Raw genomic sequence first — 65,942 nt, forward strand, 5'->3', positions numbered from 1 at the left:
AGAGTCCATACGTAAATAGTTACACGTGTGTATGATTGGTATTTCTGTTATACATTTATTAGGATTTCGCAGTAGCAAGTTATTATAAGGGATACTTTAGTTTTGTTAACATGGCATGACGAAACATGAAAACATATTTTTTCGCAATTTTAAATTTTACAATGATCGTAATATTCACTGTAAAGCATTTGTTACAGACGATGGATATTCTTGGATATCGTTACTGTTTATGCATAAACGTTGAGTCATGTGAAAATGGTTATCAGATGTAACAAAATTGCTTTACGTCGTCAATGTAACCGGTCCATTGTTGTCACACGTAACCTTCCTGAAATGTACATTGTACACTCAACAAAAAGATTTGAGGGTACAAGTTACCTGACGGGGAATTATTCAGTGTACGTCATACTTTTTCACAAAGTCTGATAAGTATAACACGTGAACGTGTAGCTGTTAGTGTAGGGCTGAACTTATAAGAATCTGTGTGTGGCTAATGTTAAAATGGTTTGTAAGAAACCCCACACCAATAGCGACAGATCATGTACTTTCATTGACGTGACATTCGATTGATGTAAGTTTGCATCGAGAAAAGAAATCATTATCAGATGACATTTAACGATCGAAGAGTGATTTTATCATTTTCAGTGAAAACGAGGCACAAAATAAAAAGTATTGTAGATGTTCAGTACAGTCAAGCAAAAGTTTCGCCGAATATGATAGGGCATCTCTACGTGAGTTCGTATAATTACCGATCAGCAATCACCCGATGACAGTGTAATACCATATCATATATTAAATTCCATTCTCCAGATACAGAACAATGCAAAGCCGTGGGATTCGTAAGCGATGGTCGACACTTTCAAACGCTGAACTTACGGTGTCAATTACTCTTTATAAAAATCGATCAGGCTACTTGGTATTACAATCACGCAGAGACCAATAGAGTAAGAGGAAAGAAGTTTGCAATCTCATTGAAATCGATGCAAAATAGGCCCTGCTGTTACAACGCAGTTTGTGAGAAGATTTGTAAAACAAGTGGTTTACCATCAACTCGATTGCACTCACAAAACGTTGTATGGTTTGCTCAAACCACTTATCCTGTCGTTCTTGTGAAATGAAATTTCCTTCTTATTTCTGTTTGCGGGAAACTAAAAAAATTAGCTTTGATGCAATTGCGTCTAACGTTAGCTTCGAACAATATATTGTACAAACTCGTATCTTGTGGCAGTGTTTCTCAGAATATGATGACACCACTGGATATAAACACTGCCTGAATAAATAGACGTGTTACGATAAATCATATTTTACTCATGAATCCGATCAAATCATTTCTTGCAACTTAAATATCAATTTAAATACACTTCCGTTCTAAGAAATGATCTCCACTATTCAATTATTGATTTGTTGGCGCCGAAGGCTATATTGCAATGAATACAGAGAATAAAATCCCCACGCATCACTTCTCAATCTGCTAGCCATCGAATCCCAGCCTTTCAAAATTGGCATGGCGCCAAAATACGTTGCTGTTTGTTTTGTTCGTGCTAGCGTGGTTTGAATTTGACCATACGATGTTTTACAGGCATAATTTTCATTGTAATCGTTCTATTCGAGTCATTTCCACGAAAAAAACGGACCATTTTGGAACTTCACGAATGTCAGAATAAATGAATGAACGAACGAATGAGTAAATGAATAATGAACCAACAAACGAAGGAACGAAAATGAATGCACTGTACGTTTAGATTGAAAAATCACTGTGATCTGAGTGAGGCACGACATCATTTGAACACAATTGATGAGAAACATTATGGTTGTCGATCAGAGTTCAGGCCATATTGACACAAAGATCGAAGACGAGACGGGAAGACTTAGGGTTTAATAAAGCCTAAGCGTATTTTCTCTGTTTGACGCCACACTCTTTGAGTGGAGAGAACGTGATGCAGTAGAGTTGACAATAGAATCAAAATTGAACTTTGTAGTATTCCTAGAATCTCATCTAACATGAAAGTGTAGACGTTCATTAGATGACTACATAGGCATCGGTAGTAAACTAACCCATATATGACTGAGTAGATCATTGTTGCGATGTATTTCCAGTCACGTCCAAGTGATTCTTTGAGTTGTATCTACTTAATGAGAACGACATAGACGTAGACTGATTTTCAGCATTTAATCGCAATACACCAGTCTGGAATATTTCGGGATGAAAAGCAAAGATAAATGACGTCATGATCTCTTCAACTCATAGGAATTAGTCTCTAAATCATTTACTGTGTAGCATAGTTTAAGTAAGATTTTCTGACAAAACAGTTTGATTTTCAGTGCTACATTCACACGTCATAATATGATATATTTAGTAAATTCTACATATTTAATGAAGTCAAATGTCTCAAGAACTCATGAAGAATTAGAAATAAAGCGTACAAGAATGCGTTTTTTTTACTTGACTCTCCTTTGCTGTTAACGAGGAAAATTGAATTTTGATACTGTAACAATAAATGCGCTATTTTCTCTCTAATTTCTTTTTTGGTCAAAGTGATTAATTTTTTTGCAAACCAAGCACGAAGTTGACATCAATTGCATGTTGTATAGCACACATTTTCAAATAAAGTCCTTACCACTTCCCGGCTTTCTCTTAAGAATTAAACCACTTGACTTTACGAGAAAGGCCACGAGACATGATCTTGTCAAAGACATAAAAGCGAGGCTATCATTCCAAGAAACTGATGATCTTTTATTCTATAATTCAATTAAGTCCCAGTGTATTTGATAATTTATCTTTCTACGATTGTCATGACACCATGACATTTCGCGAATGCCATGGTCATGTCATGAATGTCATGACCATGACACACGCGAAAGGAAAGTGAAAGAGGTGCATTACGTTCAGCAGTCGATAAACACAACATTTAATTCCCGTGTGATGCTAACCCATATAATAATGCATGGATGATCTCGTATTTGCCACTCTGGCAGTATTATAGTTCTATACATCTGCTTGTTTTATGATATCCAATAAATCTCCGAAATGTTTTCGTCGAAATAATCGTAAGTCAGATTTCAGTAAAATTATTACTTTCAGAATGGATACCGTCACAGTAACGATAAACGAGGAACAATAATCATAACATTAAATCTCATCCTGCTGGCAATAAAAACTACAAACTTTCCTTAAGCTATTTTTCACAGTCTTAAGAAATGAAACACACATTCTTGGAATCTCCGTCCATTGGCCTCTTTCTGTCTGTCTGTCTGTCTGACTGCCTTTCCTGTCTGTCTGTCTGTCTGTCTGTCTGTCTGTCTCTGTCTGTCTCTGTCTCTCTGTCTGTCTGTCTCTGTCTGTCTGTCTGTCTGTCTGTCTGTCTGTCTCTCTCTCTCTCTTTCTCTCTCTCTCTCTCTCTCTCTCTCTCTCCTCTCTCTCTCTCTCTCCTCTCTCTCTCTCTTCTCTCTCTCTCTCTCTCTCTCTCTCTCTCTCTCTCTCTCTCTTCTCTCCTCTCTCTCTCTCTCTCTCTCCCCCTCCCATATCTGGTTATCAATATCATGATCATTCGCACACATAATAATAAGAACCAAAAGACCTATTTTTGTAAATCAGACACAGATGTATTTCAAGTAAGACATGGTTCGCCGTACCTCTACTCCTTAACGTAATCGTGAATCAAATGAAATCGATTGCGTCATCAGATGACGACACCGATTTATGAGAACGGCGAACAATGATATTTCGAGAATCCAATATTTGACCACAGGCCGTGCTATTCAATTAGCCGTGTATTACCTCTTTGTCTTGTACACTGTTACTTCAATATGCTTATTTATTTATAACTGCCATATACTGTGTACGACTGTGAAGGGGTGGTCTGTTAATGTTTTTGATAACAGCAACATTTATGTGTAACCGTTGAAAAAGCATATCTGTAACATCACACACGTGAAATAAATCGCCAACATTTTTTCTAACGATGGAATAGATACGAACCGTGACGAAAACCAACTGTCATTCGTTCCTCTCTGAATCAGTTAGAGCTACAAATGATCGCAAAGCAGACAGACAAAGAAACATGTACTGACAGAAACTGACTATCACTGCAACCTTTAATCAAGTCATCCCTTTGTTAGAGTGTCGATCCAACAACTAGACCTTCAAATGACCATATAATGTACGGTACTCGGTGGTTCATCGACAAATTTAAAGTTCTTACGTTTTTAAGTTTCCCAAGTGGATATCTCCAGCTTGCACCCGGGGTAATGCCTCGATTATTGAAAGGATATTACACATGTTTTCACCGGAATGAACAGTAAGACTATTCTCTGAAATGTCAAGTGTGTGCACAGAATATATGAATACATTTAAAGAAAACGAACAGAGCTGTATGTCATTACTGTGAAGAAAGCTCTACTAATGACATTTAAGTATGCGTTTAGTTGTCTTCTAATTTTAATGAGGTGGCTTAGAAAGTAAATTGAACTCAATCCTACTTGGCGTGATGTCGAATATATCTCGGGGTATTTGTAGCAGAAATCGTGTTGTCAAATTAATACCAGTCATGAATAGAGGAAGTACACAGCCACAGCCGTGAGATCGTAAGTGTTTGTGGTTGTTTAACCTTGACATCAACAGTGCGCTGACAGAATACGTTATCTTCATGCTGATGTATCCTTCACAGTGTAAATATTTCAGTATTATACTTAGCAATCGAATTCGATGTCCCATCTTCATAGTCTTGTCTCTTCATTATTTTATCACAGAGAGAAGTGTTAACATTTTTTTCTCCTGGAGTACACACAATCCATATTACCTACGGCAGTGTTCACGAGATTGTAAACGTTTCACAAAAGTCTAATTGTATTTTTCCCTCACGAGAGACATTCTAAATCTCCTAATGTGTATCTCTTCACAGATGTTGCCTGACAGAGCATTGCATATTCTCTATGACTTCATTTACCGAAAACCACAACTAACAACCATGTTCGGCCCTACGTTTTCAAATGTTGCCTCAGTCGTCAACAGAGTAGCCGCCGATATAACATTATACAGGTAACGTTTGATGTTATGCTTCCTTAAATTCAAACATGTGATTAAGATTGACTACAAATCGCATCATCGGTTCAATTCGAATTTTTAAGAAATCGTCAATCCCGGATATTGGATTAAATGCAAACAGGCTCCAGGTGTACCGGTTTGATCTACTTGTTGTTAAATAATCACCATATAATGATCTCCATAAGCGACATTGCTATGTTTATTCCTTCGCCAGAAGTTAACAGCTGCATGTCAATTTACTGAGTGTGTGCAGTGCTCTCATTTACACCGATGTTCAACTCACGACCAGAAGCACTTTGTCGTATGGAATTACAATGGAAATCAATCTACAAAATTAATTTAATTCACTATTTACTCTCATTTACAAATGCCTTCGTTTTAATAGCAATTAATTGGTTCACACTTCAAAGCCAAAAGATTCAGTGCTTTTGCAGTATGAATCGGAAATTATTTATCAACTCGGTGAGAAACAGTTCTTGTTGAATTTGGCAAGAGTGAGACAAAACTAATAGTTTATTTGTTCTCAAATAATCATGTTTTAAATTTGGTTGTTTTAATTGGTAAGTGGTACAGAATTCTAGATACCAATCTCTGTCAATTGAATCTTGGTTCTGCATAAACATAACGATTAACCGTTGCAGTTATCAAATAAGAGTATAAGTCCTTGCAAATCTATGGTAAAATTATTTGCAGATGGACAGCAAGTGTAATCTTCACACAGATTGCTTTGGACATTTTAATGTGCATCTGCGGACAGACATTAAAACGTCATCGAAATAAGTTTGTTCGATTTTATTTGCTGGGGATCAAGATTATTTTGAAGTCCTTGAGCTCTTATAGTAACGTACATGTTGATTGCAGAAGATGCTGTCCTGTTACGATTTTGACCTCAAAAAGAACGAATCCGCCCTAATTGGTGGTCACGTGTGTTGCAGTGAAATTTACAGCTTGATAAATCCACAACCTTTGTGTAAGTCAGCAGCATTGCGTGGGCACTTCAAGTTTTGCACGGAAAATCATTGGGATCAGTAAAGTAATGTGTGTCTTACCCAGGGATATTTCGCTTGCTATTCTGATGGCCAGATTACTGACACGGTGTTAATCTTGATTTGACAGATTGGCTACGCTTCGTCACCGTCACTGCGTGATAAGGTGGCATACCCACTTACTGTCCAAATCTACCCAGTGGATGATGTATTAAATCCGGCCAGAGTTCAATTCATCAAGTCTTTCAAATGGAGTCGCGTCGCCATAATTTTCGATGATATTGAATACTTTCGTTCGGTAAGATAAAGTCCTGACTTAATCCTGTGAGATTTTCTAACAAATTAGTATCTCTGCAGATACTAATATTGCTGTAATCACGAGGCTGCATTCACAATACGTGGAGGGGAACTGGATGAATTCACTGTTATGTTGTCCAGTGGATCTAATGTTAATAATACTTGAACAAATTCTGGAATCTTTTATCAGCATTTCATGAATTTAATTTGAAAAAATGCAAAATAGTATGAATGGCCTTAAATTTTCGTAAGAAAAATCAATAATTAGACCTTGTAACAGGAGACAGACGCTGCAACTGTTGACATTTTCTTCCAATATTTCAATTCTATGTATTAAGGTAGTATGCGTCTCGAATAAGAAAGACTTAAAATTTTGCTCAATTTTCTTAGGGAATCTTTCAACTATTCGCTTTCAAAACAAGAATAAAAATCGGGGGTCGCCGTACGTGCAAATTCTGGTACTACAGAAACAAATTCTCAAAATATACCGATAGTTAAAATTCAAAATGGCCACTGTCCCTTGGTTAACTCTATGGAGAAAAATCAAATGATCGATTTTCGAAAATCTAACACGGAGAAGTTTTCTTACACCAAGAGCTTTAAAATGAACCCCTGCAAGAGGTAGATTACAAAGGATTATTAAAGTTTGAGAGTTCGAATATCTGTCCCCGAGGCGCATTCCACCTTAATTACACTTTCTTTCTATTTCCCTACGGCATGCTGAAACTCACAATGTTCGCCTTGTTAACAATGTCTGTATACTAAAAGCCGCACTAAAAGCCATTATCAACGATACAAATGCACATATACACAGACTGTGTTGAGAAAGTGAATACTGAATATTTCAACATGAAACTATCAATACTTTTACTTGCATAGCACAATAATTGCACTAAAACTTGCCATTAAAATCATCTCTGAAAACAATCATTAGAAATACGAAATCCATAAAATTGTTTCAAAAAGGGTACAGAAAGGCTCGAAATAGCCTCTGTACCAACAAAATCTCGAGGGCGACTGAGGGAACCCCCTCTCGAGAGGGGAGCATATCCCCCTTGACCCCTCTCTCTCTCCTGGCGGTGACCTTTAGTCACCAGCCTCTTAGCGACCTTCACTGGCTGCGAAACCAGTCAGCTGTCAATTCTTTTTAGCCTGTTGATAAAAAAAATTTGTGATAGTCATGTTGGGTGTAAAACAAGTGATTGGAGTAGCTACAAAGAGCAAAAATACTGAAAGACAGATATTTAAAAGTTTAGTTTAATATTGTTGGTTTAGTAAATGTTTGGTCATATAGTTGTGGGAGGATTTGAACATTTTTGATCATATAGAAGGGGTCCAGGGGGGGGGGTCTAAAACGAATGAGGACCTCGATCGCAATTCCTCCAGCACCCAGTACCCTGTATTTGTAAATGCAGCCTTATTGTGCATAAGGGATGGGTAATCGAATAAGACTGGTTTAATCAAAACAAACAAATCGCTAAAAATTGACCATATTAGTAGTTTAATGCATTAATAATCAAGCTAAGATGTGCATTTCTTACATTTGTGACATCAAAAAGTACCACGTGGTCACAAGAAAAAGTTAAAACAAAACTCAAAGTGAAGCAGAGTTGATGGTTGTAAGATCAGTACGGTTAACACTGCTATCTCTTATCAGTCCCAGTGGGTTCTTTCGCATATCGTATCCAACTACCCAACAGGCATCAGGTGATGGTCTACGTTCTATACACATAGGGTTTGTGATCCAATGATATATTGTAAGTACACAGCTAGTGTGTGCTTATACTGGCCTAGACAGCACAGGAGGAAATGATATCACAGAGCATTGTACAAAGTCGAAAGGTGACATGTTGATTACGGGTTAGAGGTTTCAGATGGAGTCGAAACTCGTGTTCAAATGTGTAGCAATAAAACTTTGGATAGACAAAAATTAAATGCTCTTACTTCTGCTTCTCCTTATTTGTGTATTCATTCTTTCAAAGATGTTTCTTTGGATTTTCCAAATTGTTGTGAGCGTGCCTGTTGAACACGCCACATTGCAAGAACCCCTCGCCCTTATTACAAAGTAATTAGACAGTCTACTCATCACCAATGAACTGTAAAGGGTTACACGATGACCGGGTAAAGCGCAGCTTTTGAAATATTTCGCTTGAGCTCACTCTAACTAAAAATTCACTCCGACCACTTACGTTACTCCCATGATTTCATTTTTCCTCAACATTTATTCTTTTAAAGAAACTGCACTTTCTCAGCGCACTTCAGACGGCAATGAAGTACAATATTCTTATTTGTGTCGACAAAACTATCGGTTGTTCATCCATTCAATCGACAAATGTTTGCTGAATGTAATCAACTTCTCATATACTATCGATCTGGACGATGTGTGAAACCCAGAGCTTTCAAACGTACTGTTCAAGACAATAGCATTGGTGGCAAACGCAAGGAGCGTATCCAATCAATTACATGGTGTACGCGTATGTATACCATGTCATCTACATCTGTCACCATGGCAATATACAACGTAGTACATTATAGCATTTTTGTTATTTCCTGGGGAAGTAACAAAAATCTATGCCGTTGAAAGTAATTTGTTTTGTGAGAATATATTTATTTAATACTTCTTCCTCTTACGTACTGCAGTGTGAGTATATTCAGTCAATATGCATTCAAATGTTTAGGAAGATTTACACAAGTCTTGCCTTGTTACGTGCTGATGTTTTGCTCTTAAAATGAAAGTAACTTTGTCAAATAAGAAATTTTACAAGCATGACAAGGACTAAGCATTTACAATTCATTGGTTTCTCTTGTCGATGCAGAACATGAAGAATCTAGTAAAGTTACTGACTGATGAAGAAATAGATATCTTAACGATGGAATCAATATCCCATGACCCAAGTTTACAGGTTCAAAGTTTAAAGGTCAGTATTTAAATTTACAGCAACAATGATGCCTGTTTGCGTGTGCATTAATGGACGAAGTTGTATAAGAATGCTGTTGACTTGTCATCATTTCAAATCAAATTATTTCTACAGATGGCATGGGTGGCAAATATACCAAAGAGCTTAAAGGATCAACGCAGATTAAAGTAGTTTAATTGTAGATTACGTACAGGAAGCTAAGCCAGGCCCTAAGTTTGATGTGTCTGTTCACGTATCCGTATATGAGATTATCAAAATGACTGGCAGTCCTCCCCAGTCTTCGTTACATGCAGAATGGTGAGCTAACGAACTAGTACTGCCAGAAGAGGGGAGGTAATATATTCTCGGGTCAACTCACCGAGTATAAGAATGCCAATCCATATTCAGCATTAGAGATTTGTAAAGTTAGCTGTAGCTCCAACCTATCGTAATTATACTTGCTTTATGCAGAGACACGACGCCAGAATTATTTTCCTCTTGGCCTACATGGAAGAAACCTTTACCGTATTCTGTCAGGTTGGTACATCAATGACTGTAATTGAAAGATTGTAGATTGAGCTTTTGACTGAATATTTTGAAGCATGTAAGATTAAGTGACTGCATTCAATCCACAGACACTTCAAGTTGACCTTGATATGTGTATTTTGCGAATTAGCGTGTGCAAGTCATTTGTATATCCTCGGTAAATACTCCTCTATCATAACAGTGTGTGCTAGGAGAGATGTCGGACAACTGTGAACCTCTGTAGAATGCTATAGGGCCCTTAGTGAAGGTTGCATACAAACTCAGACCAGTGATTCACGCTTCAGTTAATCCAGTGTCATGAACGATAAACTACTCAGCTTTATCTATGATCTGTGCTTCCATACATGCTGCAGGCCTGCTTGCATAGCTAGTATCTGACTGAGAAATCGACGTAATCATGAACACACATTTAGTCTACCGTACGCGTGTTTCTACTTGTGCGGCAATTTTCAACGCACAAAATGTGCAATGATATTTTTTTCAAGTCGTCGTCGGCGTTTCTGATTGGCCCTTATGTTCCCGCAGGGAATTTTGATATGTAATGGAACAAGGCTTCAGATTGTTGTGGTATTGATTGAAGGGTTATTACATTGCAGTCTTGTTAACAGCCTAGAATGTAAATCGATGGAAGATTGTTGCTGATCGAAGCTACACTAAAGCACAGATAAAACCCGTAAAGTACACTTTCAGATACATATATCGAAAACGTCTCTTATTTGAATTCATGGATGGCATGTCTGTGTTATTGAAAAAAAGTATACGTTGTCGCATCATATCACCGATGTAACGGTATTTGGTGATAAAACTACCAAACGAGGAGTGCTGAAGAGAAATGAGATGAACTACGCTGAACTTCATTACGCGTTACAAAGTATGTTGCTTTATAACATACAACAGCTGTAACTGGTTTCACTGGATTCATTTAGCGAGCCGCGAGATTATGTTAGGAAAGTGAATTGTGTATATAGTACCATCTTTGCTCCCTTTGCTAGTCCAGAACAGGTTAACCAAAAAGACAGTGCCAAGTACGGATGAAAAACGATATTATACGGTCATCGACGAAGTCCAAAATAGACGCAGATTTTCGAGACTGAGATCAAGCATTCTCATTCACGAAATGACGTAAAGACAGACATCAGAATAAAATTAAGTTTGATTTGGGTATGCCAGAGTGTGGAAATCCATATGGTTCGTTTCTGACTTGAAGCAACATGCATTTGTGCCTGAATTAAAGTTCTCTGAGATATAGACTTGGTTAATAACAACGGATGCAATGATTCATCCGTCAAATCAAAAGCCAGGAAGAAGTCAACCCACATAACCTTTCACATTGATCACTGTAAGCTAGGGAGTCTTCAACGCCAGCTTTCTGATAGACGATATCGCTAAAGGCTGTCTAGAAATCCCTTTTGTCATAATGTAACCAGTACTGTTCCAAGGTGTGTTACGCTTGTTTCCAACCTAGTATAATTGTTGTTTTAGATAGTCACCGTGTTTACATGTTTTTAATTCTCCATTCAATTGGTCTAGGCGCTTTAGTATTGAAAGGATATAGCGTTGTCATCACATAGACGTGAAATCTGATGATCTAGAGTTTCTGAGTCTATATTTATTCATATTATTTATGCAGTTCAATCATGTGTCTTGTAGACGCCTGGCCTTCAGGAAACACGCTGTTCAATAAAACTGGACGCTATTCAACTGTCCAAAGCCATCCATTCAATGTGAGCCTTTGAGCAAATGGCACTTGGCGTTCACGTGATGAATGACAAAATATTTGGCTTTTGTTATACGGACAGTCGAGGGACAGTGGTCCCAGTACTCAACTTGTAATATTTCATGGCAAAGGACGGGTAAAACATGCTTAACCGTTTATTGTTCTCTGCACGAGAGATCATAATACACATCGTAGCGAATAAGGTGTGACCTCGGACGTGTGGCTGTATACGTACTAAGTTTATTAAGGCGTTATCTGACGTAGTGTAATTAACATTTCAGGGAAACCTAGAACATAATGTTAATTGTCTTTACAGAGAAAAGTTTTCATACGCATGTCATGTGCACAGAATCATAATACAGCACTGAAATATCTTCGTAATTGTTTCAGTAACCCACACTACGGTGAGATATTTGTAGCCAGATGCCGTGACGCTGGTGACATCTTCTCATTTCACGAATGCTATGATTTGACTTCTCTTTACAAACAAACAAACAAACACATTAACATAATGACAATGTGTATTTTTCTGAATCGAAATTATCTGACAAGTATGTAAATGTTTTATTCGGTGAAACTTAGTTTGTTCTTAATTTCTTGGAAGGCCTATCTGGAGGGTATGTACGGTCGTAAGTATGTTTGGATAATTCCTGGATGGCTTTACGACTTCAGCTGGGATAGCTGGGATAAGTTTGATTGGAAAACTATACCATGCAACAGGGAACAGGTGCGAGAAGCCATGGACGGCTACATAGGTTTTGTAGCAGATCCCTACCTAGATGATCTGGACGAGATTGACTTCAATGGTGTGGTAGGTTCCAGCCAGCATAGATGGCGCACTAGTGAAACATTTTAATTAACTATTTTCTCGTACAATTGAAGTGCCCAGTTACCGAAATCACGATGTCAGTTATATCACTTGTTAAACAATTCCCATGTAGGTTTAATTGCCAAGATTTCCATATGACAACTTTGTAATTAAAGTCCAACAATTGAATCATCGGGCAAACGTTAGTCTATTCATATTCAAGCAGTGCAGTTAACAACTTTTAGGGGCCGTCTTCCATCCCTGGTTCTCGCATCAGTGCTCGTTGATATTGACTATTTACGTTATGTTTGTCTTTTGATCTCCTTTGAAAGCTGTTTTCAGTTAGTTAGGTAAGCTGATAAAACACCTCGCCCTTTTAATCGTAACCAGTATCACAGACAAATATAGAACAGACTAGCAACGCGGCATGCCTTTTGTTCCATGGTCGTCTCGGTAGACTATGGCCTTTTCATATTAAAATGAGCTTCAAAGGTGTTAAACTTTTTGGAGACTTTGTTTGTGGTTGATAATTGCACGAGATTATGCGAAAAATACGACGAGATGGCATCGTACTGCCAGTCGCGTAGCAACCAGAGTTACTTTGTGAGCTCTCAGGGCAGAAACACGGCTTCACGCCAATCAAAACATAACACGCCAGCAGTTTCATAAACATGTCCTTCCTTGACGAACGTGTAAAAGACGGTATGACTGACCGTAAACCATTGAGTAAAATCTGACAGTATCGATAAAAGACTTTCAAATTTGGTTCAAACGCGCTCATTATATATTCATAAAAAGGTGAGAGGAATTTTAAAATGGTAAAACTCACCTCCCCGACGCTCAAAACTTTCCAGTTTTCGCCAGCACGCCAATTCTGCTCAGCACAACAAGACAACAACAACACGAACTTTGCCGAACATACTTTCGCTTAAAAATTAGCGAAAATCCGGAAACTACCGAAGGGTGCATGGTCGGCACTCTTCGGAAAAGAGAGTCGAGAGCTTCCTGAGGCGAGGCAAACATGGATGGCTTACGTAACCGCTTCACACCTTGAACAATGCCCGTTGCTAGTCTGTTATATATTTGTCTGTGCCAGAATGATACAATTCAAGTCATACGTCTCGTGCCAAATGCGTACCAATATGTCCTCTTGCACATTTTTACGTCGACATTCCAAAGAGTTTTGATATCCATTAACAATTTGCATTGTTACGATATTACAAATATTCAGCCGAGGATTTTAATGTCGGAGTTCAGGAAACAGTGAATGTTCATGCATTTTTAATGTCTCATATACTATGCAGAAACCATCGGCTTCGCAAAAACAGTTTATGGCATCAATCATGCAAATCAATATGGACTTGACTTTGTCCTATGATGCAATCATGGTTATGGCGTTAGCAATGAACGCTTCCTTAAGTCTACTCAGCCAACAAACGCCAAGGCAAAGACTGGAAGATTTCACCTACGATAATGAAGATATGGCTAACTTACTTCTACAGGGAATCGTGAAACTCGACTTCACCGGACTATCGGTAATTATTTCTCATCACTGTGACGGAAAACAACTTGAAGCGCTTAAATAATGAATAGAGATTTGCATGGCTGTAATTCTGCCTGATCCTTGATACACTTCTGAGTTGTCGAGATCAAAAAAACACTACTCTCATAAAAATGACATAGATACATGAAAGGCACCGATTGTGATGTAATTTTGAACAAAATCATGGAATGTACAATTCAGTTGGCCTTAGTCTTTGCAATTACCAGGCTATTTGATATTTCAAATTAGTCTATATCAAGTCTATATCAAGTCTATTCTCCACAGTAACGAACTGACAAGTCTTTTTTCGGACAAGTGATTGAAACTTCAATAAATAATTACAGTGGTTACACAATTTGATTGCAGGGTAAAGTGAAATTTGATGAACGGTACAGCCGACAAAGCAATGTTGGAATTGAACAATATCGAGGTTGGTGTGTGTTATGACATCTATAGTTGATTGACTTCAACAGCTTACTGGGTCTTTACGAACGTTGTCGGTGTGTACCATATTTAGCTTTTGTCTAGAAACCCGATCAATACCACTCAAACTCAATTATGAGCAAAGAGCCAATATCATGGCCAAGTATCAAAGAATTAACATCAATATTCCAGATGGTATCACTTGATACAGTAATGCCACTCCGTCGACTGCTGTTTAAGAAGACATTAGGGACCGTTCAATTTTACGGCCGGGGGGGGGGGGCAAAATCCAGGGGGGGGGGTCATCGTAATTTTGGAATCCGCAAGGGGGGTCATCGCTTTTTCACTGGTAGGAAAGGGGGGTCACCACATTTTCAAAAACATAATACCTACAATAAAGTTCAATTTATGCCATGGCCATGATCGACCCTCTTTACCGGCGGGCCACCTTTGGCGGCCCACTACAATAAATTGACTATATGTAATGGCCCATGACCCTCTTAACGGGCAGATGCCTTTGGCGGCCGAGTCCATTTAGGTCACCTCATGCAATGGCCATGATCGACCCTCTTTACAAGCGGGCCGCCTTCGGCGGCCAACTTCAATAAATTAACTTATATTATGGCCCATGAACCTCTTAACAGGTGCCCACCTTTGGTGGCCCACTCCAATAAAGTTTACTTTACGTACTGGCCCATGACACTCTTTACAAGCTAGAATAAAGTTGACTTTACGTAATGGCCCATGACATTCTTAACCGGAGGGCTGCCTTTGGCGAACCACTCCAATAAAGTTCACTTTATACAATGTCCGTGGACATAAGTTGTCTGTGGAAATTAACTTAAAAATTGCCTTACAGTTGTCCTAACAGACGTTTGCATGGTTGTGGCTGGGAAGTTTGTGCACTGGCATCTCTGCTACACGAATAAAGTGCGCCGCGTACCGGAGTTCAAATCCAAACCGTGCAGATAAATTTGACATATGGGTTTGGGTTATTTTTACCCCATGGGGGGGGGTCATCAATTTTTTTGTGTTACAAAGGGGGGTCATCTTTTTTTCACGAAAAATGCAGGGGGGTCTACATTTTTTTGAACACCGGCGACAAGATTTTGCCGCCCCCCCCCCCCCAGGCCGTAAAACTGAACGGTCCCTTAAGATTGTGTGCAATATTTGAATATGTTACTTTTTCTTTAATTCTTTGTTGGTTTTATTTGACATCCTTAAGGAGGCAACGTCACAACAATGGCAATACGAAAATGACCTTGGCATTATTGACTGGTATTCAGGAGTTCAATGGCTAGGCAAGTGACAAATCATTTCATACAAGACTTCGAATTCAATACAAAATATTAATGCTAGCTAGAATTACAGTGTCATTCGTGAAGAAATTAGACTCAAAAATCAAAGTTTTGAAAGTTTGCCATCCTATGAACACGAAAACTTCAAACTGTCTTTTACCATTATCAAGAGACTAAGCTAGTCTCGACGTGCAAATATTTTTATCATACAAGCAAATTTGCCCAAAAGTTTGTCGATGTTTGAAATGAAACGTTACAATGATTCCCTCATAACTCTGTCAGACAATGACAACGACAATGACTATGACAACTGGACTTTGTGAACAGGTTTCAAAATAAACCCACGCAAGCTGTAAACAAAAATATCATGTTTTTATTGAGTAAAAAATTGAGTCGTAACTCTACATGATCAGAGTTTAGATGCACGTTGAGGGGACGTACGGAGAAATTCAGTACGCGATGACGTCATCTTAATGATAGTTTTCATTGTTAAATGCTTTAGAATATTTCTACAACGTTTTATCCTTGCTCAAATGTTCGGATTTAACAATGTCACATAGCTACAGTGCGTGCATTTCAGTGACATAAGAAAATATCATATCGTGCATTTCGGAATATCTCCTTTCAACGATGAAACGGATGATTGCCAGACTTCAGACTGATTCTTGTATTTTCCCATTTCGTCATCTCTCATCCACGAATCCTATGACAACACTGTCTACTCACTTCCAGTCTCAGTGGTTAACAAGCTTCCATCATTTTTTCTCCTCAGATATCGGTAAACCTCCTGTTGATGGCATTACGTTGATAAATACGCCTGAGTCAATGTCAAGAATTCATCGTCTAATAATGTGGTCTATAGCTGGATGTGGTTGCTTAATGGCCATTGCCATGTTAGTGATCAACATTATGTACAGAAATGCTAAGTAAGTTTGCTCTATCTACAAACGTGGAAACATCTCAGTCATGGTGATCATATTATGCATTCATTGACATTAAACATTCTCAGAGTCGTATTGCGTGGCGAACGAGTGTGTTTTTTCACTCACATACTCTATTTCCAATTTGTGAAAAACATTTCCAAATGATCAGCTTCCTTCCTTAAATATATCGGTTAAGAATACTTAATGTTTAGAGAAATTATTACGTTGTTACTCATTGTCGTAATCTTTGCCTTTGTCTTTTAGAGCTATCAAAATTTCCAGTCCCCCACTGAACAATTTCACGGCTGTTGGCTGTCTTTTACTGTATGCTGGCGTTTTTATGTTCGGAATGACATCGTATATCAACTAATGTACAACTATTACTTGCATCTTGCTGGGTAAGCAGCTTATTAACTTTCATGATATTGACTGTCATTCACCTGAGCATGCCCAACTTTAATGTCTTATGTTAAGGGACATTGACAATTTCATTGTCGAGAACGTTGAACCCGTGTCTTTCCTACAAGAAAGAATGGCAACAGCAGAATCAAATTTAGTCGATAAGTACGGCTATACATATTCTAAATCAGAGATGAAGAAACAAGTCTGGAAGCTTAAGTTTGTCATTATCAGTACCAGCTGTGTTTCGTGAAAGTGTGTGGACTTTTATGTGAGATTGATAGAATATTTGAGAGACCTTTCATCGAGTATCACTCTCTTTTCACTAGATTCGTATCGTACTGCTTAGTGTCGGACTTTCACTGAGCTTTGGTGCACTGTTCGTGAAAACTATCGAATCCACGTTATATTCAATGAAGCTTTGACTAAGATGAAGATGACCGTAGGTAACAGCTAATTTCTATTTGAACATTGTTTGTTGGAATGCATGCTATTGCTGTCCATTAGATTGTCTGTGTTTGTCCCAGCATACACAATTTCACTAATCAGAGAGGAATTAGATATCTCGATTATTCTATTGTTAAATGACCACTTCTAATTACCAGTTGGGCAACACTCATCTCTCTTTTAGTTTACACAATTTACGATATCTTTATCTGTCAAAAATTGCAGCGCAAAATTTCAAAGGCACTTGCTTTGAGGAAAGTGGAATTTACATTCACGAATTGTCAAAATATGGGAGTCGTAAATTAAAGTGTATGTCCCGCATAAATTCAAAGTTAATTTTGCTTAAAATGAGCCATGCTATATGATTTTGCCATTTCCACTTTATCAAATAAATGCATCACCCCAAGGAAACGACGCGTGAAATATTATTAAAATGCAATATGTTGTGCGACTTTGAAGTTAGCTGCCATTCGGGTCGTTTCGGAATTCGCGGGCATTGCCACCGTAACTAATAGAATGTACGAGTGAGTGTGTTCACCTCGGCCATAGCGAATGCTTACCGCTGTGGCTTCAACATGGTGAGAAGTTACGCCTTTGGTGGCTGAAGTAACTGCAGCCATTGTCAGTTTATTGCATTTTAGGATGATGTATTAGCCGCATTTGACAAAATTACAAGAAAGGGTCGGAAAAGAGGCATTCAGACAAGCGTTTCTGCGGGTGCACATTTTCGAGTGCCGTGACTTAGAATAAACACGGTTCGGAAGCCAGATGTACGGTAAGATAGACTTTACAATTCCTGGAGTTACTACATCGATTATGTAATCGCAATGCCATACCAGTACGACCATTGTCACCAGAAAGCTTCGCGTGTATCATCATCAACTGTGGACAAGAGCGAGAACAGCAGCAAGACTGCGACAGGTTGCCCAAAACATGTCAAGGATGCGGGGGCCGCGGAGAATAAGTATGGCCGTGTTTACATCCCCCAAGACTGATCGCCGATTCAGATGCTTTACGAAAGTGATTGTGAATAAATAAATGAATACAAGTACTAGATCCCATGCATGTGTGACTCTATAATTAGTAACGTTAGGAGATATCTAATTTTTATATTCCTAAAAAGTTTACGTAGTGATTGACTGACTCTTTGCGAGACTGAACGATAGGTTGTGTATAATACAGCACGGCGCTGCCAGTAACAGTGACACAACGTGTAGAGAAGTTTATACTGTTGACGAAGCAGTCGCGTTGTCGTCATCTGTTCCCTTCTGCTCGACTAAGTCTCCCCTAAATATTTTAGCTTCTTTGAGAATTTCGCAGTCATGAAACAATGAACACTGTGATTTATATCGCTGACACTTAATCAAGAAAAAAAACTGCGGAAGCGTAGCTGATCACTCCGTCACAGAAATGGCCGGCTGAGCCGCCCGGCCTCGGGTGCCAGTGTGCCCGATATTTACATCATGTCAATTTTAATGTATCTCTTCCCGAGAATTTGGCTGGACATGTCTTTACGGTCACATATTTTTAAAAGTGCCAATGTTCATGTGAGGTTTTATAACGCCAAACTGAAGATTTTGCGGCGAGAATACTACCTTCAGTGTTTATGCTAACATGACCCTCAGCCTGTTCCACTTCCAGCTGTTGAATGATAGGAAAGATGTGTGTTTAAAACGGTGGACAATTTTCAACTTGATCTCTACTACGTTTATCTACAAGCGTTATGGTGTAATTCAAATTTTTACATACAGATTTTGAACGAGGCAATTTGTGTTGAGAAGTAATAATAAGGTTGGATGGCAACTCCAGACATATTTATATTTTGTTAGCTTGCGGTTGTGTGTACGGTGTAGTGCACTGGTGTGTTTGACTGTGGTCACGGTGGGCTTGTCACTGACGCGACGGTCAACAAGAGTTCCGCTTTGTTCTCGTTTAAGTTAAGGTTCCGACTGTTAAAATTTGCAGGCCTGTAAATTCTGAACAGCTTTGTCATATCTTCTGTGACGATGATATTCTCAGTTGCACTGCTTTCACTCATGAAATTATCACTATCTCCATAGTCAATGCACGAAGTCACCATCACCCATTCTATTAGTGACGTCAACGCTACTTACGCCAAAACGGGGCGAGCTCGGCAATTTCCGGAAAATGTCGCCATGATGGAAATCGAAAAGTGCAACTTTCCCGTGTTTTCGTCGAAATAACATAATACAACCGTCTAAAAACCGCTCAAATAAGCTTCAGTTTGTGTGTAAATGTTTGTTTTATTAATACCAATTTCATTGACAACCAGAACTGTAGTATATGCCCCAAGTCAAACGAAAAAGTCTCAAAATGTGGCAGGACTCACCCTTTAAGGTACGTCTCCTTGTAAATCACTGTATTACCTTCCTTTATGTCGCTTTGTGTACACACAATATCTATACTCCCCGGTGATTCTCAAATATCATGTGGCACTCTTCCAATCGCTTTCAATCTGAAATCGAAAAAATTATGATGAGACTGTAAATAAAGGCAGGTGGATAGGCTAGTCATTTTTTCGTCTCTGAAAATAATCGGCATGGTTTAGCTTCAACATTTGTCTTCACACACAGGTTTTTTAGCTCCCATAGCCATATGTATATATGGCAATGGAAGCTATTCTTATAGGCTAGGAAAATGTCTGTATGTATGTATGTATGTCTGTATGTCTGTATGTCTGTACGTCTGTATGTCTGTATGTCTGTATGTCTGTATGTCTGTCCGTCAACATCAAAACTCCAAAACCGCTGTACATTTCATCTTGATATTTGGTGTGTACATGGATGATGGGCTGTAGATGAGATTTTGTTCAAATGAAGTTGTCATTGCCAAAAATATGCAAATTAAGTGAAAAAATGTAAAAAACAGTCAAATTGAAAAAACTCAATAACCACTGAGCAGATTACATGAAAAATTAGCATGTAAGTACTTTGTAGTCCAGTCAATCTACGCCAAAAAAGGGGTCAACCTAGGACTAATTGCAACAGAAATTATTTCTTCACCATGCATTTTGGAAAGGTCCTAGAAATAACATACTAAAAGTATAATAAAATCTAAGGGGTGCAACAGTGCCTAATTTGCATAAATGTAAAGGGGGCTCATGGGTATAAAATTGTCGCTGATAGATGGTTTTTACTTAAAATATGTGGCTAAACATGATTTTAATACAAGTTTGTTGGCTTATATGCCTCGTTTTACGTCTAGGCTAGGTTGTTGAAAATATTTTGTTGTCATAGAAATATTCCTCATTTGCATAAATCCAATATGGCCGCCACAACACTTCACTTTTTTCTCTAATTAATAACTATTTTTAAGCTACTACTAACAGCAATAGAATATTTTTTTCACATTGTATTTTAGAGAAGTCCTAGAATAACATACTAAAAGTCTAGTACAATCTGAATTGTAAATAGTGCCTAATTTGCATAGATGTAAAAAGATTATGGTTACAAACTTAGTGCTGATAGAATGTTTCTGCTAAAAATAATTGGATAAGCATGATATGTTATGCAGGTTTTTGGCTTATTTGCCTTGTTTTTGGTTTAGGTAATGTTGATGGAAATATTTAGTCGTCATAGAAATATTCCTCATTTGCATAAATCCAATATGGCCGCCACAACCTTCATTTTTTTCCAATTAATAACTCTTTTTAAGCTACTTCTGACAGCAACAGAATTATTTGTTCACTGTGTATTTCAGAGAAGTCCTACAATCACATACTAAAAGCCTAGTACAATCTAAAAATGTAAACAATGCCTAATTTGCATAAATGTAAAAAGATTATGGTTACAAACTAGGTGCTAATAGAATGTTTCTACTAAAATATTTGGCTAAACATGATATATGCAGGTTTTTGGCTTATTTGCCTTGTTTTTGGTTTAGGCAATGTTAATTGAAATATTTTGTCGTCATAGAAATATTCCTCATTTGCATAAATCCAATATGGCCGCCACAACACTTCGCTTTTCTTTGTATATCCGTAATTAATAACTATTTTAAGCTACTTCTGACAGCAATAGAATTATTTTTATTTGTGTATTTTAGAGAGGTCCTAGAATGACATACGTAAAGTCCAATACAGTCTAAGAGGTATAACATTACCTAGTTTGCATAGATATAAACGGATAATGGGTGCAATACATTCACTGATAAAAGAAATATGCATATTGAATTGAGAAAAATGCGACATTTTGTTCAAGTAATGTATGCATTAATCTTATTTTTTGACCAGGCAATATTTTTGAATACATTTTATCACCCGAGAAATATTCCTAATTTGCGTAAATCAAGTATGGCTGCCACTGTGTTTCACTTTTCACTGCATTTCACTTAAAAATTATATTTAATCTACACAACAAGTAGTTTTTGTTTCCACTCTATAGAATGACAAACAAAATGACTAGTAACTCTAAGAGGAAGAGGTGAGACAGTGCATAATTTGAATAAATATAAAACTCAGTAATGGAACAATATCGTTGCTGTTAATAGATTTCTTAAAAACATAGGGCCAAAGTCCCTGAAGCTACTATAGACATGGATACAAAATTAAGTATTTCCTGACTGTATGAAATGATCTCACTAAGGTCATCCTAGGGACATGTAAACCAAATATTAAAGCGGTCTGACCAGCGGTTTTGAAAAAAACAAGCGACTCAACAGTTGACAGAGCTCTGCTGTGTTATGTAGAGAATAACCTTTTGTGACACATGTATTGATGAAGAAGGTGGATATCTTTGATAGCTCATTTCAGGATGGCCTGACCAAAAAGGGAAAAAATTCCATAAAAATACAGATTTGCATATTTCATGAGACTATATTAGTCTATAATAGCAAATAAACGAGAGTTAATTACATTCTAATTAAAGTAAACAAGACTTGCTTAAATCAAGATTTACGTCATAAAAAAACAGCGTATCTGTCAGGTTATAAAGAATCTTGAGCAGGTTATCTTTTAATATCAGTATTTTCATCCTAAATTAACATTGTAAGTAAGTTCTGTTGAATAAGTTGAGACAGTACGTACTCAGAGAAAGCACACTGAAGAGACAAATGTTTGTAACTTAAGAAGTTCAAGGTCATCAAAAGCATTATAAGGAATCATGTAACTTTCATTGCACTGTTTACACAGATTGCATAATTGCTATAAATAGCACGAGGAATCTTACAGCTCAGCTTTACCATAAAAACCCTATCACTTTGACCACTCTTTTAATTGACCACTCTATTTTTTTCCTCAAAAAGTAATCTTATTTTATCCTTACCAAGTCAACCATAAATGGAAATTAGAACTTTCTCTATCTCTATTTATTTGACCACCCTATCATGACAAACTATTATGAGCAATTTCTTTTAGATAACATAAATGGTGGTTCAGAATATATCAAAGTTGGGATTCAGGAAAGTTGCCTTTACATGTTTTAATCCTCCAAGATGTTAAGCATTTCACTATGAACTGTCAAAAAAAGTTGAACTTTCTGATAATCCACACTAAAATTATTTTGGCTTTGATGATTTCCTAATTAATTCAATTATTTAAAATCATATTAATATTTTTTTTCTGGGTGAATTGATAGGGTTTATACAGTACAAGAATTACATACAATGTAAGTCAAATTTTGACCAAAAATGACAAAAAAATTCCTTAAAATACACATTTGAATATTTCATCACAATTTGAACAAATCTAAGTTGGGTTATCCCTAGGGACCTGTATACCAAATAACAAAGCTGTCTGACCAGCGGTTATGAAGAAGAAGATTTTTTACCAAAACCACCTTTTTTGGCATTAATTTTGCCTATTTTCAACAATATCAAAAATAAAAAAAAGTAGTTTCTCAAATCATATTTTTCATCTACACAACAAATATCAATCAGTAAGTACTGCGGTTCTCAAGATATTTGAGTGGACGGACGCCTCACAAACGGACATACATACATACATACATACATACATACATACATACATACATACATACATACATACATACATACATACATACATACATACATACATACATACATACATACAGACTGACGCCGGACGGATACCCATCCCAATAGCTGCTATAGACTATAGTCTATAGTAGCTAAATATATTGAGCAAATTGACATTTTATTCAAGCAATTTGATTATTTAATGTATTTTTTTGTGTGTAGGCAATGCATCATATCATTTAAGATTCCTCATTTTACATAACTGCAATGTGCCCCTCCTACCACTTTACTTTTCCTTTCTTTGACCTATAAATGACTATATATATTATGTTAAAAACAACCGAGATCATTAGAACTATTTCTTCATTGTAAATTTTAGTAGGGTCATGGAAATTACATACCGCAAGTTTAAAGGCCTTTGTTGGCACCACATTGTCTCATCAGAAAATTTACACACCAAATTACAATTTCAATGGAAAACAAAAGGCTATCACACCTCCATAATCCTCTTACAGACTATAGAGCAAAGGCGATCCCAGGGATCGCGAAAAGTGCCTTTAATGAAGTTGTGCATAAGACAGCTAATTTACCAAAAATGCTAAATGGCTCATAGATGCTATACAAACCTGGTGCTGATAATCTACATACGAAAGTGATTTAAGAGATAAGCTGACATTGTAATGACTATGTAAGATCATTTTTTGTTTTTAGTTTAGGCAGTTTTCAAATGTATCTTACAGCAATAAAGAAGTTCTTATTTGCATTAGTCCAATAAGTCAACCATTTCACTTCCTTTTTCTAATTGGAACATGAATTATTTCTCACCTTAAATGCTGAAATGTCCAAGAAAGGTATATTCAAAGTCTAATACAATCTACATTGTGCAACAGGGCTGATTGTAAAGGATTTTATAGGAAATACCGACACTCTATTAAATATAATACTTGAAACTAAATGTTATACTGAAATGTTATACAATATCATAAAGAGAGATTGGAATTTTTTACTAACATTGCTAAATTTATTTTACCTAATTTTAAACGATTCCTCATGTGCATAAATCCTATATGATAATCATAAAAATAATTTTCATTAATTTTTCAAATTGACGTCAACTTATTTTAATTATATTATCAGTAAAATGAGAAGTTACATTAAGAGACACTACTTGTTTAAGTTATTTATTACTTTAAGTACTTCCTATCGAAAGATGAACATTTTATAACTTGAATGAACATTTTGCTCAGTGCAAAGAAATTGACATGATTATTTTCTGTGTATTTTAACTCATTGTAATGATTATATACTAATAGGGCATACAGAATGAAAAGCCCTGTAAAAATAAACAATGATTGATTCGTATAGTTCGTTTCAATTATCTAGAGAATTTGCATAATGTCAATAATATTTGGAACTTACTGGCGGATTTGGATTATCTTAATGCATATCAAAATGCTTGACCAAATAACCAACGCTTTGTACTAAGGGAGGCTGAGGAAAATTTGTGTTTCAGCTCTATTTTCCTCTATTTTCACCCTTGCCGGTATTATTAAGTGTTGGTAAAATGTAATTAAAGACCAGGTTATGTGGTCACTGGTAAATCAGATATACTTTTGACTGTGTGTAACTTGCCTGTTAATGCCACATACAGAAATGTATGATAATAATGATATAGAAATACAATTATAATGATCATGGTGATATAGAGGTACAATTATTATACTATACTGCCAATTATCATGAAATATGTGATAAGCAAAGCTGTTCCTTAAACAGCTGAAAGACATTACGATAATCAAAGGACACTGCATTTCTCAAAATTTTGAAATTTCTTGAAGACAACAATTGAAAATTAATATAAAGTCATATAATGGACTGAAGAGAGAGATTTCCTGTTTAGTCGTACAGTACACAGCCATAGCATTTGAGGAAAAACTGAAAAAATCTGTTGACTGAATCATGATAATCTAAATCACTGGTAAAAGCAAATCTAGATACTTTTCATAATGTTACATGGTCTAGCTGCTTTTTCTAATTTTTATGACCGTGAAACAAGAAAACCAAAATGTGAAGGGATTTGCTTCACAGAAGCTGCCGTTAACAAGTTTATCAATTAAGATATCAAATTTTGACATCAAATTATCATATAATTGGTCATCCTGTAATTTGAACCTTATGGAAGTCTCACCACAGATTGGCTAGACTGTCAATTCCTTGAATGATCAATCTTATTGCAGTTATTGGTAATGATACTAAAGTCTAATAATTTGTAAATGGAAAGTCCATTACATAAACAGCCCCATGAGTGATACTTGCACATCTAAGATCTGATATGATACGCGGTACAATTATATCATCCCTTGCTTCACATCTTTCCATTGAGTTGCCCTTCCCTATTCTTATGGGTTCTACAATGAACTGCAGCAGCCTCAATAACCCTGACAGAAAACAAAATCTAGACTTTCTGTTGTCAACGAAAGGATTCAGGCTGTAAACAAATGAACCACCTACAGGAAGATGTGAACAGGGAGGAAGAGGAAGAAATTTATGATATGGTAATGATCATCATAATCATTGTCATCACCACCACTATCATGGTGATTCAAATGATGTTGGTATTTATACTAATCAATAGTTCAATGATGAGAAAGATGATTCACAGGCACAATTGTTAAGTGTGGTGAACCGTTTATTAGTAACTGAATATTTCCATCGTCATTGAAAAAAGTGACCAAAAGCATAAAAAATTCCTTCAAAATTTTACATCAATCGAACATGTTGTAGGAGAAAATGACTTAACTATTGACAATGGATGTCAAAAAATTGAACACGTCCAATGATTTTCCATGAATAACCTTAACGTCGTAAAAGAAAGAAGAATATCCAAAGAAAGTATTCTGATTCCCTTTAAAAAGTAATTCTGAAACTCTTCTCTTTATTCATTGCATTTCTGAATAACCAGAAAATGTCAATGGAAGCTATTGTAGTCTTATTGTATTTAGAAGACCGTTTTGGTCAATTATGCAAATTAGGCCTTTTGTATCAAAATAATTAGCATGCAAATTAGGTCAACCTCATATTTTTTTGGTATGGAATTGATAATTCTTGCAAAAACTTAACAATGTCATAGAGAAAAATTTGTTTACATACGACCTTAAACATTCATTTTGTCTGAAATAATGGAAAAACGGCGAATATATGCAAATTAGTTAATTTGCATGATATTTGACATTTAGAAAATAACTTGTTGAACCTTACTGAATTGTGTTGCAATGAAAAAAGTCACTTGAATTCAGTTTACATGCCCAAAATGTGAGTATAGCAGTCATTTTAAAGGCGATATATAGCTAATTTGAATATATGCAAATTTAACCAATTTGCACCCCTTAGATTTTCCTATACTTTTAATATGTCATTAGTGAGACCTTTCCAAAGGTCATGGTGAAGAAATAATTTCTGTTGCAATTAGTCCTAGGTTAAACCCTAAATTGACTGGACTATTTGGGCTGACATGAAATGATTGTGCGCATCTTGGGTCAGTATCTTGGACTTGCTATTTTTCATGAATTTTTTTGTAATTTTCTCCCATTTTTGGTCAAAAAATCTCCTGCTCTGAAACCACAAGTCCGATTGGTTTGAAACTTGGTATGGAAGTGCATAGGAGTGACCTTTCCCAAATTTGGGCAAATCGTGGTGAAATTTGCATATTTTTAGTTTACACATCCATAGACTCCCATGTATAAGGCAGATCTCCATAGACTCCCATGTATAAGGCCACAAAAAATAAAAGTTTAGTTTCTCATCGTATTCATATTGCAAAAAGGATGCAGTGACACAATTTTTAGTCCACACGGATGAAGTCCAGTGAGCTTATAGATTGGGTCATGTCCGTCTGTTCGTCCATCCGTGAGTCCATCCGTTCACGCAGATATCTCGGATATTTTGACAAAATGTCATGTGACCTTGATGACCTTTGATCTCAAATATACATATTTGTCCATAACTCAGTAACCACAAGTGCTACCACCCTTCATATATGGTATGATGGGACAGCTTGTGACGCCACAAATTGTACCTCATTAATTATGCACATATCTAATTTTGAGCGAGCCAATAGAGCTAGAGGTCTGATTTTTGGTATATGGGGATAACTTAGCAAAACAATTTTTTTGACAAAATGTCATGTGACCTCGGTGACCTTTGACCTCATATATACATATTTGTCCATAACTCAGTAACCACAAGTGCTACAGCCTTCATGTATGGTATGATGGGACACCTTATGACGCCACATATTGTACCTCATTAATTATGCGCATATCTAATTTTGAGCGAGCCAATAGAGCTAGAGGTCTGATTTTTGGTATATAGGGATAACTTAGCAAAACAATTTTTTTGACAAAATGTCACGTGACCTCGGTGACCTTTGACCTCAAATGTACATATTTGTCCATAACTCAGTAACCACAAGTGCTACAGCCTTCATGTATGGTATGATGGGACACCTTATGACGCCACATATTGTACCTCATTAATTATGCGCATATCTAATTTTGAGCGAGCCAATGGAGCTAGAGGTCTGATTTTTGGTATATAGGGATAACTTAGCAATACAATTTTTTTGACAAAATGTCACGTGACCTCGGTGACCTTTGACCTTAAATATACATATTTTTCCATAACTCGGTAACCACAAGTGCTACACCCTTCATGTTTGGTATGATTGGACACCTTATGACGCCACATACTGTACCTCAATAATTATGTGCATATCTCATTCTGAGCGAGCCAATAGAGCTGGATGTCTGATTTTTGGTATATAGGGATAACTATAGGAGAGAATTTTTTTGACCAAATGTCATGTGATCTCGATGACCTTTTACCTAAAATATATGTTTATGTCAATAAATAAGTAACCACAAGTGCTATGTCCTTTGTATTTAGTAGGATGGGAGACCTTATGACAACACACGCTTTACCTCATTAATTATGTACACATCTAATTCTGGGCAAGCAAATAGAGCTAGAGATCTGATTTTTTGGCATATAGGGATTAATTAGCAATATAATTTTTTTTTCAAAATGTCATGTGACCTCGATGACCTTTGACCTTGATTATACATATATATGCATATTTCAGTAACCACAAGTTCTATACCCTGCAATTTTGATAGGATATTAGACCTTAAGATGTCACATCTTGTACCTCATTTATAATGCGCATATGTATTTCTTTGCTGGCCAATACTGCTGGAGGTCTGATCTTTTTTCCCGATTTAGAACCATAACTTAGACATGCCTCATGTGTTTCAAATTGGGAACAACGACATAGACCTATGTGCCCATAGATCTCAACATATACACTCCAGTGATACTTCTTAATGACCACATTTTCCTGCCCCATCAAGACTAATACTCCTATTACAAGTGGGGACTATGTCATTGTAAATGACTTGTTGAGTTAATGGTTGTATCACAGTATTCGATATATCTAATTCTGTATTTTTTCCATTTTATATTCTGAATAATTACATTAAACATATTTCACTGTCTCCAGTACATTTCATTTAAGTATTTTCACTTCATGCACTTTATCCCTTTCACACATGTTCAAATATCTGACCAGAGAACAAACACTAAATAGTCCAGGATGGGAGCTACAGTGTCATTGACGCTATTTTCAAATTGACTCATTCCCATTTAATAGTAATGAAGAGAGCTACTGAATATTGTATTCAATACCCCGGCAAGAATCCTGCGATAGACAATTTTAAAAAGGATTCAGAAAAAGTCTCTTTGAACGTAGTTTTCTGTGACTATCCTACACATTTACAAGTCTCCACGGATATGCCTGCGCTTTTATCTGCGCGCCTTTTTATCTTTTATAGATTTACAAAATGCTGAGAATAAAGTTATATGATCATTTGAGACAGAATTAGCTTGGAAATGATTGGTCGTCTTCTTGCAATACGACAGATTCTGTTTTCAATCTATACAGCTATTTTCTTTTTATCAGCAAATTAATTGCAACTTGAACATGGAGCATATCTTAAGACGCAAGCAGTAGACAGAACTAGCAATGTTTAAGTCACATAATGTCGGATATGATAAGAAAGTGTATAGTTGTTCATTCCAAAGAAACATCCAGATTTTGAAGTGAGACGTGCATAGATTTAGCATAGACCGTAGGACTTATGGATCGTCATCTAGTATTTTGCTGTAAATCTTCTTTATCACGATAATGGGTATTCTAAAATTTCAAAAAATTTCTTCATCGTCATGACCGCAATAACATAATTATTTCTATCCTGAAAATGTACTTATCATGATCAGTGGTAGGCCAGCAGCATAGACAAGCATAAATTCTTCACACAAACGATAGAATTTCAACATTTGAATATAAGCGATAAGTGGTTGAAGCAGCATTGAATGATGCATATTTTTTGGTATACCACGTGTTTTTCAGAATTTGCCAGACAGTAAACTCATTGGTGGAATCCTTCTTCTAGTATTTGTCGACATCGTTATATTCGTGCTATGGATTATTATGGATGATATGCAAATAGTAAAGGCCCACCTTGAACCAGTGGTAAGTATTGTTATAGTCCCACCTCGAACCAGTTGTAAGTATTGTGTAGTCCACCTTGAACCAGTGGCAAACATTCCAAATTGAATATGTCGACAAGATAAAAGGGTCGTTTTCACGCTAGCAATAGAAAACAAAAACAAACAATAAAGGTTGATTCTAGACGCAGCTGTAAAAGGGGTTGATAACGAGCATTTCCCTTGCCAGTTCAGTGTTTGACAGGTGTCTGTTATCTTTATTTATACATATTTAAATCTTAATAGAACCCTATTAGCTGTTAATGAGGGCTATAGCGTCCATTTATAACTACGAGGGGCTGTGAAAAACCAAAAACACATCGCTATGCCCAAGGCCATAGGCCGAGGGGCATAGCGATGTGTTTCTGGCAACACACAGACACCGTGAGGTAGAAAAAGTGTTATAGCCCGAATAACAGCCAGGTTATGTGTGTTTTTGTAACACATCATAGGCTAATGATGTTTCGAGTTATTGTTTTTTAATATGCTTTGATATGCAACTCAATCATCCTTCAAAGTTTTTGAAAAGTTCACTTGGCAGTAACTTCTCTGAACTTCACACCGGTAGCAGTAATGCTATTTTCTTCACAAAACATACCATGTAAGGTCCTTTGTTGCATTTGAACATAGTATTGTCGAGAATCTGTTCAAGTTCCTTCACTGTTGGGATGGAAATTTGCTATTTTAGTCAGTGCTCGTCGCTCATCCATGGCGCTCATCAACTTGTAGTCACTCGCCATTGTTTTAAAGCTGCAGACGACAATATGCGTCGGGTCACGTGACCGGGAACTTTTTCAAAGACAATTTCCCCAAGGAAATAGTCTTTAAAACCCACTCTGACGTCACTTTTTCAATTCAGTGGTACTAGACGTCTTTTTTTTCTCATCACAAGACTTATTCTGGTGATAGAACAAAAGGAATGAGCATACGGCATATTATAACAAATATTACACAGAATGATAGACTGTTGAGGGGATAAGACCCCTCTACTGTCTATGACAGAATTTTGAAATGTCCCTGCGTATGACAAGAAGCAGTACACACATCAAATCGTGAAAAGACCAAACCGCAAAGATTTACTTTTTCCTGACGTCAAATTTGGTCTTCTCTATGTCTCTGTGTGAGGCCTATCAGCTAGGCGATGTTGCCGTGAGTGTGTGGGGGTTCGAATCCCGTTTGGGTTATAGTAAAAAAATTATATTCTCTATTCTATTCTATTATAGTTTGACGAGACCAATCCTGAATTGGAGATTTATTTGGTTCCTGAAATCTATCACTGTTCTTCCAGACATTCACTTTATTTTTCCCTTGCCTTATATTGCTACAAAGGCTTTATACTTCTATGGGGCGTATTTCTTGCCTGGGAGACAAGACGGGTCTCTCTGACACAACTAAACGACAGTGAGTATACATCATGTGTGAACACTCACGATCTCTTTGTGTTGTTGGTTTTTTCTTCTATGGAGATTACGCAATTAATTTTCCATTTTATTCCATTTGGTATATTTGTCAATGACATATCCTGACATTTTTATTTGGTATGAACATATAAATATTGTTATCATTTCAGGTGTCGAGATTCAAATGAATGCTGATTTCTTTAACATTCACATCAAGATTTCCGTTTCTCAAGTTTCATGCATCTTAGTGATTATCGGACACAATATTTGCTTTGTTTGCTAGCATTGCTATATGTATTAGAAGGTACTATTCATAAGAACTAAATGCCTCAGAGTTTGATATACAAGGTGTGATTTGTGACGGAACATGTTGTGAGCGCGTGATTATGATGCTTGAGATACAAAAGATCACGATGTCTATTTGTGCCAGTAATATGAATCTAAATTCCCTGAATTTATCTCCATTTTTATTTTGTTCATTCATGCAAGGTACGTACATCGCACTGTCCATCTATGCAGTCTTCGTTACCTGCACAATCGTACTTCCGGTTCTCTATCTGAAAGAAATGACGTCACCTTTACGTTTACTTTCCTGACATCGGCCATTATCATCGTCAATACAGCGATATTATCACTGGTGTTTGTACCAAAAGTATGAATTTTGTATTCTACAAGTTATTGCTTAATATTATAAAGAACGTGTTAACTTTTTCACATTCCATGAGGAAAATGCCAAGAGAGTTTGACCGGTTAAGAAGGGCTTGACTACGCAGTTTCTGCGTAGTGAAGCGTCATTACGTATTCATGGTGACCCTGGCCAGCTGTCAATATCTTTGGGGCTTTTGTCTTTTGGCCTGCTTTGCATATGCGTCATTAGACTCGACCTGCCAATCACCCATGCAGGTAGTCAATTAAACTATTAATTGACTGTTTACCGACCCAATTAACACTATCCAGCATTATCAGTCATATTTTAATCGCGTGGCCCGGGTGGGCACAACGTAGGAACGCGTGTATTTCTATGTGTACGTTTCACTTGTGGTGTTGTTTGTACCATCGTGCGTTTGAAGTCCTTGTTTCACCTACAGCATTACCTTCAAGGTGACAGGCTTACTATTAATGCTCAGTATCATTGCACCGAGTTCTGCCCACGGTGAAAACCACCTGTTTTGCCTACTAATTACTGCCCGTCCTGAATGTAGCCTATCATAGCTACAGTAATCAGTCAATATATAATACCCCGCGCCTTATACTTTTTATAGAAACTTGTAAAATCATAGTCCGAGCCGTAAAATTTTGTGAACCCATGTGAAAACATAAATCATTTATCAGTTTTGATATATACTCCTAAATTGTAATTTGATTGTAAAATCGAGACCACATTCAAGGCTATGCAGACCGTCCACGTACGCACACACAGTGACAAGAAGGCGGCAAACACCTACTCACCAAGCACATCGAATCGGCGAAAAGAAGCATAAAAAAGCTAGGCTTATCGCCAAAACAAACGCGCCAAGCGCTAACAAAAACCCATACCATGCGCCCTTTTCAGGGCCACCAAATACTCCAAAAAGAGAACTACTAAAAAACCCATAAAATTACATAGAACACACAAACAAAAATCGTACACATAACAAACAACTGTAACACAACATTAAATACAAAATAAACAATCACCGTAACGTAACAGAAAAATGGCAGTGAAAATAAATCAGCTATTTCTAAAGAAAAGCCGACAGCAACATGAAATTCAACAACAACCTATCATCGCTCAAACTATGAAACTCCGTAAAATAGTACTAGGCAAAAGCCTTAAAATTAATTCGGACACCAACAAAACCAAACAGAATAAAACCACCTCAGGATTTCAACAAATAAAGTCGTAAAATATGACTACGCTACGTCGTGAGACACAAACAATCGCAACAACACCAATTCAAAGAAAAGTCAAATTGGGCTCCACGAACAACAAAAAACAAAACCTTGAAAGCTATCTGAAGCTGCTAAACTCGCACTTCTAGAGATACCATTTCAAACAAGGAAACAAAACATGTCGCGCGCTAAAAGAATCGCGATAAACCAGCTTGAAAACAATAGACAAATTTCGGGAAAAAAAAAACCTTCGACAAGGGTCGGGTTTTCGTCATTGTCAACACAAACGATTACGTACTCGAATGCGAAAGGCAATTACGCAACACTCAGTATTATACACAACAAGCCAGAACAAACAGTAAACAAAGTAAACGAACTATTAATCAAAATGTACGAGAACAAGCACATCAACCAGGATACTTGTAAGTATCTTGATCCAATAAACATAAAATCCGTACCCCGCAGTGGTACTTATTGCCTAAAAATTCACAAACCTCCGCAAAAATCTAAAAGACACACCAGTCAAAACAAAATTTACCGAAGTAAAGAAACATAGAACAAACAAACCGAACCACCAAACGGACTCACAACGTGACCAAATACTTGCCTCGCTAATCGAAAACCAAGACCACTAAAATGCATTAAAATAAATTTTCACATACACAAACTAAGGAATGAATCAACACTGCGACTGATGAGAAACCACACTCGGGTTTCGAAACGCGAGCGTCAAAGGGCGACTTTATCAACTTTTGTAACAACATAGGTCCGGCCATGGATGGTCCGGCTGCGTCTCTCCATAAGCTTTCCCCACACAAACAAAACATTACCGTACACACTAATCCAAACTTCTCTACAAATATCCAAAGCGAAACAAACATTTTTATTAACACACACAATCGGATAAGAATGTAGGAACACATTTTCGAAACGAATCAAACACAAACTCTACACAAAAACATTTAGGATAGTTACGTGGAGAGCCTCTTTCACATTTTTTACATCTCGCTATACTGTCTATGATTCTAAAAATAAAGTCATCTGCCACTTTTTCTGTATACGCGGTTTGGCAAAACTCATCTCTTCGATCGAAAGTCTGGTGATTCCATGGTTCTTTGGGGCACTTAAGTGTACGTCAAGCTTAGGGAATGTGGTTACATTCGCGATGTTTTATTCGAAATTATATTTCTTCTAGGGCAAATGCACGTAATTCATGCTGTTGGAAATACTGGCCGCTCATAAACAAGACAATAAACTCAATATCTGTGCATCTTTACTTTTATTGTTAAAGTACACCGACACCCACAAAAACCAAATGGTTCAGTCCAGGTATTTGCAACTCTGCCATTCGACTGGTCAACAGGAAATCAACCATAGGTGTCTTTTGGCATGCGTATACGCCAGTCACCTAGGCGACGGTAATCTACACCACTTATCACCATCGGGAAGGTACTCCTCCCCCTATACCACTGGCGATCCCACCCTCAAGGCACTGCGTCATTCGACCAAGCATTGTTATTGTAATTTCCTGCATAAAATTAACAGCGAGGTCACCGGTCAAACTCTTTTGGGATTTTCTGGCATGTCTTGTTTACAGCTTTCGTGAATAAAGGTGCATACTACATAAACACAAACACTGATCTAATACTTTGCAGCGAACGTAGTTTGTAAAACTATGATATATGAAATAATTCTTGATGTGAGAATTATTTTGCTCCTAAATGGTATGCGCAACTGTAAGAAATGTTAATGTTTTTCAACCACTGCATCGCCTTCCGATGTATTTGTGAAAATGTGGTCTCGAAATACGAAAAAATAGTGAAATGCCAATTTCTGCAGCAGATTTCTAATGATTCAAGTGATTTACTGTTTAATTGTCCAAGACGGTTCAACTACATTATTTACTTATATCGGTAGATTCTACTTCTGAACAAAGAGCCCGAGTCTCTGACCACCAGTATCATCCACATATCGAGTTCATCGCACTCTGGTGACACAAGGATACCAGAGACCTGGCAGAGGTGTACATAAAGGTAAGACAGCTTTGAGTATTCAGAACTATAAAGGTATCATCGACAAAACATAAGAAGGAATGACTAAGATTTTGACAATGCGAATGCTCCTAAAGAGGACGATTGTTTCCTTGTCAGCTGACAATTTTATCTCCATTTGTTATGGAGATTACAAATTTAAGACCTTTTGGCCAAGTCTTAACAAAGTATAACTACTAGCCGTATTACCAGGTAATGACACAAAAATTAGATTTTTTTGCAAATTGAGTGTATTATTGCCGTTGTAAACCCATCTATCTGTACTTTAAGTGAAATTCATATTTGCAACCCATGATTATTTATCACTTTTGTTTCATCACCTATATCATAATGCTAAACTGCTCATCTTTTGTGATTTGTTCTCGGTAAGAAAACTGAAGAATTGCAACATCTACGAAGTAGCCTTATGTCTTGCGGAAATCAAGAATCCTACGACACGCACCTGTGATTGAAATTTCACATAGATTTATCGCGTCACTATGGCAACACAGAAACCACGTGAGGCAGATATTGAACCCTTAAGACGTTCCTACAACATATCATATAATTGATAGAAGAGTAAAATCAATGAACACTTCCATTTTCCAAAATATCTTGAAAGAGAAACTTATTTTGGAATTCAGAATCTTCCAATTTTTGTTCCAACAACGGATGGCATGTTGTGCAACATAGACTTAATATCGAAGACATTTTTCGATCGATTTCGATCAATGATACTTTCGGTATTGAAGCCATCTTGAAAACTTGTCAACAGAAAAGTTGTCAAAATTGTCAAAGTTCTCCATTAGTTCTTTATTTGGTGTGACCATCTTTTTAATGATTTCTTTATACATCACTGCTTATACATGTCGCTGTGTTGTCTCGTCATTACCTTTCCAAACTCTAATCAGGAAACATGATGATATCTTAAGGAAAGAAACATCATGGACGATTCGTCAATCAGTAGTACTCATGTGGATACATGGTCGTTTAACATAGGACAGGACATGACATCGACAAGACAGGCAGTATATGTGAAATCTTATAGGGTTATTTACAAAATACGGCCCTGTATGGACGAGGGCTCAGTGAGTGACGTATTCGACGAGCCGAAGGCGAGTCCAATACGTCGCCCACTGAGCCCGAGTCCATACAGGGCCGTATTTTGTGTATAACCCTATTATTATACACCTCCCTCCATTAATCGTCCGTATAAACTATAAATTCTATGGTAAATTGAGGAATGCGGCACGCGCAATATGAGTGGAACGCGCGCGATTACTGCTCCGCCGTACAAGTCCCTTGCGTTGGCACGAAGCCAATTAATTTTCAGTGCAGTACAAGCAAACTTCGCTGAATGTTTTCAATTTGATTAGTTTTTTAAAATAAAACCAATTGCATTTAGACTCACTTTTTGTGTTTAGCATGTTTTAAACCTTATACTACGAATGCATTTTGGTGGAAGTTGTTATTATGTCTATAACTCACCGTAAAATAGTTTGTTTACATCCGATAATCGCTAGGTCAAAGGTCAAACAGGCGCGTCTCCCGTATTGGGGACTCCGCGTACTATACAAAATACGGAAAGTTATTGGACGGTCAAACTATAGGTTACGGCAGTAGGTGTATAATAATAGTCCTTTAATACAATAGGGGACAACAACGTACTTTAACAGCGTTATCTGTAAGACGTAATATTCGATGTCTAATAAAGTAACGGTCTATGATAAGATTTCCCTGCTTCCCGTTTTCAACTTCCATGAACGATCCATTGTTATGATATTGCAAGTCAGTGAGTGTGGGCTTGGCTTTTTGAGAACTAGAGTCACTTCAATTGATCTATTGTTTTGTTTCTGTCTTTGATCACGTGATATTTATTTCTACCCTAACGTTTAGCTCAGCATTAGAGCTTCATCAGGTATTTTAGAAATAAAAAGATGTTTGGTGTCATAAGTGCTTAAGCTGTTTATGTTTGCAATAAAATTGTTGTGTCTGTAATTTTCAGTCGAAACACCCTTAAGTGAGGTTCAAAGCATTCCACAGTATTACATCGACAAGGCAAATTTTAATAATGACAAATTTACAGAAACGTCCGTATCTTCGTACATGATTAAGTAAGTATACGTCATTTTCTGAACTAATGCACATTTTGGTAAAATGTAATTCAATATATATAAATTCAAGTTATATACCGAGACTTTTCTCAAAGCAGACCTTAGTTTTTCATTGCTGACAGTTTTGTCGATATAAATTTTTGTACTTTAGCCACGATATTTGAACCGAAATACGACAGTTCAGGCATACCGGTTTCTCCTTTAACCTGTTCTTGGCCATACTCGGGTCAACTCAGTGAATTGCCTTATTAAAAATACTTTTAGGTAGATTCCAGTCACCACTTACGATAGCTGTATATTCCAAGGTTTAAAATCTCAATGGACCCCGTGTGACAGAATCAAGCGATAGGTAAATTTGACGAGTCACTTCACAACTAATTATTATAATCCGCTTCGAATGACATACAACAGTCAGGGTACTTGATGACAATGGTCGTTCGTATATTACCTTGACATCATTTCACAAATATAGTGTTCTCTGTTGCCCCCTGAATATCGATAACACTGAAAAAAGACTTTTGAAAATGTGCCGATGTATATAATGAAGTCCATGACAAAGGGCCAGGACTGTATGCAAGGTGGCAAGCGTTTGGGCCACGTGTATGGTGAAAATGTGCATGTCAAAAACACGCCGAGAGTCCCACTTCTCCAACGGACTCGCGTGTCAAGTCTGCAGGAGAACGATGTGAGAATTCCAACCATCACAGAACGTAAGTATGCCTTTTATTAAAGATCTATTAGCTGTAACTTTCGTCATTTTTAATATTTTGTTTGTTCTGTTATCATCTGCAGTTTCTGGTTTGAATCCCTGAACCATGGCGAAATTCCTAATATTTAGCTCATAATATACCCTATATGAGTATAATCTGCATTGTTATTGTTTAAATTTGTATTCAGGTCCGGACTAGAATACATTTATCAACAATAACAATGGTCATTTCACATACACAGGCTGTGTTGGCAAGCAGGACACCGGGCATTGGTCATGATGATCGGATTATAGTAAAATTCTGTAGTTGATACATTGAAACAGAGTAGTGAAAAATTAGTCAAAAGTTACAGCTAATGTCCCTTTAATCTTATCAACAAACTTAAACTGCTATCAGTCTGTTGCTTGACTTCCCTATCACGTGATTCATTTTAAATGCCACGTTGGGAATTCCAAAACGGAATGTGTCCACGCAAGGAGCATGACCATTACTATTCCATTTGACGCTAACAATACGCATTGGCTGTTTGACCGCTGTATAGTACGTATTGATGATAGTGTTTTGCCTTCGCTGTTTCATTTTGAATATCGACGCATGCGTTGTTTAATTCACTCTTCTGGATATGACGCGCCATGGCAAGTCATTGCATGTATAAGAGTCATAAGGATATTTACTTTTCGTGGCAAATTAAGGTTAAAGCCTTCAATGATTTAATATATCTGTAAAGTGACATGGCATTTTACACGGCTTAATTAACAGAAAGCAGTATGATAAAGTGCTACTCTTAAACTTCAATACCAAAAACAAAATCGCAGCTATCAGGCTGGTATGCTTTATCATGTTTTAAATACACCTGTATATGCATTGAAAATGTGTTTGGTCAAGATTTGGGAGAAATATAAGTTGAGGTGATGCTGTTTACACAGGATTTTAACCCTTGAAATCGATTAGTCAACTAAATTGTATTTATACTTTCTATCAAAATCGAAAACTTCATTCTTGTGATCTCAACGGAATGTATACGTGTCCCTGGATCAGAACAACTCTCTAACGACTGCCCTCTATCAAAAGAATTAAACGATCAACTCCTTGAAGTGATAAGCTTTAAAATCAAATTGCAATGGATGTCCAAGTACAAGACTCTAAGGCGTAATGTTAGAAAAACTTGAGATGATATTATGAAGAAGGCAAGTTCAAGATTTTATCTATTCATGACGTCATGGCTGGGATAAGTTGAACTCGGCAACTCTATGAAACCTCGCTTCCAAATTCACGATCAAAAACCTGCTTGCCAATGGCGTCTAACACGTTTTCAAGACCTTTGGAGATACACAGATCGTCGCAACAACTTGGCGATCGCTCTTGCGATATCACGGGTATATTTGTCACTTTTTCCAAACAATGAAATCCTGAAGTAAGAAGAAGGAGAAGTAACATTACAGCCAACGCATTGAATCAATATCTTCAGCTTCCTCTTTCTGCTGTCCATTCTTTGAGTTCAGTGTTTGACTTCAGGCTTGAATATTGTCTTGGTAATGATCTACTGCAGTGTTGTGTAACCCCAGTATTATTGAGTCAAAAGAAATTCCAGAGGTTTGAATGTTGACACATTGTGGCACTAAGCAGATGCCCTGCCCAAATGTCTAGTACGTCATTTCCTACCTACACACTCAACATGCATGACTTAAAGTGATTGCAACACCCCCTTTCATTTTCTGATAAATGATCATGATAAATTATCATGATACTTCCTAGGTGCACCTTCTGAGTTCAAAATATGTCTCTTGTCTAAATTATGTTATTTATCGGCCTTGTATAATATCTTACAATGTTAGGATAGAAACTTACAGCGATGAGAATATAAAGAGGATGGCATCGTCACGAAAAGCATACAATTGCACACTGGTATTGGCGTGGAAAGTAAATATGATTTGAATTCATAATATTGGCGACACATTCCCACATTCCCAATGCATTTATCTTTTACGTGCAATTTTCTTTTCCTTGTTCCTGCAAAACTTTCGTAATAGTTTTCAATTGGTTGGTTGATCAACTCTACATATGTTTATAAAATCTGTAGGTTATTTTTGTAATTCAGTGTGGCTAGCTCTGTTTGCCTGGTATGGACGACAACCACAGATACTTGTTACTGGATTTGCTGCAGTGTCATTGCACAGCTATGACGTCAGAAAGCACCACACCTTTCTTATTCTAACAGTTTATTCCTGTTATCTTTAAGAAGAAAACATTAACAAATTTTGCTTTGTATACTGAACCGCCCCTTCACATTAGATTCAATCAAGTGGTCATCGTGTTCATGATTCAGCGAAATGTCTGCTATGATGTATTGATTACCAGGAAAGAGAGGTGATGTATGACTTCCATTGAAAAACTGACAACAACATAATTGTACATCATCAATACAGCCATAAGCTTGGCAATAGTCATAGTTATATTTTACACATTTTATGCGTCAAACTCGTCCTCTTTTGTCTGCCTTACAGCTGTTAATGTTTGTAGAGATAAAGCGATGATTTTTTGTGATCAGGACACGAACAATATGACAAACACACATTTGGCAGTTTTTGGTTGTCACCAATAGCGCGATTTTGTAAATATCGATTGTATTGATCAGTCGATTCATATTGTGCGCGTAATAACATATTTCTCTTCGAGTTAACCAAAAGACTGAAAGGTTCACATCTTACTCTCGTGAAGGCGATAAAACGATTGTTGAATGTCGGGAGAGTTTTATTTTAGTACAAATCTGACTATACAAGGCTTGCATTGTTTCAGATGTATTTTTGATGTGAGTAAAGAATAACTGAGCACCGTGCGAACGAGTCAAGTTTTAAAAGCACCAAACACGTCACCCATATATATCTATAATATTTGTTAATAGGTTTTCTAAAGCTTGTCAGGCGTTCGATTTTATGACAGACAATTACTCAAAATACGAAAGTTTCTAATCACAACTATCCACAATCACTGCCAACAATTTTTACTGTGACCAAATATGATGTACATTCTTCATGCTAACACACAGTTCTATATTCACCGAGGACTGAGGTTGCTTTGTCTGTCAGATTTTCTGAAGTTTTCAGAGGATACAACATAATTAAACGCCTCTTTCACTCTATCTGGTTGAAAGGAAACTGAACACGACATGTTTTGTTTGTTAATTTTGTAAAGTCCGTATCAGCCCGTTATATAAATTTACTGTTAACTATAAAAGCTTGCTTATACATGTATGACAATTACCAGACTCTGAGATAGGTGGGTATTTAGGAAGGGATGAGGAAATTCAAGGTAAGTAGGTCGGTAGATAGATAGATAGATAGATAGATAGATAGATAGATAGATAGATAGATAGATAGATAGATAGATAGATAGATAGATAGATAGATAGATAGAGGACAGACATGCAGGCAAACACACAGACATTGCCACATCATAGACAAACTACACTGTAACGTAAAACGCCATTTTTATTATGATAAAGCTTAACACTGTCCCTACATACTAATATTCAAATAATTGTAAGTATACAATTATCTACTACACGCACCGTCAACATTTCGAGAAATATCCCAGAATATATATAAAAACTATTCCAATTTTCTCTAATATTAAATGTAAATATATGCGCGCATGTTCTATATATGATCTGGCGGCAGTAGATTTAGAACATATACATGCAATTGTTCATCTCACAGCTGAATGTTTGGCAGTGAACTACCAATGTAAATATTAAAATGCAAATGATACAAATCTTTAATTTGCGCAACATAATGCCCTCTTATTTCATCCGGAAAAGTAAAACGGATGGAGTAATCCTAAATGGCACCCGTTGACACATACAACAGAAATTAATTACCTTACAACACTACTACATGCCTTGCGAGTTGTACATTATCTAGGGTATAAACAAACGTCTGAGAGAGTCGACTGGGGTTCTGAGGATTCAGAAATTCGACCTCTCCTTGACATGTGAAATTTCTAAGGCAACAATTGAATTAGAGTAAGCTGGTATGTAATAAAAAGATCTTAGTGTCATAATGAATACAAACATTGCATTTGCGTTGTCTCAGTCAATCTTCAACACCTGCGACTTTTACTTCCCCTTTGTCGCCGTCCTTGTTTTGTTTTCCGAGATTGATCTCTTTTCTTCTTGCCTGCCAAAGTGAATGTAAGGATTTTCCATCTTTAATATGTTGCATAGAAGTAAACCTTAATATTGCTCTTATTAACTGTTCAAACACTATATGACCGCCAGGATTGGGGTACAATTGTGAACCCTTTATGGTGGCAGCTTTTTAAAGTCTGTGAAAATAACCCTTTAGGTAGAGCATCCCAGATGTACATAGCACTGTTCCAAAGTGATATCAACGAGCATGCGCATACAGCACCGAATATCAAAAGAAAGCAGAGTACGTGTAACAGATATGAACAATATCACTGGATGTGGTTGGAGTCAAATGTCTTAGATACTAGCTGAATGAAAGCAAGAGCCCTGAATGAACTTCAGTAGAAATTATAAGCAGTCCATTAAATCTATATCAGAAAGATACTCAAAATGATTTCACATAACTTTACCTGAGGAAGGTTTTATCTCAACCTGTATGGATGCATTGTCGGAGAATTTCATACCATCATCTTCGGCGTCGCATGAAATATGTAAATCCTGTGTTTCTTCATGTCCAGTCTGGCAACAAAGTCAGTTCACTTATTAGATCCATTCTACTCCCACTGATTTCTTCCTCAGAATTGATAATCATATAATTCGGTTCGTCCTCGAATTCGTTTCCGTTGACGATGCTCCATCGAATTTCAGTGTTACGATAGACGCTGCTGGCATTACATACAAATATGCTAGGTTTGTTTTGGATGCTAATCTGACTGGCAGAAGCAGAGGACTGTCCAAAAGCCTTGGCATATAAGGAAATTTTGTCTGAAAGTAACAAACATACATCAGTCGACAGGATTAATATTGTGATGATTAAGGAAGGTGATTGTGACGACAAAAACCATAGAAATCGCGATGATAACGACTGCGACGATGAAAAGCAAAACGAAACTTTATATAATTCTATAATTTGTAGAAAGTACATAGCTGCCTTTTCAGTCAAAGATCAATCCCATTGACGTCTTTTATTTTGAACAATTATAGACTTTAATGTTTATGTAGACACATTAGAGCAAATCGACTTCTGAGATGTCAGTTGAAAAAAGCAGTTCACCTGTTTCTGTTTTAGAATGCACCGTACATACCCTGTGTCTACATTCTTAATCTGCCAGCAATGTTTGAGGACTAAGTAACTGCACTGGCATGCCAAAGCATCTCTTATTTATCGATATACTGAAGTTATTTTTCATCATAATCGGGTAGTCAAAGCATCCCGTATAATTGACCGTTAATAGCTTTTGTATTTCAAATGTTAAAGATATATCGTTTTAATTGCACTATTTACGATATACTTTCAAAAGTGCATCTACTGTTACGTCATGGAATGAGCCCTGTGAAAACCTGGAAGTTAGCTGCCAAAACTACAGTTTGTGTGCTCTTGTTTTGTAGCCAGTACTCTTTTTACATAGACCGAGAATTCAGTTTTTACCACGAAGTAAGCAATGAGAATTTCTGGCATCGTGAAACTCAGATATCTGTAAATTGTGGTAATTAACTTGTCTGGTACCAAATTTATATTGCAGTGATTCATTGATTTCACTTCTTGACCACGCAAAATTAAGTCATTATTGCAAACAAAGTACCCAGTGTCATCATTAATTGTTTTGAATTGTTGTATATAAATTTGAATACTTACTGATTACATTGAGGGAGACATAATAGTGCTCAGATATATATCCAGTGTCGTCTATTGGCTCTTTCAATCTGAATACAACCAGGCATGAGTATTTGCCTACATCGTCATCGGTAAATGGACCCTCAATTGTCAGCGATCCTTCCTCTGTAGCACTATATTTGGGATGTACCACGCCAACGACGTTGAAGTCGACAATCGTGACTAATGTGACCGTGAAGAGAGGATTGTTTGGGTTTACTATTCTCCAGTCAATCGTCACTCTTGTGTATTCTAATTCTGGAGTGTCATATATGCATCGTAGTGTAACAGTTTCGTCATCGTTTCTGATCGTCTCCTGGTGATCCGTGACTTTGGCAGCATACATCGGCGTTGATAGTACGGCAAATAATACTATTGTGACCAAATAGACAAGAAATACTTGCTTATGAATGAATCGGAAGGATATGTTTTGTTGTTTAAAATAACTGCAACGAATGCACTGTGGTGTAAAGTCACTCTGTCCGTTGATATGGCGACACAAAATGGACACAAATGCCTTCTCTACATATCCGTCTGTCAACGCAAATCGGACATATGTACGTTCTCTCCCTCCTCTCTCTCTCTCTCTCTCTCTCTCTCTCTCTCTCTCTCTCTCTCTCTCTCTCTCTCTCTCTCTCTCTCTCTCTCTCTCTCTCTCTCTCTCATGCACACTCTCAAATTTCAAAATATTGATATGCACATTGGTGTTTCCGAAGACAGAGAATCGACAAAATTCATAAAGCAGATTAAAAGACGAAGTTTACGCTGTCATATTTAAATGTACCGACAAGCTTTTATTTACGTTTAGTTTCAGGTCGTTTTGAATAAACCCTTCAACTTCTCTGTTATAAATCAGTCAAGGCAAGACAACATAGTGTTACACAATACATGTCGTAAAGTCGGAAAATCTAAGTGATCCTTTCATAGACTACCTATAAAAATCTTTGAAGGAATCTATTATAAACAGAGTGGCGCTGGACGTTTACCAGAACAATTCTGATAGAGATTAAAATTACGATGATTGCTATAAGGATACCGCCGAAAATATCTGAGTGTCTGACTCAGTGATTTTTTACAAATTCTTCAAATAAATTTGAGAATGAAGCTAATGAGCAGGGGAGCAATATTTGAACACAAAAGTTGACCAACTATCACTGATATCTTCCACACTTATTTTCAAAAAATCGCTTACTTCTTGTGGAGTGACGCCAATATGACTAATGGAGTTGTCAATTGAAATGCTTGTCATAAGAAGTTGAAGTCGTAAGTTCTGCTTTTTTGACGTATCGGTTACACAGTGTAAACATTCACAAGCGTTCAAATTTGTTTTGTCTTTGTTTTTATCATAGACCACACAATGTCTACTATACAACATTTGTATTCGGATCAAGTAATTCGTGATTGACTTTGACATTGAGCTTACCATTGTATTACCACCAACATCAATGCTATCAATTTGAGAATGTGTTCAAGAGGTGATTTTCAATTTTGATGAGAGACAGCTTGTCTATATAACACGAGAAATGTAAAGTAAAGCGTTGATATATAGATTTTTTCAATTTTACAAAAAATTTGAGATAAAGTTTTCAAAGAAGTTCGCCCATTTGAAACTTTTATGGAGTTCAATACGTTTCAATCTGATTAAAATCAGATGTAGAGTACGGCGACGTCTCTGTACTTGCGCGGTTTTCTCTTGCTGTCGCCTCTCACTACATCTGACCAACTCCCATAGAAGGTCGCGTTCAAATCTCGCGCTCTGGCCAGAACAGCCGACCTATCAGAAAGCGCCTTACAGAGAACAATAGGTATGACTCGCAAGCGCTGGCATGCATATCACGAAAATCAAAATGGCATTAAAGTGTGTAACCGAGCCATCCACCCAGTTGTAAACACTGGCGAACGGAGAATTTTAAAATCGCCTGTCTGTAATTTTAATGTTGAAACATGCCTTTCATTAATAACTGTGCAAACGGAAATCACGCGGACAGACTTTTGAGACCAGCCGTGGGTACGATGCTGTGTGTTCCCGGCGTAAAATACGGCCTACCTCTACAGCCCTGCCTACCCTCATAGGAATACACAGCAATATCGGTACGCTGTCCTGATTTGGACCGCGCACGACAAGCTACCTTTTCTGACTACCTTCGGCCGAATAACTCATTAGATAACTCTGAATAACTCTGTAGTTAACGCCATTATATACGATCTTCAAGATATAGCCTGTTCCTGGACTACTGACCGACCTTGAATCGCTGGTAAACTGTTAACGGTTTGGGGCGAGAGCAAATTTTTGAATAGAAGAGAGGTCGGCCAGGGGGATAATTCCGAGAACTCGGCCAGCTGGAGAAGTCAGCGAGTAGGCGAACTCGGCCAGTAGGAGCATGGTTATATGATGAGACTACAGTGTTCTTCTATTTTCTAGGTTTCGCCAAGGTTACAATGTGAAAGCAATGCCAATACCGGGTGCCAATATCATTCATGAGCGTGATGTTTGCAAACTTCCTTCCTTGCTTCAACGCTAACTAGTACAAAATGACATCGGCCGCATGCCGCACAGTGTGCGTGTGGTACATCTTGTTTTGCTTTCCATTAATTAAACCTACGATTTACTCCCGTCAAACCATAACCTAGAACGTTATTCATCCAACGATCAACGTCGTCGTCATTACTGCCAATTTGTACCTCTCGATCGTACGCTCGACTCGCAATCTGCTACATCAAAATACTAAAATTGGCGTGCGTATAAAAGCATCTGTTGATTGTGAAGAGAAAATGTACGCAATTATATGTAAGTGGCCGACCTCTCCCACTGGCCGAGCTGGTCGCCGCGGGCACTGGCCTAGCCCTGCGTACAGGTTTGTGCGTTCCCGGCGTACATTGGCTGGTCCCCGCCTCAGTGACAAGCACAAAGAGGCAGGTAACGGGAAACCGCCATGTATCGAATTACCGAAATCTGATTGGTTTAATCATGGGGCGCTGTCATTGGCTGTTCAATTTTACTCTGAAGTAAAGCTAAAATTATCACAGCGAACGTGGCTAGAATTAATCGAGGATTTAATTAACATTCTTACAAGTTTTGAAATATTGGCAGGTACCAGACTAGACTAAAAAGCACGCGATAAAAAATGATGCACTATGTGCGGGCATGCGCAATTAACAACTTCCGGGAGACCAAAAACTGTCTCATTTCAAAATGGCGGTTTGCCGGTATCTGCGTCTTACTACGTGCTGCGTCTAGTCAAGTCACGTGAGACGCAGTGATCAGCGAAGGCGTACACAGACGTCTGACATGTACGCAGGACTTGCACTGGCCGACCCCTCTGGTTCAAATTTTGTTGCAGTCTGTGAGTGAGCGATTGAGTGACTAGGATAGGCATACATCGGAATCGAGCTGCTTTCGGCCGAAAGTAGTTAGAAAAGGTAGTTTTTCGTGCGCGGTCCAAATCGGGACTGCGGTCGCTGCTGTGTATTTTCCGCCTATCAGCAGGGCTGTGGTACATATGGTGGGAGCATGCCGTAGATTAGCCCTGCGTACGATGCTGTGTGTTCCGCTACAGCTAATAGCCCCGCTCACCACAGCCCTGCAAAGACCCGTACGTAGAGTTGGTGACTTCAAATCCATTTTTGGACTTGACGTAAAAAGCCAAATTACTGCCGAAATTCAGCGTTCTTGGGCCCAAGTCGTATCCCTGCCTACCTCAGCTACTCGATCGCTTCCAAAAATGCCAGTCTTTTATTCTTTTTTCGTAAATAACCGTCGATGTCGGCAACTCTCTCACTAGCCCTGCGTACGTACGCAGTGTACGCTGTGTATTCCCTGTGTGCGTTCCTAAACACACAGCGTACACTGCGTACGTACGCAGGGCTAGCGAGAGAGTTGCCGACATCGACGGTTATTTACGAAAAAGAATAAAAGACTGGCATTTTTGGAAGCGATCGAGTAGCTGAGGTAGGCAGGGATACGACTTGGGCGCAAGAACGCTGAATTTCGGCAGTAATTTGGCTTTTACGTCAAGTCCAAAAATGGATTTTAAGTCACCAACTCTACGTACGGGTCTTTGCAGGGCTGTGGTGAGCGGGGCTATTGGCTGTAGCGGAACACACAGCATCGTACGCAGGGCTAGCCGTAGATACGCGGGAACACACAACATCGTACGCAGTGCATACAGTGAGCAGCGCCCAGTGAACGACTTTGGCTGCTCAGCTCTACTGTTTAATACTTAAAAACTCCAGTACAATGTGTACAAGACAGCTGATGAGCGGCCGAAAATTTCTAGACTGGAATTTGAAAGTGCGTCGTGTTGTGTACTTCTCGCTGTAGATTTTGAACAACGATCAGATGTTTACAGCGATAAAAGCAAGAAGGGAACACGACATTGCATCGACGCACTGGACCTCGCGATCGCGTAACGTGCAATCTGATTGGCTGCTTCAGAGCGCGAGATTTGAACGCGACCTTCTATGGGAGTTGGTCAGATGTAGTGAGAGGCGACAGCAAGAGAAAACCGCGCAAGTACAGAGACGTCGCCGTACTCTACATCTGATTTTAATCAGATTGGAGAATACATTTCTGCATTCCATTCATTATAGACACCAGCACAGTTACATAAACAACAGAACACTATATTATTTCAAAGAATGAACGTATGAACTAATTTGGGATAATCGGATTTTCAAATTTTTGAAATTTCTTAAAAATATTAGGTGTTACGTAGCTTAATGTTGCGATATTTAAAATTATTCATTCAAACAAGTGAGTAACTTGAAAATAAAGTAGATGAGCGTATATGTACAGCTTAAAACGACCTCACTTCACCATCCAATTATCCCAAATTAGTTCCAATCGTGTTAATGGCTTGTCACTTACCACAGATATTACATGTTGCACAGAAAGTCAGCTCTCTGATGTACATCTTGCTACTCTCGTGCATCAAGTGTTTGCCAATATCAAAGACTTCTCTCTGCCGGTACGATTCTGTGGTCGGACAGATTATTGTATGCAGTCAATCGTATACGAACCACTGCATTTATAAGCATGGGGCAACGCCTTGATACGTGGGTGATTGTTAAACTATCAATGATTGACAGGGCTTTCCACGCATCTGTGAGTAACAAAGACAAGTATCATCAAGAAACAAAAGAATTAGTATGGAAGTAGTTAAGGTCAATGATTTCATGCAGTATTGATTGTAACAAAGGCAACGCTATTGAATGTCACAGAGAGACATAAACTTTAAAGATACTGACTGAGGTCAAGGACAAATATTTGATTACTTCCATGTTATTTTGGCAGTTTTCCGTAGAGAGGTACTCTTTGTGACAAATAGGGAAGTCTTAAGAAAAGAAACGACCACTTATCCAACGCTTATTTCTTTTGTTTTCGTCATTGGTGAACTTTCAAAGCACATCACCTCTTATGGTGTGCGTGTCACTTAACGGTGATCGTCTTTACTTGCCTTGTTTTGCAACTTCTTAATGGAATTTTAAGATTGAAAACATACCTCAGACGTTAGACGTCAAGTTCATGAACAGATCACATCAACATAATCATAAACCATCAAATGATTGGAATGAGAGTTTCCCTCATTGATGGATATGGCTGTCTTTCGCTTACTCAAATATGGGCACACTCACTCAGACCAAGAAGTCTTGTTGTCCTTCAAATACTGACAATACTGACATGTCACTTGCTGCAAGACAAGTTCTCCTTCCTGTGAATTTCTAAAAAATTGTTCATTGATGAATCGCACTTGAAGCCAAAGACGCCACTTTTTACAGCCTCACATTGCTATAATTTACAAACACGCACCTTATCCTCGGTACCAAGTTCTAAGGTAATGAACTAGCAATAAACACCATGTAAATAACTGGTGTTTTCAAATTGACTATATACAAGAACATAAACGAAAAAGATGGATTTAGTTTTATTTCTTTTGTGCGCATATCCGATCTTTTAAGTTAATAGATTAAAATTCTGAGTTCGACATATGATTAAAATGTGACACTTCAAGTTCTTTTTTACAACACGACACTGTACACGTGATTAAATTTAACTTTGTACGTCATATACGTCACGCCCCATTATCATTTCCCGTAATTTCCCAAAAGAGCCCATAAATAGTTCGGGAAATCCCTCGAATGGAAAACGAACAAAACACAGTAAAACGACGTTCAAGATGGATTAATTGCTCCAAATATTTTACTAAAGAAGCCGGGATACTCTGCAAGATAAGACAAGAACAATCATTAGAGGCTGTAATATGAATGGAAGTTTGTGTCTCCATTTTAAGTCAGAAAATTTCAATACAGGCATATGGATATTGACATGAAGCGATGGTGGACGTACCGAAGAAGTGAACTCAAATATATGTAAAAGTTGTAAAAGCTCAGAACAATCTCCAAAAATACAATGGTAATTTAAAGGCTTATTATAGGGGCAGCCCGTTGATGTGAAATTTGATTTGCAGATTTGAAAGAAAAGTATTTCGCTTTGTTTAATTGTACGTTTAAATATGAATATTCCAACGATATTAACACGATTGGAACTAATTCGGCATAATTGGATCTTCATATTTTTCAAATTTCTCAAAAGTGTTAGCTGCCTTGTAGCTATATTTTGCAATATTACAAATTTCTCATAAAAACGATTCTGTTACTTAAAAGAAAAGCAGATGAGCTTACATTTGCAGATGTAAGCGACATTGCTTCGCCATCTAGTTATGCCAATTAGTTCCAATCGTGTTTATTTTAAAATAGTAACTTTGCGTAAAATGTGAAAACTAACGTGAACACAGTAAAACATCACGACAAAGTCGCCTACTTACTCTTCTTGTACCGTGATGTATGAAGCCAAAACTTCCTTTAGCCCCTTTTTCGCAGACTGAAGAGGTACCTGGAATGAGGAGGATGCGACACACCTTGGATTCTGAGAAGAACCTATATATATAGCACATGTTCAACAAAACCGTGTATGGATGACTGTTAGTATCTTGAAATGCCTAGTATCAAACCACATCGTGCATAAACGTAGGAGTTTCAGGTAAAGAAAATTATATACAATGACAGTAAAGGCCATATATAACAAGCAGAACATATATATAAATATGTGTTTTACTTCCACATCGTCCAATTTATGGAGTAAGTTTTAATATAAAAGTATCAAATATTTACTTTATGTTCGACCTCCCATTCATTCAACCCAATAAAAATGAGTATTAGTTCGTATTTTTTATCACAACTTTTATTGAATCAGAAATCTATTAAAAATAGCAAAAGAAAATGTAAAATTATAAGGAATTATACTTCATAAAATCTACTTACTAATAACGACGGAAGTTTTTAGTAAGAACAGCAAAACTAAGGATAATGACCTTCGTCGCCTTGAGCGCTATTTCCTGGGTATTTTATCACATGTCAAACTGGCCTTTATTTGTAATAATGTCAAATTAGTCGGGTTAAGTTTGTTTCTCTCACTTCTTCTTTCTTCTTCTGTGGTAAAACCCATGGTGTGGGCCGCCGTCATGTTGTACTTTTCGGTATCAGTCTGACCTACGCCACTGCATAAAAACGCTATAATACTTACTGTATTAGCATGAATTATTGCCTGTATTTTAGCTGAATAGTGCATATACAGGTGAATACAGTTAATAATCCATTGCTTGTATTCAGAAAGCCTGTATTCATGTGGATTCATGTGAATTCACGTGTATTACTCTATAATACAGGCAACTCATTAATGTGAATTTATCTGTATTATTGCGTTTTCATGCAGTGCGCATTCTCGATATTTGAACGACATTGCTGCTTAAAGTTATACAGTCACCTGTAATCTAAATATGCGCATATATGGTCAAAGGGGCGTTCCTTGGCATTCAAATTCCCATGTGAGGGCGCTGTTTTTAAAAGGGACCACCCGCTTAAAATCTGTGATTGGTTAGATTTTCTCTTTTCATGGTAACTGTGGCAAAATTGAAACAGGTGGCAGTATACCTCTAACGAGATAAAGATAAAGCAAATAATTGAGTTTCTCGCTAAATGTGCTATTTTTGTGGCACAATCCAACTGAAAAATCATTTTGTCTTCAAGATGAAGGAAACGCACCTTGCAGACATAGTTACCGCCACTAAATTTGTTCAGAATAGCAAAGACATAGAGTCCAGCGGGTAGATTATGATGAGTGTATACACATACCTAAATTTGTACATTCTAACAGACTTATTTTAGCTTGAAAGTAGAATAATAAAAATAATGCTAAAAGATACAGCCAGTGATGCTTTAAAGGTATACTGTCACCTGTTCCAATTTTGCCACAGTTACCATGGAAAGAGAAAATCTAACCAATCATAGATTTTAAGCGGGTGGCCGCTTTAAAAAAGCCCTCACATGGGCATTTTGAATACCAAGGGACGCCCTCTTGACCATACATGGGCATAGTTAGATTACAGTGACTGTATACCTTTAATTTTGCGTGTTTGCGTGAGTGGCATTGGCTACACTGTGCATGAAGCGATACTGGTTGATAAATTTATGGGCGGTCGAAAATATGTCACTGCGAGTGAGATTGAGAAGACTATAATAAAGTATGACACAATTTTACATTTTTATAACCACAGGCAACTTGTTGTAGTTGTGAGAGTTTTGTCAGCACTTATATGTTTCACAAGACTGACAAAATCAAGTGTTGATCGCTGTCACAGTCAGGGAACGTGCCGTGATTAGAGAATTCCCGTCCTACTGGGTTTAATCACTGCAGGGACTGCCCGGGAAATCGTAGTGGTAAATCACTTATTTCAACATATTATAAACGTTTCAAACCATTTCAACTTTCCCAATTTCCTCATTTTACGGTCCGCTTCGATTTGCCTTGTACAATACATGATCTGTGCATTCAAATGATTAGAAGTGTAATGAATTCATTATAAACATCTAAACAGCTAAAATGGTTTGTACAAAAATCAAGTCACGCAATCAGTAATGGCCCCTTTCAACATATACTCTAAAAATTGCCATTTTGTTCACTTAGTATAAACATGTGTAATGAACAGGAAAGTGTTGTTAACATTAATTCACACTCAGTAATTTTATTTTTTACGTCATATACATATGACATCTGGGACAAATAAATAGGAAAAATTGCAGGTTTTGTCGAGAACGCTTGATTTCACACAATTATTGAGACGTCGAAGTTTACCGTTGATGTTGAGATCGAGGCTTACCGGTGTATCATGGCCGTAATTCGATATTTCTCTTTCAGATATTGTTTTCGCCGCTGCTGCCTGATTTCATTTTAGTGGTCTATAATGTTGTTGACCTCCACGTACAGGAACAACCAAACAACGTGCACATTCAGAAGCACACATGCCTTTGTTATCAATACTTAGGTGAACTTCCCTACCTACGGCATTATGGTGATGTCATTAAACTCCGTCACAACTATTTCCCCGTAAATTCCACCTTTAGGATTAATTCATAGCGGTCGGTTCTACGCACGACGTATACGGTTCATTAGGTTTCTGTCCAATGTAGGTGATCTGAGCATAACACAATGCTTACACAGATTTGTTGCCAATACGAAAACTGCAGAGGACTCTGGACGGAGAAATGAAGTGATACTCGCCGATGTCATCGGTTAAGGTACGCTATATTATTATGATTATTACGTCCTGTCATTTGCCTGCCTTAATTCCATTCTCCATTGTTTCTCTTCAAGTCGCTGTACCCCATCTATCTCTGCTCCATTTAGGTATTATACTCAAAGAAGCGGTAAATTTTTAACATTTTTAAAAGGTAAAATCATTTCAAAAGTTTCTCTGAGACTTCCCCATGTTCATACAAACCTAATTGAAATTGACAGCATAACGGTCAGTTTGATTTCCCGCCATTTTCAAAATTGTTTAATATTTCAAAGGAAACAGAACATACAATGCTACAGTTGAAAACATTCACCTTTATGCATTATATTGGATTACTCTCTGCAGTCCACGTGAAGATTTCAGTGCAGACATGCACAGTATCCACGCGTTTTGCTTTTCCGCATGGGACTGCGATTTATATATTTGGGCAAACAATTAATTGCAACAATTAATGGTTAAGTCACTTATTTAAACATATACGTTTCAAACTATTTCAACTCGTTTTCTTGAAAAATCTAATTCAGTTTCCTTGTTTTACGGTACGCTATGATTTGTTTACATTATGAGCTGCTAACGAGTTATTTGGTCAGGCCGATAAGCCCCCTCGCGTTGGTGAGTCACAGAGCAAATTAATCACGGGGATTAGGAAGATCTAGAGTAATTAAGAGACTAGATATACACTGTTTTCTTTGAAATACTATGCAGAAATATCGAGCGTAGAGTAATAGGCATACATGCGACACAAGTAAGGCTTGTACAATGAATTAAGTTTAATACATGACATGTATTGATCATATTCATAACTTATATACGAATAATGGCTGCAGTACAATGTGGTTAGACGATACTGTTCTTGGTTCCCGCAATGTGTCGGCGCGGCATACCGTCATGATTGTTAAAATTTTGTTTTAATCACTTTAGTAATTTGCCACGGTGTTTGCGTAATTTACTGTGTCACATGCAAGCATGAACTTGTTCCAAGCAGTGAATAAAATGAATAATTTGGTGAATGCGATTAAATGAAGAAGTCGCAACTGTTTTTTAACTAGTGCGAAGTCGTGGAGTTATCGCTGTTACAGCCGATTACGTTCACTTCCCGCATGCACGTTGAAATGCACCGCAAGATTAGATGCAAAGACAGCTTGTACTGATCGTGCTACGATCATCTCACTCAAGGCGTGTCACACAAAAAACATTCTCATTGATTTTAATCTTATGAAATGACTTTATTCCACACAATCACAGACTTGAAACCAAGTCTATTGCAAGCACAGTTTCACTAAAACAAGCAAACATATTGAAATATACAAGCATTATGTTGGGCTGTGACACCTTCAATCAGGACAATGTATAAGTGTATGTTTTCTTGTCGTCCAGATTCACTGTAGAATATGGTCGACAGTAAATTATAGCAAATTTCCCAATTGTATGACCAATTTAATACTCAGTTAGTGAAATTACCTTGGGCATAACTGTCAACAGCCACCAAAATTCCAGAACACTGCTAAAAATATACCAGAGAGAAGGTGCATATTTTTTCCGAATCTCAAAGTGATTCTGTGTTGTCACTTTTTCGTTAAGTTTCAGTATTACAGAATCTGGTATAGAATATACGATTATCATGAGAAAGTTTCGTTAAGACAAGTGGCTGTCCATGTAAACAACTTGAAGCCGTGCACAAAATCTTGATAAATAATGTGGTGTACATTCACTTGAAATATTTTATTCGCACTTAATAATGTGTGCTGCTACTTTTAACAGATTTCAATGTTCTAGTAAATTAAAAAGATTAATCTTAAAGAGGCACTCCCACTTGGTAATACTTTTAAAACACATTTTTAATGCCAATGGTCGATGTTTGACGTGGCGACTGCGCGCGGATCACGAGATATCGATAAAAACATGTCCTCAAAAACTGATATCTATGTGGTATCGGTTAAAAATATAATAAAACTGATTGAGAATAAATAAAAAAGACAATAAACTAAAGAGACTTTAAAAAAAAAACTTACCTGAGGTAAAGGCATAATGCTGTATATAAAGTCTTCGCAGTGGGAGGTAAATTAATTGCGTCGTTCTAACTTATTATGGACTCCCTAGAATATCGTCAATCAGCACAACAGCAAACCTTCGGGGGACTTCAGGTCATAATCAGAAACGATCGTAAAACTTCGGGATGCAAAAATACGCTCGGGAAATGACAATGTTTTTTTCGATATCTCGCGATCCGCGCGCAGTCACCACGTCAAATATATACCGTTGGCATTTAAAAATGTGGTTTAAAAATGTTACCAAATGGGAGTGCCACTTTAAATACAGTGCCACTTGGCTACTTTTCCACCTGAAATGTCATGGTGATTTCATTTGACATAGATACAAAGCTACAATGGGCATCATGAACTTCATAATCCTCATATCGACCATTTTATTCTCCATTTGTTCAGAAGAGGTAATAGTATCACCTAAAAAGCCAATACAATAACGAATGATAGACTCAACCGTTGATCTGTAAAACATGCACAATGTTCCGTGACGAATGATGGCTGTCGATACCATCGCGATCACAATGTTGAACAAGGATAACCATTGCCTAAGTATGACACTCAATTTAGTCTTCAACGAAAAAAGTTTTACGTTGTGTTGGAGAGATACAAATACTAGTCTAGGACGGAAATATCTAAAGCTTGAGATCAAAAGTCATTAAATGTGCTAAGTTTTTGTTGCAAGTCGACTTTGCCACTTTAAAATGACACATTTTCCAATAAGATTGTGTTGTTCACTGATATTAAGTTCGATATTTTCATTTCGTCAAAGAGCTCGAACGGACTGTTAAGACGTTCGAGAATTCCCCTTGGAATATTGACGTTAAGAATGTTCTTCATATGAATGAATGTTGAGAGAGAGAGAGAGAGAGAGAGAGAGAGAGAGAGAGAGAGAGAGAGAGAGAGAGAGAGAGAGAGAGAGAGAGAGAATCAACTATATAAATTACCACTCTATCCTTTCTGGTTGGAGACCACAATCTTTAGAGAACCTGAAATGATAGACACTTGTTTGCTCATAAAATAAATATGGTATTCGAAGAGTCCCTTGTCTGTAGAAGCAGACGTAATGAAGAGACTAAGTAAACACGATTTTCGTCGAATTTCCTTATATAAGTGATTGAATGATATTTAGCCGTCACTCAAAAATAATCAGAAAGTTACACCAAAATATGTCTCTTTTAATCTTATAGAAATAAATTTTGTTACTACTCACCATTCTGAATATCATAAGACATTTTAACCAACAGTTCATAAATTCTATTTCCTTTATCGTAGACATATCAACACAGATCTTCTTAACCATGCGATATTTGACAAATAAATAAACAAATAAATAAACAAATGAATAAATAAACAGTAAATAAATAAATGTTTAGGTTCAGGAATAGGTATTGGCCATGTCCAAACAATGAGCCTCTGCGCAAAAACCGACTCGTAAAGCCATTAGAGACAGTATATTTTCTGAAAGAATAGATATTTGTAAATACCATGAATTGTATTGTATATCCATTGTTTACATGAGAAAGTCTTACCTAGAAATTCTACTAAGCTAGTAGTTCTTTAAGAGTAGACAATAAGACATACACTTACACATTGCCTGTTTCCACATCGAAGCATTCTTGTAAGATATTTCACAATCCGTAAACTAAACAGTCATAACGCTAAGAGGACGATGCATACCAATGTACTTATATTGGACGAAACTGAAGATGGAATTGCTTGCGTTTCTGAAATGAAATGACAAAATGTATATTTAATTGTATATTAATTGATTGATGAGAAACGTAATGTATGTGTGCGAGAAAGACAAAGTTAACCCGTAGCAAATTCCGGCCAACAAATTTGGTCTCATTATCCAGATAAATAGCTTACGGGACTATTCTTACAGGAGTCTTCGGTTGCTGACTTTGTGGTCTCTTGTATTTCGTCATATGAAATGAGTTTATACTACATGTTAGTTTAAGGCCGTTCATGGCAGCAATTCTATTTTCTCATTAACAAACTGCAGATGAAACACTGTTATTGCATTTATATTTTGATTTACCAATTATCCCATTTCTTTTTGCGTGTGCCGTGGCATGCTTGTGGTAAGGGTAAAAATGAGTCAATTATAGCTACAGAATGTGACATACTTGAAGTTTTTGAACGTTAGAAATTTTACAGATATATAGCGTTTGATACTGCACCAACGTTTAACCGAAAACCACCATGTTCTTACCAAAACAACGAGAGAATTTGGCTTTATACATAGAGTTAGAAAGCTGTCAGGCGTTGTGAAGTTTAGACACCAGGAGAGGTAATTTGCTTCTTTGGTACCAACTTTCATTGCCGTATTTTATTGCTTCACTCCTTGGCTGTACAAAATTAATTCATCTGTAAAAGTAGCCATTAGTAGCCAGTGTCATCATTATTTAGTTGAATACTCGAATACTCACTGACAACATTGAGACAGACATAATAGTGCCCAAATATACATCCGATATCGTCTGCAGGATCTTCCGATCTGAATACCATTACGCATGCGTACTTGCCTGCATCGTCATCGGTAAATGGACCCTCAATGACGTTGAAGTCGACAATCGTGACTAATGTGACCTTGAAGAGAGGATTGTTTGGGTTTACTTTTCTCCAGTCAATCGTCACTCTGGTATACTCTACTTCTGGAGTGTCATATATGCATCGCAGTGTAACCGTTTCGTCATCGTTTCTGATCGTCTGCTGGTGATCCGTCACTTTGGCACCGTACAGCGGCGTTGATAGTGCGACTAATAATACTATTGTGACCAAAGAAACAAGAAATGCTTGCTTATGAAGGAATCGGAAGGATATGTTTTGTTGTATTAATTGATAACCGTAATGAATGTGTTATAGTCACTGCTTCCGTTGATATGGCGACACGAATTGGATTCAGGTACCTTACTTACCTTTGTGATGTCAATCTGTCTATCTGTCAACACAAACTGGACACAAACACCTTTTCTACATACCTACCGTCACTGATAATGGGACATGAATGCATCATCTGTCTGTCCCTGACATCATATGTCTGTCAGTCTGTCCTTTCTGTCTGTATGTCACACACACATACACACACACACACACTGAAGATCGTGACGAACTCAAATACATTGGTGTTTCCGAAGGTATGAATCGACAAAATCGACATACTAGATTAAAAAGACGAAGCTACGCTGTTACATTTCAACTGTACCAACAAATAATTATTTACGTTTAGTTTCAGATCATGTTAAATAGACCCTACAACTTCTCTAATCAACGCTTGACAACATAGTTTTACACAATACACATCGCATAGTCGGAAAGTCTACGTGATCCCCTCGTATACTACCTAAAATTCATTGAAAGAATTTATTCTAACTAAAGTTGGGCTGAATACTCACAGGACCATATCCGATATCTAGCGTTTGAAATTACGGAGATTGCCGTAAGGATACAATGAAAAAAAAATTGAGTGTCTGATAGAGTGATTTGTACCAATACTTTAATATTTGAATGGAATAACAAGCAGGCAAACAAGACTAACATATACAAAAGCTGACCCAGATGTTTAACTGTCAAATAATAGTTTATTTGTTTTTGAATTACGAACATACTATTATTGACAATCGTCGTCAATGTTGTTTGTTGTCTGACGTTACATACTGCGTTCAAAATTTACGTTTGCCTAGTCACATTGACCTTCAACAACACATCATAGGTCAGTGGTACAACATGTCTTGGTCAGCCTATGCAAGTTTTGTTAACCTTTGAATTAATCTTACTACTGTATCACCGCCGACATTAATGTTGTTCAGAATGTGTTTAACTTGTACTGTTCAAACTTTGTTGAGAGAAGACATGTGACTATTGCCTGAAGTTAAATGCTCGTCATGAGAAGATGAAGTTGTGTCACCCCTATTTGTAACACAGAAGTCGTCACTTCTGTATTTTTGTCGTTACACAATATGGGCATTAAAGTGTTCAACTTTATTTTGATTTGTTTGATGAGCATTTCTAAATACGACCATAGATCATAGAATGTATATGACACGACAATTTCTGATCGAATCGGACATTAAGCCTGCCATTGTATCGCCACCGACATCATTGCTATCAATTTGATAATGTGCTTGCGGTAGTATGCACCTCGAAAGTAAAAGACTCAAACTTTCTCAAACTTTCCCAAATGAAACTTTCAGCCATTCTCTTACTAAATCAAGAATGAAAATCAGGGCTCATAGTGAAAATTTTTGCAACTAGAGAAACAAATAACCCGAGATTTACCGATATTTAAAATTCTGTGGAGAAAAAATGCAATTTTTGATTTTCGAAAAATTAAGCCGGTGCAAAGTTTTCTTACACAAAAGCTTTAAAATGAACCCCCACGAGTGGAACAATTGTACAAGTCCGAATATCTGTCCCCGAGGCGCGTTCTACCTTAAGAAGTGCTTTTCAAATTTTGTTGCGGTTTGTCTAGGCTACGTAAAACGCGATAACATGCATTTCAATTTAACAACAATTTTGTTCTAAAGCTCTTCAAAGATTCCAATAGGTTTCTGCATTGCATTCGGTGTAAGTATTGTAGAGAAACCAACACTGTTACATAAACAACGGAACATAGCATGGATAGTCACTTACCACAGATAATGTATTTCACACAGAAAGTCAGCTCTCTGATGTACATCTTGCTATTCTCGTGCATCAAGTGATTGCTAATATCAAAGACTTCTCTGCTGGTACGATTCTGTGGTCGGACAGATTGTCTGCAGTCAATCGTATACGAACCACTGTATTTATAAGCATGGGGCAACGCCTTGATACGTGGGTGATTGTTTAACTAACAATGATATCATTGACAAGGCTTTACCACGACATCACATATAAAACGACATGACATGACATATTTTACCCTATTTTGACTATTGTCTTAGTATTTGGGGTTGTTGTAGTCAGAAGGATATGGATCGTTTAAACGGTCTTTTAAAACGGGCAATGAGATTAATTTTGGATTGTGACTCTGGCACTCCCTCTGTGGAAATGTTTACTCGTTTGAAATGGTATCCACTATCCTATCGTTACAAGTATAAATTAGTTGTGTCTGTCTACAAAGCTCTTTGTGGCATGGCTCCATCTTATATCCGGGACATGTTAACATTGTACGATGCACAAAGATCTTTAAGATCTGTTTTTAATGAAACTTTAAAAGTACCATTTGCCAGAACTGAATTGCTGAAACAATCTTTTAGAGTATCTGCTCCGAGGTTTTATAACGAGTTGCCCACATCAATAAGAGGCTGTACAAGCCTTTAAGTTTTTAAACGTGCTTGTTATAAATTTTATTTACAAAGTTTTACTGATGCTGTCACCTTCTGATCATTTTATGTTGTTGTCGATTTTGTTGTGTTGCTGTATGTTTTATGTATTTTAACTTTGCTGTGCTGTTGTTTGTTTTTGTATTTTAACTTTCTTTGTGCTCGACCCTTGTGAAAAGAGGCGTATACCTATCAAGGCTATCGAGTTGAAATAAAGATTATTGTTATTATTATTATTATTATTATTATTATTATTGTACTTGGGCCTCAGCCCAAGTACATTTGTTTTCATTCCGTGGGAAAAAACTGTAAGGTATAACCATTTCTGGCTGAGACCAGGGAGGGCAAAATGTATTGGCTTCATCTTTCTTGGCATAATAAATGGCGTAATGATGTTAACTGAATGGAAGTGCTGCTCTCAGCCAGTCTTGAATAAGTGAGATGTGAATATAAATGCTTCTCTATCTGAGTTTTTGCCACAAAATCTTCTGAATATAATCAAAATGTGCATCGAAATGCAACAATTAATGCACCCTCCGTTTACTAGGCGATGGCACGACCCTTGCTACACCCACTGGACGAGCCAAAGTGGGAGGGGTAATTTCGGTTTGGTCGAACAGGAGGGCTCGAGACCAGAATTTAACATTTAAACTTGAAACATGTTTAATCACTTGCAAGATGTGGATTAGTGTTAATCAAAGAGAAAGTTTGGAAAGGAAAGGTTTTATATCCCGGACACAATGAAAAACATTACGACTGGAAACTGCACCCCGGTTGAGAATAGTAATGCCCACAGCGATGGAGAACACTTATCCTTGAGCTGAGAAAACCAGACCATCATTTCGAAATAGAGCTCCAGATTCGAGAAGCTCGTTAAAAATAGCTAGGTACACCCCATAAAGGGGTGGTTTCGATTCTTGAGGGCAAATTTCGCCTCCTTCATTTAGAAATCGTACGTTTGTTTTTCCAGGGAGACACATCATTTGACACAAAATTTGCATGTAAGGGGTCGCCAGTAAGCACGTGGTCAAATCTGGCATAAGAAACAATATGAAATGTTGGGTAAAGCCAGTCCAAATAAACTGATTTGAACTTTTGTGTTTTGTAATTTATACCACTGCAGTAACATGACTTTTTTTGACAACATCACACAATGTAATACGTTTTGAAACTGAATACTCCGACGTATTCTGTGTCCCCTTTGCTAAAAATACGGTATGCCGATTACCATGTAAGGAGATGATGACGTCAAGACAGATTTGTAGTGCGTTTGGTCTTGGATGGTGCACGAAGTTTTGTCGAGGTAGCTTGTGTATTTACTTCCTAAATGGGAGATATTAGGGTCGATCTAAAAGAAGGCCGAAAAATGTTATGATACTCTAAGCGAGCTGAACTCCAATGCGAATGGTTGGATAATTTGGAGGATGTCTAGACTGATCTCGTCTCATTAAGATTATTTGGCGGTCAGTATTGAATTTCAACTGGGTCACAAGTTTGCGTCGAACGGTCAACGAACGATATTTTAGAAATCTGGAGACATGGCACATCGCAGTTTTATTTTAGTATTTTATATTTTACAAAAGATGTAAGAAGCAATGATTTTGTTGAAAATTCTGAAAAAAATATAGGAAGATTTGATCGCGAACACATTTTCACTTGGGGGTCAACTAGCCCTGCGTACGATGCTGTGTGTTCCGCTACAGCTAACCGCCCCGCTCACCACAGCCCTGCAAAGACCCGTACGTTGGGTCGGTGACTTCAAATCCATTTTGGGACTTGATGTAAAAAGCCAAATTACTGCCGAAATTCAGCGTTCTTGGGCCCAAGTCGTATCCCAGCCTACCTCAGCTACTCGATCGCTTCCAAAAATGACAGTCTTTTATTCACTTCTCGTAAATAACCGTCGATGTCGGCAACTCTCTCGCTGGCCCTGCGTACGATGCTGTGTGTTAGCATAATAGCATCGTACGCAGGGCTAGGGGTCAACATGGGGTCGCAGCCATGTTGCCTCAAAACTTATTTCTGTCTGCACTCAAAAATGTCGCATATGAACCTGAAAAATCGATGTAATTTTGTCAAACTTCGGCGAAATTTCAGCCTATAGGTAAATTTACTGAAATTTGATCGACAAATAATCCTGAGCTTGAACGTGACAGCTCGCCTTCTCCGGGAAGTCATGCATCCGGCCAGCTGCCCATATGGCCGGGAGCATGAGATTGTTTTCAAGCGACGGTGGCAGACCGTACGGGGCTCTGGATATGAACCTACCGCCGGTGTAGCTGTAATAACTGTTGCGTTGTTTTTAATCACCACGGACGAAGTCCGAGGGGACTTATAGGTTTGGTCATGTCCGTGCGTCCGTCCGTCCGTTCACGCCTACAGTACCCAACCCCATACAGATGCACGTCGATTTGTTTCACAATGCTATCAAATTTGGCCGTGTTAGAGGACTTTTTAGTTTACACCTCCATAGACTCGCATGTATGATGCCAAGAAAAATAAAAATTTAGTTTCTCATCGTATTCATATTGCCTAAAGGATGCAGTGACACAGTTTTTTTGTCCCCACGGATAAAGTCCAGGGGGCTTATAGATTGGCTCATATCCGTCCGTGAGTCCATCAGTGAGTCCATCGGTTCACGCAGATATCTCAGACATTTTGACAAAATATCATGTGACCTTGGTGACCTTTGACCTCAAATATACATTATTGTCCATAACTCAGTAACCACAAGTGCTAAACCTTTCATATTTGGTATGATGGGACACCTTATGATGCCACATATTGTACGCCATTAATTATGTGCATATCTAATTATGAGCGAGCCAATAGAGCAAGAGGTCTGATTTCTGGTAATAGGGATAAGTTAACAATATAATTTGTTTGACAAAACTTCACGTGACCTCAATGACCTTTGACCTCAAATATACATATTTGTCCACAACTCAGTAACCACAAGTGCTACACCTTCATATTTGGTATGAAAGGACACCTTATGACACCATATATTGTACCTCATTAATTATGTGCATATCTTATTTTGAGCGAGCCAATAGAGCTAGAGGTCTGATTTTTGGTATATAGGAATAACTTAGCAATACAATTATTATGACAAAATGTGACGTGACCTCAATGACCTTTGACCTCAAATATATATATTTGTCCACAACTCAGTAACCACAAGTGCTACATCCTTCATATTTGGTATGATAAGACACCTTATGACACCACATATTGTACCTCATTAATTATGCGCATATATAATTTTGAGCGCGCCAATAGAGCTAGAGGTCTGATTTTTGGTATATAGGAATAACTTAGCAATACAATTATTATGACAAAATGTCACGTGACCTCAATGACCTTTGACCTCAAATATATATATTTGTCCACAACTCAGTAACCACAAGTGCTACATCCTTCATATTTGGTATGATAAGACACCTTATGACACCACATATTGTACCTCATTAATTATGCGCATATATAATTTTGAGCGCGCCATAGAGCTAGAGGTCTGATTTTTGGTATATAGGAATAACTTAGCAATACAATTATTTTGACAAAATGTCACGTGACCTCGATGACCTTTGACCTCAAGTATATATATTTGTCCACAACTCAGTAACCACAAGTGCTTCACCCTTCATAAATGGTATGATGGGACACCTTATGACACCACATATTGTACCTCATTAATTATGCGCATATCTAATTCTGAGCAAGCCAATAGAGCTGGATGTCCGATTTTTGGTATATAGGGATAACTATAGGGTAGAAATCTAAATATGCCCATCTAAATATTAGACATCTACCATCGAGAACAAAAGAATTTGCTGTAATTTGAATATTTAAGGAGTTTAAAGCAATTCCCGCAATAAATAAAGAACCCCTGCCTCAAACTCCACAAAAGTTGCTAGACATATTTTGCCGTTGTCATGCCATTGCTTCGTTTAATAACCAGTTAATCAAATGCCTCATTGACAGGAGGAAATTCAAGACCATATTTGAATAGTAGTATATATTGTCCTCAAAATTACTCTATCACGGCCCAAGTACTCATTGCCTTCAGCAATACTGCCTTGTTATTATTATTATTATTATTATTATTATTATTATTATTATTATTGTACTTGGGCCTCAGCCCAAGTACATTTGTTTTCATTCCGTGGGAAAAAACTCTGTAAGGTATAACCATTTCTGGCTGAGACCAGGGAGGGCAAAATGTCTTGGCTTCATCTTTCTTGGCATAATAAATGGCGTAATGATGCTAACTGAATGGAAGTGCTGCTCTCAGCCAGTCATGAATAAGTGAGATGTGAATATAAATGCTTCTCTATCTGAGTTTTTGCCACAAAATCTTCTGAATATAATCAAAATGTGCATCGAAATGCAACAATTAATGCACCCTCCGTTTCCTAGGCGATGGCACGACCCTTGCTACACCCACTGGACGAGCCAAAGTGGGAGGGGTAATTTCAGTTTGGTCGAACAGGAGGCTCGAGACCAGAATTTAACATTTAAACTTGAAACATGTTTAATCGCTGACAAGATGTGGACTAGTGTTAATCAAAGTAAAGTGTGAAAAGGAAAGGTTTTATATCCCGGACACCATGAAAAACATTACGACTGGAAACTGTACCCCCAGTTGAGAATAGTAATGCCCACAGCGATGGAGAACACTTATCCTTGAGCTGAGAAAACCAGACCATCATTTCGAAATAGAGCTGCAGATTCGAGAAGCTCGTTCAAAATAGCTGGTACACCCCATAATGGGTGGTTTCGAGTTTTGAGGGCAAATTTCGCCTCCTTCATATAGAAATCGTACGTTTGTTTTTCCAGGAGAACACACCATTTGACACAAAATTTGCATGTAAGGGGTCGCCAGTAAGTACGTGGTCAAATCTGGCATAAGAAACAATATGAAATGTTGGGTAAAGCCAGTCCAAAATAAACTGATTTGAACTTTTGTGTTTTGTAATTTATACCACTGCAGTAACATTACCTTTTTTGACAACATCACACAATGTAATACGTTTTGAAACTGAATACTCCGACGTATTCTGTGTCTCCTTTGCTAAAAAATACGGTATGCCGATTACCA

General features: G+C 37.4%; 1 protein-coding gene and 2 long non-coding RNA genes across 3 annotated transcripts; 2 read left to right on the top strand and 1 right to left on the bottom strand.

Annotated features, from left to right (window-relative positions):
• The first annotated feature begins 6,174 nt into the window (after positions 1-6,174).
• Positions 6,175-14,285, top strand: LOC139126194 (gamma-aminobutyric acid type B receptor subunit 2-like). Its single transcript, XM_070692242.1, has 6 exons — positions 6,175-6,328; positions 9,144-9,245; positions 9,696-9,761; positions 12,092-12,298; positions 13,600-13,830; positions 14,205-14,285. The coding sequence occupies exons 2-6, from the start codon at positions 9,147-9,149 to the stop codon at positions 14,283-14,285; spliced, it is 684 nt and encodes a 227-aa protein (XP_070548343.1). The 5' UTR covers positions 6,175-6,328; positions 9,144-9,146.
• A 2,935-nt stretch (positions 14,286-17,220) lies between these two features.
• Positions 17,221-36,210, top strand: LOC139126510 (uncharacterized). Its single transcript, XR_011550606.1, has 6 exons — positions 17,221-17,323; positions 29,750-29,872; positions 31,110-31,287; positions 31,776-31,938; positions 35,076-35,191; positions 35,580-36,210. It is a non-coding gene; the product is annotated as an uncharacterized lncRNA (long non-coding RNA).
• Positions 36,211-41,482: 5,272 nt separating this feature from the next.
• On the bottom strand, positions 41,483-42,716 carry LOC139126281 (uncharacterized). The gene is made up of 2 exons (XR_011550513.1): positions 42,609-42,716; positions 41,483-42,187 (listed from the first exon to the last, which is right to left on the bottom strand). It is a non-coding gene; the product is annotated as an uncharacterized lncRNA (long non-coding RNA).
• Positions 42,717-65,942: the final 23,226 nt, after the last annotated feature.

The sequence above is a fragment of the Ptychodera flava genome, assembly GCF_041260155.1.
Source record: "Ptychodera flava strain L36383 chromosome 3 unlocalized genomic scaffold, AS_Pfla_20210202 Scaffold_27__1_contigs__length_13241970_pilon, whole genome shotgun sequence".
In the NCBI taxonomy this organism is placed as follows: Eukaryota; Metazoa; Hemichordata; class Enteropneusta; family Ptychoderidae; genus Ptychodera; species Ptychodera flava.

Coding starts and splice junctions, on each gene's coding strand:
- LOC139126194 (XM_070692242.1), top strand. CDS start 9,147: ATGAAGAATCTAGTAAAGTTACTGACTGATGAAGAAATAGATATCTTA. Junction 9,246..9,695: donor TACAGGTTCAAAGTTTAAAG/GTCAGTATTTAA, acceptor TGCTTTATGCAG/AGACACGACGCCAGAATTAT. Junction 12,299..13,599: donor AGATTGACTTCAATGGTGTG/GTAGGTTCCAGC, acceptor TATACTATGCAG/AAACCATCGGCTTCGCAAAA.